The sequence below is a fragment of the Cryptomeria japonica genome, chromosome 10 (genome assembly GCF_030272615.1).
Source record: "Cryptomeria japonica chromosome 10, Sugi_1.0, whole genome shotgun sequence".
Classification (NCBI taxonomy): domain Eukaryota; kingdom Viridiplantae; phylum Streptophyta; class Pinopsida; order Cupressales; family Cupressaceae; genus Cryptomeria; species Cryptomeria japonica.
This window is the reverse complement of record NC_081414.1, coordinates 289885097-289957185: the sequence shown is the minus strand read 5'-3', so window position 1 is coordinate 289957185 and position 72089 is coordinate 289885097.

The following is a 72089-nucleotide window of genomic DNA, read 5'->3' as shown; positions in this document are numbered from 1 at the left end:
GCATAAGACAATTGAATTACATGTGTAGGAACCTGAACCCCTTTGACGAGGATCCTGCACAGTCTCATGGATGGACAGGTATAACTAGTCAATACACCCTATAGAAATAATTTATTTTTTAAAAATTACTTGGATAACAAACTTCCTCAATTTTTCAAACCTCAACATTAGAAATAAATCTAATATAGTTATCAACACTTGAGGCCCCAATTGGACTTATTCAAATTTTAATCCCGACATCAACTTTAAGGCCAACTTCTTTATCAACATTACCCCTATTTGCAAAATTTCTCTCTTATTACCAACTAACTCTCTCATTTGATGGAGTGCAGGTACCACCAAATAGGTATTTGTTAGATGTGTCTTCCTCGAGTGAGGAAAATGCAATAATAGAAAACGAAAGTGAGACATGTAGTAGGTCTACAATAGGGAGATCAACTAGAGGTCAAAATATTAGAATAAAATTCAATAAACGCATGAAATTTTTCCTTGCTCAAGGGGGGTTATGTTCTTATGACGATGAGACCAAAGGCGACATTGAGGTGCCATTGAGGTATAAACATCTATAGAAACAATGGGTACCCAAGGAACTTCCTCCAATAAACACCGAGTGTTAACGATAGGATATATCGCATAACACCTTCGTCGTTACATGGTTTCGACCTATTTTCCATGGATGATATAAAGGTCTATTACAACAAAGTTGCTGAATTGATGGAGTTTGTCAGACCTTGTTACATTTACAATAATTGGATGCAGATTGGTCGATAAAAGAAAAAGTATGCGTAGGTATGCACTATCAACAAATTATATACAACAGAAAGATAATGATCAAAGTAAACAAGTGGGTATATACATTGATGGAAGGTCAAAAACAACAAGGAATATTGCAGGTTTTATAAATAGTATGCGACCTAGGTCAACTAATAAACAACCCAATTGCATATTTGAGGCACGCGAGGGAAATTGTGTATTCGTATGTGTGATAAAATCAGTAAGTGCAGGCGAAGAGATTCTAATCGATTACAATTTGAATTGTATAGATACAAACAAAGTTAATATCATGGGGGTGGTATGTACTATACACCATTTAAATTAACCAACCTCCAATTAATGACTCCAATGTACCATTTTATTATGAAGTTTTTTTGCTAAGTCTATTGGTTTAATTTCACTAACTTTTTTTTATATTTTTTCTTTGTCAAAGGGCAACATGGATCCATCACATAGTGTAGACAAGGATGTAGGTCATGACACTTCTACCGAGGAGGTAAACCTCATTGTAATTGTACAAATTAGATAGAAGCAAACTATTACATTATTATGTTCTTTTTTTGAGTGTTTTAGACTAATTTTGTAATTGTTAATGATATTCTTGACACAGACGGATGTTTGGGGAAAGGGAAAGGGAGTTGTAGTACCTGGGAACCTTTCTAGGGATGTGGACTCAACAGGATTAAGTGATGATGACCCTGAAAAATTCCACACACCCTATGGAATTCATAAAAAAAGCCTCTTAGAAAAATTACTAAAGAGATTGTTGCTTTGGCATCCGTGTATCCTATGACTGATGAGATACGAGAAAGGGTGCAAGTATTGATCAGGACAACAAAAAACTTGCAAGTAAGCAATAATGAAAGCTTTAATTATAACAAAAGTTCAATAATGATTTATATTTTATTCTCTTTTATGTCATTAACTAAAATATGTACGTGTTGTTTTTACATCAATTTATGCGCCCTCATGAAACTGGTGGCCATGATTAGGGTGTTGCAGGTACTTCAAATGATGACAATTTTCTTGGATTATCACTTGCTTGGCTTATCACTTTGAGTACCCAAAACACATCATACTTGATACTGTCAATTTTCATAATAAAGGTTCATCCTTGTTTACAATTCTTGCACTTTTCATAAATTTAATGTTTGATATATTTAATGTATTATTCTTCAGGTGCTGTCAATGTTCCCGTGCAAAAGTTGTTGCCGTCTCATCAGAGGTTAGCCGCACCTGTATTGCCGACTGCAATGTCAGCAACACGTAGCATGCAAACATCCTCTACATCATGTCATATTGGCCCGCCCACTGTTGGTAGATCCCTCTTTTTCTCTATCTTTTGTTATGTGTTTATTTCCCTTCAAGCATTCTTTCTTGGGGGCATTTCATAGTGGATTCATTTTCTGCAGCAGGAGATGCACATGAGGATGCGCCAGAGGCGACTACTTTTGATAACATACCATCATTTTCTAGATCTTCTCATATTGTTACTACGGGAACGTTGCAAGCCACATTGGTGATGAGCGACAAAGAAATGATTCCCTTAAAGATATAGAAGGTTCTAGGTACTTTAAAATTATTATTATATATAGTCTAATTGTAATTTACTTTATGATCACTCATTTTGTACTAATGATCCCATGAATTTTTGTAGGAAATGATATTTTCTATAAACATCTTAGTGACATTGCATTGCAGATATTTGGGACCACCATAAGTAAAAGGTGGTACATCATATGTGAACTAACCCTAATCCACTATTTCGATTTCATATCATTGCTAGAATAGTTTTCCTTTGATCCATTTCTTGATCTATAATCAATGTAGCTTCAGTTCATTTCTAAATCTAATAGGTTTGTATTTTCTTTAAAAGGTGGAATGACCAATAAAAAAGGTTAAAAGATGAATTGACAAACCAAATGGTTGAGTGGTTTGGAAATGACACCTTTGACAAAACCAAGCTCCTTGAAAAAGCTGACACATATCTAAAGTATGTGAGGGACCAATACAGGACCCATTTAGAAAAGAACCTAAAGTTCGAGCATCCCCCCATGATTCCAGAGAGGGAGTGGAAGGACCTGAATTTGGATGCCAAGGAGAGAATTGAAAGGAAAAAAAGGAAATACACCACCAGATGCCAAAAGAAGGTACGAGACACTATTAAGAATGTAATTATGTACTAATTAATTACTCTTTATATTTATATAATCTAACATATTTCAAACTTTTTATAGACTAAGTGACACGTCAAAGGCAACCAAGGCAAGACAAGAAAAGCACGAGCAACACAAACTCGGCTCTGGTGGTTATATGAAACTTGCTGCACGAATTGTAAGTATCTCATGTAAATGAAATATTGCATCAAAATATTAATAAATTGCAAACAATTTTTTTTTTATCAAACAATGCAAGCAAAACTCACGATACCAAGCAAAAATGCAGGACTTTGAATTCAATAGAGTGCCCATAGAATTTGACAAGAGAATTGCCTACTAGCAAGGCTATACAACCGTGGCTGATCGGTCACGAGAATTGAGTGGGCATACACAATATTCTGGTGCATCCGTCACACAGGTAAATATGCTAAATGGAAATTGTTTCAAATTGAATACTTTACCAATAATCTAATTGATGTTGAGTTTCAACATAAAGTGACTATATTTGTTATAAATAAGAAAGCAATGATAACAATGTGCATGACATTGGAATGCAACCTACTAATCATGAAACACCACCCGCACATGAAGTTCCAGATGTGCATCCCCATAGTGGAGATATTCATTTGCTATTTAAATTTATTTATGTAGTTATTAATACAATTAAACACCTTAATTTGTAATTAGAGTAGTAACTAATGTAAGCTTTTTTGTTAATATTTTAGAGCATGTAGTCAGTGGTGACCAAGTGGAGCATGATCTGGGTACACAACATCAAGAACGTGATGTTCCCCAATCAGGTAAAGAGTACCACTGTTATTCCTTTAAACAAATATAATTGCAAATGGTGTTCAACATTAACATAACCTTTATTATTTCAACTCCACATGATCTAGAGGGTGTTCAACATGTTGAGGTTGAGTCTCGACAAAATGATGTGGCCCCACCAGGTAAAGAGCACAATAGTTATGTTCTCTAAATTAATGAAATACTTGTAACAATAATAAAAAATGTTTTGAATTTAACCCATTTCTTTGTTATTGTAGAGGACCCCCCTTCGCTTTAGTGTCCTCATCCTCAGTATAGGACTAGGCATACATTGAGATCACGAGCAGAGGGTGGAACAACTACAGAGGGGGGAAATGATGAATAAACCAATGTTCCACTTAGTCTTTTCATAGCTGCAAAGAAAAAACAAAAAAAGAAATGATTGTAATCTACGTTATTTGATAATGACTGATTTTTATGTGTTAATGAATGTAATTATGTGCTAATGAATGGTTATGAATGATATGTGTTAATTAATATTGATGAATGTTAATCAATATTATGTGTTAATTAACGTTATGTGATATTAATGAATGAATGTTATATTTTATTAATGGTAAAAGGAATGAATGAATGAATGTTATAAGATGTTAATGGGGAATTTAGAGTGATGTTAGGGGGGGCGGATGGGCCAAATGAGCTTCCACCTTCACGTGGTTGGCCCTGTTAAGTAGCGAATATCAAACTATTCTCGAAACCAAGCGAAGCTCAACAAGATAACACACTTTTTAATATTTCATTATGTTGCACAGTTAATCTTTTTGAATAATGTATATTGAGTCTTAACTACAGGGTCCAACAGATCCAATACAAACAACAACACCACAAGTTGCTGGGTATAATGAACTCCCATATTGTCTTGTATGTACACTAACAGTATGAGTTGCTTCTAGTGTTGATATCCATGGTGGGAATGAAAAAGTTATGAATATGCCTCATCCTTGTAAGTTTTTTATTACTTGTCATTTTCTTTAGCATTTTGTTATTTCATGAATGAGATGTTTTCGGATGTCTATTCCATGAATACCTCTCTCTTGTATGATTCATGATCGATGTGTCTTCAACATGTCCACTCCATGAGAACCTTTCTCATATATGCTTGTACCTTATGTGTATTTATGTATTACTTCATGGTTTACATGTATGATTCATGCCTTGCATGTATTCATATGTATGGTTTGTGCTTTACATAGCTCCTTCATGCCTTATGAGCATTACTTCATGCCTTGCAGTCTTCTCAAAATATTGCAAAATCATTCAACAAGAAAAAGAGTAGTAGAGGCTGCATACCAAAATAAATTAGATCTCCCTCTTTATTTCCTCACTTTCTTCCCTATTTTCTTCCTCCCTTCTTTATCACTTCCCTTTTTCTAGAGCCCGGAAGGGACCTGGAACCCAAAACCTATAGGTTTTAGTTCTAGGTCCACTTCCACTCCCAACTCCCCAACCTATAGTTCCTTCCCAAGCCTCGGACCTCGCTTGGAACCAAAAGCATATTTTTAAAATTGAGTTTGGACACCAAAATAGACATCTAGTTTTGCTCCCAACTACCGCCATGCATGTAGAAGGTCTCCCAGCTAGAAGAATTCAATGCTCAACCTGTTATTTGATCTAAGATGTCTTTTTTGGTTGAGATTCTTCCTTGCCCTTAGATTTGGCACTACTACAGTACCACGGGTTAGATTTCATGCCCAACATTGACTAAGTAATGTTTTGGAATCCATTTTGGAAGAGGTTAGTTCAACTATGGTCTCTAAACACCAAAGAAATCCCAGGGCAGCCATAGACTCCACATGCAATTTGTTGAAAGATTACAAACCCGTGGAATCAAAGAAGAGTAGTATTGTAAGTAGCTTCTGTTGGAGAATGTCTCCATGGCATTAGGTGTATATTCAAAAAGATTTATTGGACATAACCAAGCATTTTCCCATGTCACATTTGTTGGCATGAGTGTAAGATTGGGTCAAATGAATGTAACAACATTCTAAGAACAATGCAAGTATTGTAATGATCCTCTTATTTTATATATTAACATATGCAGTTGAATGGATTACTAGGTATGTTTTACTCAAAAATTTAATGATCTTAGTTGTGTACAAAATTGCAAATACACAACTCCACCTTTTATTCCAATTTGTTTGTTTCATAATGCGTTGTGACTCTATTTCCTAATGAATAATCAATGATCTAAGACCATACACCAATCCCACATTATTCAAAACATAAATAAATAGTTTAGTAATAAATCGGTCCTTCTTGTGCATATATGACTATTGATATGACTAAGGAATTATTTTTAAGTGAGGATTTACTAGATATATTTTATGTGTGTTATGCTCACCCAACTATATTAGCTATATAGGGGTTTTATGTAGCCAATATTCCTTGAACTAGGGACAATATTTGGGGTCAAGAGTGTAGTTAGGTTTGGGTATAACCCACTCTTATAGAGTTGACCTTTAACCCTACATGTTTTTTTGATGAGACAGTTTCACTTGCATAATGACAACCTTGGCCTTGTGAGTGGAATTTCACTCTAGGATGTGGAGCAATAGTTTTGGGATCAAAGTCCCTTCTTTATCACCCGGGCTCTAGAAAAGAAAAGTCTCTTTATCACATACCAAAATAAATTAGATACTCTTGTTGGTAGTTTGGTGTCTCTGAACAATGGATCCTTTGAAGAAGCGCGATCCTTGTAATTTTGGCCTTTCATGATGTGAAAATAGGTTATGTTATGAATAATGGTCCAGATGATTTAGTTATTTCTTATTATGTTGAGTATGAGTAAATTTGGGATTCCTTGGTTGTGGTCACTATTTTCTACTAACTATTGTGATTTAGTGTGACTTGAGCATGGAATTCAAGTAATCAAGAGGGTGGAAACCATCTTCAAGTGTTAGGGGGTACACGGCCTTGACCAAGGGATGAAAGTATCAGGAAAGTACAAGTGATTCATGTGTAGATCAATGTATCATTCACCTATTAATTCCTAGCAACATTCTGAAATAAACAAGCAAAGAGGTATGTTGAGTGCATATATACATTTTATGTTGCCATGATATAAGTAAGATATCAAACATGTAACTTAGATTGATTTGCAATTTCATTAATAAATATTAGATCTTCATTGTGGATTTTTGAATGCATAATGTCTTGTTGATTTCAATATCTTTATTGCAAGTACTCTTTTCAGCATGAAACTCAATTCATTGAGGTCTCTTACTAAATGCAAGTCAGTTATCCTATCAATGATGATACATTTTGCATACATTTTATGGGGAAATCTTATTAATAGATATGGTTGGTGTAGTGCCCCTACCCTAGTCGGCTTTGTAAAAACTGACCTTGGTTGACTTCCTATTTGGCATTCTTGAATGGTTGATTTACCGTGATGTAATGTTGTAGATTAGATAATATGATTATTGTGCATACTTGTTAATGTGCTTTCGCATTGATTCTTATGTAAGTTTAATTGTTTCCCTAATTCTTGTTTTGACCTTGAGCTAACACCTTCATTAAATAAATATGTATATATATATGTATGCTTGTGAGACTCTTGGTTGTAGGAGATTGCAGGTATAGTACCGCCATGGTGCGAGGTTCCTCTTCACCTGAATTCGCAGGGTTTAGTATACCTCTTTCGCCCTTAGAATTTGGGTTAGGTGGTCGTAAAACCCTCATTTTACCCTAGTCATGCTCAAATGAGCATCACCTATGGTCCGTTAGTTTCCCTTTTCATTTGGGTTTGCGGGTCATGTATTTGGTTGGTTTTCTTGGTTTGCGTGCCTTGCATGTGGTAAAAAATTTGAGTATTTTATCCTAAGTATTTAGTTCGATTTAATGTGTTCATTTACGCATTAGTAATTGAGTTATTTAAAATAAATAGGTTTCCTTTATGTGATTAATCATTAATTAAAAAGATCGCTCTATTTATGTTTGTAGCAAGTTTAAGTATTTAATTTGATTTAGTGTGTTCATTTACACATAAGTAATTGAGGAATTAAAATAAATAGGTTTCTTTTATGTGTTTAATCAATAATTAAAAAGATCACTCTATTTATGTTGTAGCGAGCTTAATTTAACGGTTAACTTTAAATAACGAATTTATTCAGTTGATGCATTTTAAAAAGGGAAAGATTTAAAGTTATTTGAAATATAAATAATTTAATCTCTTTTGCATTTTGGTAAAGAAAGGTTAATTTTTATTATTTAAGAAAATCAATTTTTATTAGAAAAGCAAGTTTAATTTATATGTATATTTGATAAAGTGTGAAAGATTGATTTTGGGAATTGAATTTAATTAAAATATTTTATCCTCATCAATATTGCGAAATATAAATGTTAGCTTGTTAATATTGAAAAAAATAAAATTAAATGAGATAGAAGCATTTTAATTTTAATTAGAAAAACAAGATAGATTAATTGAATAGTTGAAAAGAATGATTTTCATTTTTTATTTTTATTTTAAAGCGTTTAAATTCGAAAATAGGAAATTAGGTCAAATTTCATTCCATTTAACCTAGGTTGGAAAATATTTTTGGGTGGTTGATTTTTTTTTGGGAAAATTATTTTTGGATGGAGAAATTGGGGATTTTGGAGGAAATGGAGATTTTTCTTGAGTTGCAGGTTGGGCTCTTTTTCAAAAATCTTGCCAGGAATGCTAAAAGACGTAGGGTTCTTGTTTACCTCTTTATTTCGTTGTTAAATACAAAAAAAATTGTGTTTGGTTCTTCCTCATGAAATTTTGGTTTAAAAATAAAATAAAATCCATGAATGTTCTTAAAATTTAAGTTTTAGTTTTGAGAATATTGTTTGTTTTTGGGTCAGGAATATTTAAATGGTTTTGTGTTTGAGAAAATCCTGCCTATCTGAAAGTTATTGAGTATTTGGAAAATCATGAACTTGCTCATTTTGTTGTTTTGGTCATTTTGGAAAAATATATTTCAATCCCTGTGTGGGACTGTGAATGAAAGAAATTGGGGTTTTTTAGTTTGTTATCATCTTATTTTTTTATTTGGGGTATAGATTTTATTTAAAATCAAATTTTATAATGAAAAATGGAATTTAAATTTTTGTTTGGGCTAGGGTTTGGCGGGCAGAGGAGCCGAGGCTCGACTCACGCCGCCGCCTCCCCTTTCCCCTCCTCCCCGCGGAATTTCCGCGGTGGCCACGGGGGGGGCGAGCTGCGGGGGGCTACCCACCTCTCCCGTGATGGAAGGTGGGCCCCGCAAAGGTCTCCCCAACATTTTTTTTTTTAAAAGAATAAAATAAAACTTGGTTTTTTTTTGCAAAGTATGTTTTGATAGTTCTTTTTTATTTATTTATTATTTATTAATAATTATTAATAATATATATTATATTAAAGAGGATTAATAAATATATATTAATTAATAATTAATTCAAAATCTATGGTTTATTAAACAATTATTGGATATCTTGTAGACTTAAATGATATGCTATTAGAATTATTGGAAATTTAATGATGTGTCGATTTGAGATTTGGTAAGATATTGATGTTACCATTAGTGAAATAAATGGTTTAGTTATAGTTTCCCTCTGTAATGAGAATTAGACAAATGGTAATATTGCAATTGTGGCATTGTATTCACCTTGAAATTGTGATTTTTCTGTTAATGTATTTGGAAAACTTAGATCGTTTAGAAAACTTGGTCAACTTTTACTATTTAAACCAATAAGAAAGAAGATTGTCCTTTCCCGGTTATTGCCTATGCAAGTCAAATTTCTGTATTCTCTTTTGTTTAAAGTAATGGCAATACCCTGATATGTTTGTTTAGACCCTGTCGTTTGGCTGAATTGTGGTTGGCCCTAGGATGGTTAGGCTCCTAGTTAGAGTATCGTTGGGCAATGGACCCTTGTATTAGCTTTTAAATATGCTCAGTTGGATCCGTTTCTATATAGGGATCATTTAGGATTTATTGTCCGAAGTGGTTGTTTGTATATTGGTTGTGTTCTCCTAAAAGGCAGGATTGTAAATGACATGAACCTTATGTAATCTCAACTTATTTAAATGATCAGAGGGGTCTTGCAGTTGAGTAGGCCCAGAGATGTAGCCCACTAGGGGTGAACTCCGATACCATCTTGGTGTTATGTGATACTTTTTTTTTTGTGTTTCATGGTTAGTGATTAGCATGTATGGATGGCATTTTGATAGAATGTATAAGTGGGTTAGATGAGAATTATCGTAATGCATGTATGTAGTCGTATTTTAAATGCAATAAATGGATCATGAAGGAATGTACTCTATTAATGTTAATGAAAATAAGTATGCATGAAAAGACCTCATAGTTATGATGACATTATAGAGCGTTTTGGAACCAGATGCATGGTACGACTTTAATGCAAAATTGAACACAATGAATGGATAATGAATATAATGGATGAACTCATTTGATTATTTACATTTTAACCTTAATAAATGAACTTCATTTTATTAGTTATATTTCAGTTTTAATGGATGAACTCATTTGGTTATTTATGTTTTAACCTTAATAAATGAACTTCATCTTCTTAGCAATATTTTAACTACAATGGATGAACTCATATGGTTATTTACATTTTAACCTTAATAAATGAAATTCATCTTATTAGCTATATTTCAATTATAATGGATGAACTCATTTGGTTATTTACATTTTAACCTTAATAAATGAACTTCATCTTCTTAGCAATTACTTTAACTATAATGGGTGAACTCATTGGTTATTTACATTTCAATTTAAATAAATGAACTCCACCTTATTAGCTATATTTTAACTATAATGGATGAACCCATTTGGTTATGTACATTTTAACCTTAATAAATGAACTTCGTTAAAGTTAGCTATATTGTAACTAAAATGGATGGGCTCGTCAAGTTAACCATATTTTAACCTTAATGGGTGAATTCATATGTTATCTGTGTTTTAACTTCTTTGGGTAAATTTCCTCATGTTAGACTCATCTCCAACCATAACGGATGAGCGCGTCCTATTATCTACAAGTTTAGATTATTGAACAAATTATATCCATGTATTAAGTAATAACATGTAATTAAGACAACCTGCTTAATTGGATCAAATGACGTGAGTCAAGTTAGGTGTTAGGTTACGTAATCACATTGGGAAACTCCTTAGGTTTGTTTAGTCTTCTGCTGTGTTATCGAAGCTTTAGATAACTCAATGTATCTTAATGTTGTGAAATTATTTAAAAAAAAAAAAAAAAAAAAATATTTGCACTCCATTTGTGCATTTTAGTTTTATCCCTTTGGGGTTTCCTGACGGTGCATTACACTTGGTATCAGAGCCCATGTTACAAACACTGGGATCTCTTGTTTTGCTTGTGCCCTTAGTTGGTGTAAGGTGTATTGACCTTATGTTGTATGCTTGTCCTCTTTGTTGCATGGGTGTGATTGAGCAGACCTTAACTTGTGTGTAACATGAGTGTTCACACCCTATTTTCACCTTTTTGATGTGGGTTCTTTGGAGTGATTATATGAGCTTTGTCTGCCTATTGATGTCTTGGTCTACGATTTCTCTTATTCTGAAAGATAGTCGTATGCACCTTCCTTTTGATTCGTTGTACTCTTTTGACTAATCCATTTGGGTTGGTTAGTGTTGTCTTGAATCTAAAAGTACGAAATGTGCTTGTTATAGTATGATCTATCTTAGTGTTGTCCACTTGAAGGACTAGTATGGCAAATATTAAATGCTTATTATGTAACAAATTGAATGATTATGACCCTTCCTCCCCCCTCTCAAGAAAATTAAAATGTTTTGATATGGGTAATTATCTCTTATTTGAGTTTTCTTATTGCAAGAGAAAGGTTGCGATTTCTTGAGCCCTTGTGTGAGCCTTATAATGCTTACGTGTTTTTAGATTATAAAAGGGCTTTAGTTTGAAAGTTAATATTGGTTATTAAGAGAAAATGGTATGATTACATTAAGGATTCTCCTTGTGCTTTGTAGGAGTAATATAATTAAATTCCATCTTAAGTAAGGTGCATTAATATGCGCATAGTTGATTTTGTGAAATTGCTTTGTTGTAAAAGAAGTATCAAAAGGGGACATGTTGTAGTAGCTTCGAGAGTGTATTAATGTGTTCCACGAAAGATTGTTTTATGTGCTTCTTTAAACTAGTTTGATTGAAGATCTATTTTAGCTATGCTCCATTGAACTTGCCTTTGGATATATGTAATTGCCTCATTATGTTTGGAAAGTGCTAATGAAAAGCTTGTTTGATGTGTATGCATAAATGTGTATTATTTAGATGATAGCTCCTCACTTATCTTCTTTCCGTACCTTGAATTCTCAATGATAGGTTGCAGTTTTTGATATGTTTTGTGTTGAACTAAGAATAGTGAGTGTTCTCAAGAGGTCTTGCATTATCGATAAGGTTACCTATTTTGATATCTGTTGTTTGGAAAAACTAGAACATTATGTTGCAACCATAATGATTGGAAATGTCATGATTAGGCTGGTTGGCATCCTCCTAAAATGGTAGCGAAATGAAAACCGTACAATTAAAATGATAGACATAGTGATAAATTTTAGTATTTCGTGTGATCTTGTTAATCTTGTGCCTTTGTAGGAAATAGTTTGATTATCAAAATCTCTTTCCCTTTTTTTTTGCCTCAATCATAAGATTTTAGAAAAACTACTAAGGATGCATTGCTTTAAATTTTTTTTTTTTTAACGCATATGAAATTGTGTGTTTGCTTTTGGCTTCTAATTAAAAGAGGAAAGTTTTTCGCTTTGGAAAAGAAAATTGCATAGTTAGTAATGTGAATGCAAATGCTTAGTGGAATTTGAGAAAGATATCGGAATGACATTATTTCCTTATGTAATTTTGAATTGTTAAAAATTTCAGTACTTGTACCTAGAGTAAACTTTATTTAGTTATTCATGTGAAAAGCATAATTAGAACCTTCCTTGAGTAGATGATAGCACATTGAAAAGTACTCCCTGTAAATGTGACTAAACTAGTAATGGTGCTATACCTTGTGTGTTGTAAGAAACCCGTGCTTGCTATGTGTGCCCATGGGATGGTGAAGAAATCAACCATGGAGGATATGTTTGCTTATGAGTATGGGAAACCATACTGTTTATGTGATGTTGCTTAATTGTTCCCTTACTGAGTGCCAACCCATGGGTTATTGATAAGTCAGTATGTGAAGGGGTAGTATTAGAAGTCACCATTCCTTGAATAGTATGGGACGGTGTACGAGTAATGTCGACGCAAAGCGACTTTAGCTTCTCTATTTTGAGGAAAAATATAGTTACATAATGAAACTATATTATAGGTGTACTCAATACTTTCCCTTGTGATGAACCGATTTATAAGGTTCATGTGTGCCAACCTATTCCTATCCTTTATTTGAGCATATTGATGTCAGTTCTTGAGCAGGGTGATGATTTTATTGGAGGATCTTTTGCCTTGTCTTCATGAAAGGTATGTTATTTGTCACATGAGCTGCCAATTGACTAGCTTTGGTAGACTTGTGGGTGGACCTTAGCCATATATACCTCTGACTTACAACGGGTATCCTGAGAGGAATGTTGCTATGCGGGGTGTGACCTACGTGTGCCCTTTTTCTTGAGGTACACTGCCATGCGGGATACGTCCATTGTGTGCCTTTTCCACTTGGAGTATTGCCATGCTATGCTGAGACACGATGCAGAATGTAGTAGACATTTCCATGCGGGCTACCGACTAGTTGAGGGTAGAGCCATGCCGCGTGACGACGTGATGCGGGGTGATGTCGAGGTGCACACTGCCATGCCATGTGGATGTGTGACTAGGCCACACCACATGATGAGCTACTGCGATAGCTAGACAATTGTTCCTTCCTTCCTCGTTGGTGGCTAGATGCTAGTCACATGGTGATGTTATGTGCACTTATGATATTTTATTTATTTATTTATTTATTTCCTTGTGGGCTAGCAATTTATTTTATCTTGACCTTGAAGGTTTAGCCACGATCTTGTGATCTTTTGCTTACTTGATTTGGTGTTGCAATTCCAGAATTATTTTCTTGCCTTACTGTTGCAATTGACGATTATTATCTTTATTCTTCTATACTTTGGTGGCTAAACTAGTTTATCCTTGTTGTTTTCGTATGCTGGTCTTGTGTTGAAATGTGAATTCCTCTCCAAGAACATAGGAGACGGTCTTGGTTGAGTGTATACGAGGAAGTAGACGTAGGGAACCTTGAGGATGGGGGTATGTGAGGCTGTGAGACAACTAGGATCCACTACCTACCTATGAGTGGTGACTATCTCTTGGAGGCTAAACACCTTATGCAACAAGGGATGTTCACGAGGGTCTTGTATGGAAGGTAGCACCGCTATGGTGTACCCTAGCACCATCAAGCGCTTGAGTGAGATGTTGGATATTTATGATCATGTTATTTGTTCTGAGATCAAGCATAGAGATGCTGATCGTGCATGTTATCTTTGACCGAGCATTAGACATGCTCACATGTGGCCTTTTGTGTTGTGCATTCTAGTTATGTGGATGGTTATTATGTGAAATCATGGATTAAATGGTGTTAACTTGTCACTATGCTATGGGACATAGTCATTGGAAAGATTCTTTTATGCTTGGAAAGTGTAAACAATTGAGTTCTTTACGTTGCTCTTAGTTATTGAAAGTTAACTTGGTTGTAGAAATTTATATTTGAAGCTAGTTCTATGCGATAAAGTTTTGTAAAAAGATTTAATGGTAAAAGAAATTGATCATGATGGCATGTTTTCTTGTCCTGCTTGGTAGAATGAGTATGGTAATTGTTGTTTACCTCTTTTAATGCTTTGATTGGTGTAATGAAAGGAAGAAAATTCTTGTTTTTCTACTATGATTGTGGATAATTCCTAGAATATTTTAAAGAAGTGTATGGCTTTAGATGTATCTTGCCTATGGATAATGACATTCATAGAGGTTTTAGCAATAATGTTTCATTTATTTATGGAAAGATTCATACGTGCAAATTAATAATAGTTAAATGAGTTTCAAGGCTAATACGTGTTACATGATTTTCTGCTTAGCCTTACGACTTCCGGGAGTAAGTCGGAGCCTAGGGGGGGAGAATGTAGTGCCCCTACCCTAGTCGGCTTTGTAAAAACCGGTTTGACCTTGGTTGACTTCCTATGTGGCATTCTTGAATGGTTGATTTACCGTGATGTAATGTTGTAGATTAGATAATATGATTATTGTGTGTACCTATTAATGTGCTTTCACATCGATTCTTATGTAAGTTTAATTGTTTCCCTAATTCTTGTTTTTATCTCGAGATAACACCTTCATTAAATAAATATGTATATATATGCATGCTTGTGAGACTCTTGGTTGCAGGAGATTGCAGGTACAGTACCACCGTGGTGCGAGGTTCATCTTCACCTAGATTCACAGGGTTGAGTATACCTCTTTCACCCTTAGAATTTGGGTTAGGTGGTTGTAAAACCCTCATTTTACCCTAGTCATGCTCAAATGAGCGTCACCTATGGTCCGTCAGTTTCCCTTTTCATTTGGGTTTGTGGGTCATGTATTTGGTTGGTTTTCTTAGTTTGCATGCCTTGCGTGTGGTAAAAAAATTGAGTATTTTATCCTAAGTATTTAGTTCGATTTAATGTGTTCATTTACGCATTAGTAATTAAGGAATTTAAAATAAATACGTTTCCTTTATGTGATTAATTATTAATTATGGCTTTGGAGGAGTCAAGACAAAAAGCTTTTATTCTCAAGAACTTCAATTTAACCCATCTTGCACTTATCCCCAAATCCAATAACCCTCAATCTTTTGCAGATTTTAGGCCTATCTCCTTATGTAATTCAGTGTACAAGATTTTCACAAAAGCTATCTATCTCCGGTTAAAATCCTTGATACCTAAAGTAATATCTCTTCAACAAGGAGGTTTTGTTCCTGGCAGGGAAACATTAGAAGGTGCGCTTGTGGCCCATGAAGTTCTGCACTCATTTAACTCTTCACAGTCCCCTGCTTTTATAGCTAAATTAGACAGGTTGAAAGCATATGATAAAGTATGTTGGTCCTTTCTTTTGAGAGTGCTTAAAAAGTTTGGCTTTTCAGATAAGTGGTGCAAATGGATCAAAAATTGCCTCTCTGGGGCACATTTTTCAGTTATTGTTAATGGTAATCCTTTTGGTTTTTTTTGAGCCACCCAAGGGGTTCGACAAGGTGACCCGCTATCACCTTTTCTATTCATTATCATGGTAGAAGCTTTTAGTAGATTGGTCAATAAACAGTTGAGTCTGGGTTTCTGGAAGGGGGTATGTATCCCTAATACCTCAATTTCTATCACCCACACCTTATTTGCAGATGATACACTTTTATTCAGCTGTTCCACTATACAAGAAGCAAGGCATATTAAGAAAATATTGTACATATATACTTCTAGATTTGGATAGAAAATTAGTGCGCAAAAATCCAAACTATTCATATTCAATACTTCTGAAATGGTGTCTAATAGTATTATCCAGACATTGGGCTTTCCAGTGGATTCTCTTCCATCATCGTACTTGGGTATCCCTTTCTTTATGGGAGTAGGGAAACCTTCTTTTTGGAATTTTGTGATTGATAGATTAAAAAGGAAAATTTTTGTCTGGAAAGCTAGATGGTTATCTCTGTCAGGCAGAATCCTTCTCGTCAAAACTGTTTTGGCTACAATTCCAAACTACTACATTTCAGTCCTTCAAGCCCCAAAATCTATTGTCTCTCATATCGAGAAAATTATTTTGAATTTTTTTGGAAAGGTAATCTTTTAGAAGAGAAAAAGATCTTGCTTGTATCTCTCAACAAAATGACTCCAAGCAAATCTACGAGCGGGGTAGGTCTTCATGATCTTTCAAAAAGGAATAAGGCCTTTGGGGGAAAGCTAGTTTGGAATATGTATGAAAAACCACATGCTTTGTGGTGTCAAATTATGCAAGCAAAGTATTTAGATACTCCTACCCCTTCACGTATATTTACTATCCTTGATCCTCCATCAGGATCTGCAGTTTGGAACGTCATGATGGACTCTAGGAATGTGATTACTAGATACTTATCATGGCAAGTACATAATGGCAAAGAAGTCAACTTTTGGCATGATTCATGGAGTGGTCTCCCCCCTCTTAATCTGGAGGAGTCCCTAGTAGATGTGATCCCCATATTTACTGCTCATTGGGGTTCACACCTTTATGATTATATAGATGATCTTGAGAAGCCTTCAAATCATGTCATTTGGAAAAAGCCAGTTCTACTCCCAATCTCCCCAGGTCAAAAGGTAAAATTTTCTTTTATTCTCAAGAACCACATTATCTTTATCTCTAATGGTTCAGACAAATTGATATGGTGCCCTGCGAAGAATGGAAAGTACTCTATCAAGGAAGGGTATAAGGCAATTCATCAAATGTCTGTTCAATCCTATTCACAAAGAGCCTACAATTTCTGTTGGAATAATAGTGTTCTTCCCAAGGTAGGGATGTTTGCTTGGCTTGCTCTACATAAGAGAATACTCACTAGTGAGAGACTTGTTAAATTGAATATTGCACATCCATTTGCTTGTGTACTTTGTGGTGAATACAGTGAAACGTTAGATCATCTCCTCCTCCAATGTGATTTTGCTCACTATTGTTGGATGTTCGTGCTTGATAAGCTTTCCTTTAGCACCCCTCTTCCAAATAATATATGGGATTTGTTCAAGTCATGGCCAGTCTTATACTCATCCTCTCTTTTTGCATGTATTTGGAAAGTGATCCCATCCATAGTAGTATGGTCACTTTGGTGGGAAAGAAATAAGCATATTTTTAGAAAGCAAACATCTCCTCTTTCTGAAGTTTTCAATTATATTGAAAAATCAGTATTAGAACTGGTTAATGCTCAAGTTTCAAATCAATTCAATTCAAATAGGGAATTTACTTCTTGGGATGGTCAAGTTATTAACTGCTGGAAGGGCATCTCTATTCCTATATCACCTTGTCTTCCGAGAGTGAGAACTAGTAAAATTGATAGAAATAAAGTGAAATGGTGTCCTCCAGACTCAATGCATTTCAAACTAAATTTTGATGGCTCCTCCAAAGGGAACCCAGGTGATGTAGGGATAGGAGTATGCATAAGGGATCGCACAGGATGTGTTTTAGCCTTGAAAACTGCTTTTATTCCGCCAGGTACTAACAACTTTGTAGAGGCATATGCTTTACTTGAAGGTATTCTACTAGTAAAAAAACTGAACATCTCATATATACACATTGAAGGCGATTCAACTATTTAATATCAACGCTTGCATAAAGAGAAATATTGATAATTGGCAGATAAGATATTTACTTGAACAAGCATGGACACTAATTGATACATTTACAAACTTCACCATTTCACATGTGTATAGAGAAGGGAACCGGGTTGCAGATCATTTGGCAAATATGGGAAGTTCCAAGGAGGAACTTAATATGATGGGTCCGAATTGTGATTTTGATTCTTATCCAATTCTTAAGGCAAAAATTTTGGAGGATATGGGTACAGGATAATATTACATATAGCTATACAGTGGTCTTTTTCATAATGATATAAATTGGTGTGTGTGATATTATAAGTGCAGGGTCTTGTGGTTTTGCTGCATCTGTATATTGTGAAGGGATATCGATTTGAGAAGTGTGCTGGATGGTAAGTTGGATAAATTCATAAGTGAGACAGATTGTGGACTGCTATGTAAATGTGCACAACCCTCGTGATATTTTGGTTTAGACTGCATCTTGTTCAATACATTACAGAAAACATTCGATACTGAGGGATGTTTTATGACACTCGGTATTCTGGACACTATAAGATATTGTATTTTTTGGCATATTTGAGATTTACATCTCACAACCTTTCTATGTATTATAGAGCAAGGATCAGAGTTTTTCTTACTAGTTCTTTTCTCTGGGAGCTCTTTGAATCAGCTTTATATAATAAAATATATTAAGTGGCACTGCCACCTTGTGTTGTAAAAAATAAATTATTAATTAAAAAGATCGCTCTATTTATGTTTGTAGCAAGTTTAAGTATTTAATTTGATTTAGTGTGTTCATTTACGCATTAGTAATTGAGGAATTAAAATAAATAGGTTTCTTTTATGTGTTTAATCAATAATTAAAAAAGATCGCTCTATTTATGTTGTAGCGAGTTTAATTTAACGGTTAACTTTAAATAACGAATTTATTCAGTTGATGCATTTTAAAAAGGGAAAGATTTAAAGTTATTTGAAATATATATAATTTAATCTCTTTTGCATTTTGGTAAAGAAAGGTTAATTTTTATTATTTAAGAAAATCAATTTTTATTAGAAAAACAAGTTTAGTTTATATGTATATTTGATATAGTGTGAAAGATTGATTTTGGGAATTGAATTTAATTAAAATATTTTATCCTCATCAATATTGCGAAATATAAATGTTAGCTTGTTAATATTGAGAAAATTAAAATTAAATGAAATAGAAGCATTTTAATTTTAATTAGAAAAGCAAGTTAGATTAATTGAATAGTTGAAAAGAATGATTTTCATTTTTTATTTTTATTTTAAAGTGTTTAAATTCAAAAATAGGAAATTAGGTCAAATTTCATTCCATTTAACCTAGGTTGGAAAATATTTTTGGGTGGTTGATTTTTTTGAGGGAAAATTATTTTTGGATGGAGAAATTGGGGATTTTGGAGGAAGTGGAGATTTTTCTTGAGTTGCGGGTTGGGCTCTTCTTCAAAAATCTTGCCAGGAATGCTAAAAGAGGTAGGGTTCTTGTTTACCTCTTTATTTCATTGTTAAATAAAAAAAAAATTGTGTTTGGTTCTTCCTCATGAAATTCTGGTTTAAAAAAAAATAAAAATCCATGAATGTTCTTAAAATTTAAGTTTTAGTTTTGAGAATATTGTTTGTTTTTGGGTCAGGAATATTTAAATGGTTTTGTGTTTGAGCAAATCCTGCCTATCTAAAAGTTATTGAGTATTTGGAAAATCATGAACTTGCTGGGAAAATTTCCCCATTTTGTTGTTTTGGTCATTCTGGAAAAATATATTTCAGTCCTTGTGTGGGACTGTGAATTAAAGAAATTGGGGATTTTTAGTTTGTTATCATCTTATTTTTTTATTTGGGGTATAGATTTTATTTAAAATCAAATTTTATAATGAAAACGGAATTTAAATTTTTGTTTGGGCTAGGGTTTGGCGGGCGGAGGAGCCGAGGCTTGACTCACGCCGCCGCCTCCCCTTTCCCCTCCTCCCCGCGAAATTTCCACGGTGGCCGCTGGGTGGCCTCGGGGGGGGAGCTGCGGGGGGCTACCCACCTCTCCCGTGATGGGAGGTGGGCCCCGCAGAGGTCTCCCCAACATTTTTTTTTAAAAGTTTATTTTAAAAGAATAAAATAAAACTTGTTTTTTATTTTTTGCAAAGTAAGTTTTAATAGTTCTTTCTTTTTATTATTTATTAATAATTATTAATAATATATATTTTATTAAAGAGGGTTAATAAATATATATTAATTAATAATTAATTCGAAATCTACGGTTTATTAAACAATTATTAATATATATATTTTATTAATTAGATTAATATATATATATATATATATATATTAAATAATACTTAATTTGAAATTGTGTATTATTAAATTTATAATTGTCATATTTTATTTTCTGGAGTTAATATTTTAATTGGAAAATTTCTTGGAATAAAATATATCTTGTTAATTTCTATATAATATGTTATTCAAGGATGTATTATTATTGGATTTGACTATTCTAGGAGACCTAGGAATTTTAGAAAATAAATACTTATCATTGGATATCTTGTAGACTTAAATGATATGCTATTAGAATTATTGGAAATTTAATGATGTGTTGATTTGAGATTTGGTAAGATATTGATGTTATAATTAGTGAAATAAATGGTGTAGGTATAGTTTCCCTCTGTAATGAGAATTAGACAAATGGTAATATTGCAATTGTGGCATTGTATTCACCTTGAAATTGTGATTTTTCTATTAATGTATTTGGAAAACTTAGATCGTTTAGAAAACTTGGTCAACTTTTACTATTTAAACCAATAGGAAAGAAGATTGTCCTTTCTCGGTTATTGCCTATGCAAGTCAAATTTTTGTATTTTCTTTTGTTTAAAGTAATGGCAATACCCTGATATGTTTGTTTAGACCCTGTCATCTGGCTGAATTGTGGTTGGCCCTAGGATGGTCAGGCTCCTAGTTAGAGTATCGCCGGGCAATGGACCCTTGTATTAGCTTTTAAATATGCTCAGTTGGATCCATTTCTATGTAGGGATCATTTAGGATTTATTGTCCGAAGTGGTCATTTGTATATTGGTTGTGTTCGCCTAAAAGGCAGGATTGTAAATGACATGAACCTTATGTAACCTCAACTTATTTAAATGATCAGAGGGGTCTTGCAGTTGAGCAGACCCGGAGATGTAGCCCACTAGGGGTGAACTCCGATACCATCTTGTTGTTATGTGATACTTTTGTCCTTGTGTTTCATGGTTAGTGATTAGCATGTATGGATGGCCTTTTGATAGAATGTATAAGTGGGTTAGATGAGAATTATCGTAATGCATGTATGTAGTCATATTTTAAATGCGATAAATGGATCATGAAGGAATGTACTCTATTAATGTTAATGAAAATAAGTATGCATGAAAAGACCTCATAGTTATGATGACATTATAGAGCGTTTTGGAACCAGATGCATGGTACGAGTTTAATGTGAAATTGAACGTAATGAATGGATAACGAATATAATGGATGAACTCATTTGGTTATTTACATTTTAACCTTAATAAATTAACTTCATTTTATTAGTTATATTTCAATTTTAATGGATGAACTCATTTGGTTATTTACATTTTAACCTTAATAAATGAACTTCATCTTCTTAGCAATATTTTAACTACAATGGATGAACTCATATGGTTATTTACATTATAACCTTAATAAATGAACTTCATCTTATTAGCTATATTTCAATTATAATGGATGAACTCATTTGGTTATTTACATTTTAACCTTATTAAATGAACTTCATCTTCTTAGCAATTACTTTAACTATAATGGGTGAACTCATTGGTTATTTACATTTCAATTTAAATAAATGAACTCCACCTTGTTAACTATATTTTAACTATAATGGATGAACCCATTTGGTTATGTACATTTTAACCTTAATAAATGAACTTCGTTAAAGTTAGCTCTATTGTAACTAAAATGGATGGGCTCGTCAAGTTAACCATATTTTAACCTTAATGGGTGAATTCATATGTTATCTGTGTTTTAACTTCTTTGGGTAAATTTCCTCATGTTAGACTCATCTCCAACCATAAAAGATGAGCACGTCCTATTATCTACATGTTTAGATTACTGAATAAATTATATCCATGTGTTAAGTAATAACATCTAATTAAGACAACTTGCTTAATTGGATCAAATGACGCGAGTCGAGTTAGGTTACATAATCACAATTGGAAACTCCTTAGGTTTGTTTAGTCTTCTGGTGTGTTATCAAAGCTTTAGATAACTCAATGTATCTTAATGTTGTGAAATTAGTTTAAAAAAAATAAAAAATAAAAAAATATTTGCACTCCATTTGTGCATTTTAGCTTTATCCCTTCGGGGTTCCCTAGCGGGGCATTATAGTTGGGTTGCTCATTATTTTGTGAAAATATATACAAGTAGGTTGGGACATTAGAGTTATAAACACCGTAAATTATGTTTGAGATAATTGTCCTAATTGTAACAGTCAACCACCATTGGCCTAAGGCCACACCAACACCATTGTGACACCAAGGTTTGTGTATACTGGTGTAAGGGATACTCTTAGGACATTTCATAACCATTACATACACACACCTAGTGGGGTTTCCAAACACAACTTGTTTGAGTAGGCAGTATCACTGATAAACTTGTGATTGTCACAACTGGTACTCTTAGGACAATCATTAATATTTGGTCTATGGTACTTTTTAATGGCTTCTAAATGCTTCTATGGGGTGTGCAAGGGTCCCACACATCTCTTGCAACATTCCATCCAAGGTACTTCATTCTCACCTATCTTATATTCCACTTTCTCTATACTACTATCCCAGAGGTCCGATACATGAAGATTATCAAACCAATCAATCAAATCTCCCTGATTGTGTGTGTGTGTGTGCGTGCATGCGTGCGTGCGCGCGCGCGCGCGTGTGTGTGTGTGTGTGTGTGTGTGTGTGTGTGTGTGTGTGTGTGTGTGTGTGTGTGTGTGTGTGTGTGTGTGTGTGTGTGTGTGTGTGTGTGTGTGTGTGTGTGTGTGTGTGTGAGTGAGTGTGTTTATATTGTTCCCATGCATACAAACCTATACACAAGTAAAGTGATGGACAAATTTATGTTGATCTATATCTTTAACTATTTATACATGTATACAAATATCTAAATAGTTAAAAAAAAGATAGTACACACACACACACACACAGATATATATATATATATATATATATATATATATATATATATAATTTTCATTATGGTGATATAAATATTTAGTCGCATGATGATCTCTTTTTAGGATGCTAAGCCACAAATATAGCTGACTTCAAATGTAATATGTTCTATAAATGTTGGAGATGATGTGCCATCTCCAACACTTCAACTGTTGTCTTTTGAAAAATGAGTAGTCATCAAAGTAAACCTAAATGGTACAAGATTATATTGTCTGATGGCATGCATATGCAATTAGGAATTCTATCACCTAAGTACTCCGATCTATTTTATTTGGGAGCATTAAAGATAGGTTCTATAGTGTTGCTTATAGGCTATACCTGTAGGAATGTTTTGGGATCAAGGTAGCATACACTATATGTGTTTTTCAGTTTTCTTTCTCTTCTTGCATGTTTATTTTCATTGCATGTAGAGTGTTGAACATTTTTTTTTCTCTTTTCATTGGGTTATAATAATATTCATCCTAATTATCAAAAGTGCAGACTGTGTGTTTCTTGTGAAACCTAGGTACCTCTTTCAAGATCAAGAGCAACAAATGTTTGCAAGAGGCACCCCATCCCCAGTTAAACATTCTCTTCAATTTGGATTGCACATGCCTTCTACACAACATGATAATCCTGACAATATTAGCCCTATAAAAGCATTGAACCCTTTCCAAAATAAATGAACAATTAAAGGCCATGTTTCAAGCAAGAGAAAAATGCATCAGTTCAATACACCAAGAAGTCAAAGTCAAGTTTTTAGCTTTGACATCATAGATGTTGAAGGAAAAAAAGTTAGGATAACCTATTTTAATGATATAACAAAATTACATTACGATAGAGTTGAAGTAGGGGTATTTTATTGTGTCTCAAAAGGTTGTGTTAAAGAGGCGGACATAAAATTCAATAAGTTAAAGAATCATTTGGAGATTAAATTGGATTAAATGTCAATATTAAAGCGATGTGATCCTACTATATCTGAGATGAGAAAAATTATTTAGTTCATACCTCTAAATGAAATCACAAACTATAGTAATAATACTTGGGTTGATGTGATTGGTGTTGTAGTTCTTTTTGGAGAGCTATCAATAGTATGTAGAAAATATGGAAGTGAGGTTAAAGGAAGAATTGTGAGAATAAGCGACATCTCTAGTGTTTCTATTGATGTGAACTTGTGGGGTTCATTGTGGGAACCCATAGGTGAAGAATTGAAAAACTTGTATGCCTCAAAAACACTTGTGGTGCTTGCTATCAGAAATGGACTTGTTGGTTACTTTAATGGAAAAGTAATTAATACAACCACAACAACCTTGAATATTAACCCTGTCACCCCTGAGGTAGAGGCCCTTAGGTCAAGAGGATAAATCCCTACTAAAGTGTTGTCATTCTCATCAAACCCTAGTCATCTTAACATACCATATAGTAGAATGACAATTGCATCTGTCCTTGAATGCAGTAGTGTGATGTCAGAGACTGTTGAAACCACAATTAGAGATTTTGTAAAATTCATTAAACTTGATTTATTATGTTATCCAACTTGTCCTTTGCAAATTAATGTTAAGGAATGTAAAAAAAATGTGTCCAGGAAGGTGATAATATGTGGTTTTATTATAGATGTCAAAAACAAGGAGTAGAATGCAACTATAGGTATTTGTTATAGTTGAAACTTCAAGATCATACATACAACCTCTAGGTTGTTTCTTTTGATGAGGTTACTACATCTTTGTTGCAAATGCCTGCGAAGGAGTCTTATATGTTGCAATATGATAGTGATTCAGACAAAACACCTTGTGCTATCATAAATATTGTTACTCATACTTACTATGTCTTTATCCTTTTGATAACTACTGAAATGTATAACTCAGAGAGCAAGTTTAAAGATACCATTAGTAGAGCTACCAAAATTGAATTTGACACCGAGTCCAAGATTTTTCTTGAAGAGATTACTTAGATGATCGTTGCTACATAATTTCATTTATAGTTGATGGTTGCACCTTTCACATAAGTTTCCAAAAATACATATACACCACTTGTTATTTGTATTTTTTCATCTTTGATAAACATAGCTTAGTTAGGACCACACAAAATTACAAGACTTTCAAGTATACTTTTATATCTAGAGTACTATGTTACAATTTTGGTAAATGTTCTATATTTATCATCTTTGTGATGGTCTCTGTCGATTGTATTTGTATTTATGACTGCTACAAGTTTTATTTATTCTATTATATCTATCCTTTTGCATGCTGGAAACATAAATAATTATGCCTACAACTGGGATGTTAGAAAGTTATATATAGATATACTATATATGTATTTTTTTTTTACGTATTTGTGGTTTTGTATGCTGCAAAGATATATAGTCATGCTTGCAAGTGGAATTTTTCAAAGTTTGATATAAAGATTGTTCCTATTGTTTATATCTATATATTTTGATTAGTTCCCTTGGTTAATTGTGATTCTTCTAGAATGTTATACCAGTGTTCAAAATTTTTTTGCACCCTGAAATAAATTAGGTTGGCATGTAGTTCACAAATTAGCACAATTACAAATTTTTTCTTCCTTGTGTACATCCTTATATATATGTCTATAATTTTATATAATTTTTTTTTATCTATCTCTCTGCATTTAAAAAATAGATCGAATATATGTTTGAAACAACTACCATAGACAAACAATGTCGACTAAGTTGAAAGCTCCCAATTTATATACATCGCCTTTTGTACTTATTTTCTATAGGTTCGTCTACCTATTATAAAAATCTTTAAAAAATGTGACTAGATTGTAGATAGTACATTGTGATTTTATACACACACATATTCATACCAACATGTGTGTGTACGAGTGTGTGTGAGCATTTATATTGATATATATACATACAATTCTCCATATATATTGATATCTATGTATATTTGTATTATATGCACACACACACACACACATATTTACACATATATATGTGTATATATATACATATACATATACATATGTATATGTATATGTATACATATGATATATGTATATATATACATAGATATATCATATGTACACACACACACATATATACATATGTATATATATGTATATGTATACATATGTATACATACACACACACACACACATATAGACACACACACACACACACACACACACACACACACACACACCCACACCCATATATATGCATATATATACATCTATGTATATATATGCATATGTATGGGTATATAAGTGTGTGTGTGTGTACACTTCTACATATATATTGATATATATGTATATATGACTATATATATGTCTTCCTCTATGTATGTATATTTATCTTTGCATATACAAAAATATAGATAGATATACATGTCTCTCTATATATACTGAATACTGAAAAACTGACTTGCAATTGCAACCCAAGACGAAGTAGTAAGCAGTAAATTGCATTCGATGCATAATAATCATTCAAGTTTCCTTTGTGATACCGACCAACTGTACGATAATTACTACAACACTTTCTTTATTTACTCACACACAGTTTGACTTTATTTAAAAAAAATGAGCAAATGATTCTGTTCTAAACACAGTGCATTATAACTTTATGGAGGTATGTGGACACATACATGCAAACACATATGTATATGTATATGTTTATATAGATAAGTAAGAATGCACATCTGCATATATATTCATGTATATGTGCATATCTTTCTATATATATGTATACATAGTGAGTAGTAAATTCCATAAACTAACCAAGATAAAGTAGATAAAGTCATTTCATCTCCCTAATTGTGTTGCTCTTGTTCCATTGGTGCTATCCTTTCCTTTTCCAGAAAATTGGCTTTAAACGCTCTTGTATCTGGGTTAGCTAATTCCCTATCAACACCATTTTTAATAGGTTTACCAGTACTCAGTGGTTCATATAGTCCTCGTAGTAATTGGACCATCTCAACCATGGTCCACCTGATCATATTAGCTTGAAACCAGTGCGCCTCATATTAGCTTGAAATTTAACATATGCCCGCTATTGGTAGCTCATGGGGATAGAATATCATTCGTTGTACATATCAATGAGGTGTGCTTTACGTCAAGTTAACAATAATTTTTTTAAAATAAATATCAGTCGGAATTACGACGGGAACTAAACTTTGCACCGACGATTAAATCGTCGGACCAACAACATTCTCGTTGGTGCAATTTCGATTTCCATCGCAATTCTGATGCCAACTAAACAAACATTCGACAAGGATGCTATATGTCCAACGACACTTCCTTGTCGGACGATTGTTGATGCATATTATTGTTGGCAATATTGCATTATAACAGACAATGAAAGATTGTTGGCATTTCATAAGGATATTGAGAAGGTTGTTGATGATTATGGATATAATTGATTAAAGATGTTTACTGTCTTGATATTATTATTTTGTCATTGATGTCAAGAAATTGATTTTCTAATTCAGTATGATGTTGCCATATCTTGAGAAGTATGATATGAAGATTATAAAGACGTCGATAAAAGACATAGGAAAGAATATTTTAAATAAGGGGATGAATAAGGTATTCAATGGGCAACTAGTACCGAGTTAGACAATGATGAGATCATGATGTTTAGATTGTTTTAATATCATACATATGTTGTAAAATATAAAGGTTAATACTGTGCTATGCTATCAAGCAAGGAACCTAGTCGGTAAACCCTAAGGTTATCGCTATTGGTTAATGAAGGCAGAATGTCGACCGAGTGAAGTTTAGTATTCACCGAGTTGTTACCGAGTTGTAACCGAGCTATAACAGAATGCATTAAATGTTTACATGAGTTATTTAATGAAGGAAGCTGATGAGCTGGAACTGATCAATGATTGGTGAGCCGTGAATGAAGTTTGTTAACAAATCTAAGGTAATGAAAAGTCGGCATGAAGATCTACAGCTCAGATTGAACCACAATACCCTGGCACAAGTTCCAAGGCAGGGTAAAATGTTTTCAGATCGAAAGGTGCATTTAACCTGGACAAGATTGAAGATTTGATGGCTATGAATGATCATGGGAAATGTGATCAAGGAGATTAAGCGGTTACCTAATTGTTTATAAATAGGAAACTGTTGATAAACAATGTATGCAGGCAAGTGTATGCACAGGGATGCTACATAGTGATTACCGAGCACAGAAGCTTGAAGACCTGTTTGAATAATAGAGTATAGAAGCCCAACAGATAGACAAGATTAGTTCTATGTCTAGATTGTATTGAAAAAATAAGAATATGCTTTAGCATTTTAGATGTGAAGTTGCAGATAGATTTTATTACTGTTATTTTGTGAAAGTGACAGAAAATCTCTTAACTGAGTGGACTTAACAGTCTTATTTGTAAAACCCTCTAGCAAGGTGACATTCTGATTGAGTGTTTGAAATCCTTTAACAAGGTCACTTCTAACAAGGTGAAGATCCTAACAGCTCTGAGGGAAATCCCTTAACCGGGTCACATCTAGTAATGTGTTTGTAATCTTTAACAGGATTTGCTTTTAATCGAGGATACTCTAGAAGAGTATATTTCTTAGTGGGTCCGAAATCCCATAGTGGTTTTTCCCTATTTGGGTTTCCACGTTAAATCTAGTGTTATGAGTGTTATGATGTTTATATGCTTTTGAGTTTGCATGTTTAGCAGTTTTGGTTATATTACTGAAGTATATGTTACCGAGGTTGAATCTGATGTTTTTATGGAAGATTAAGTTTGTATGATTCACCCCCCCCTCTCATCTTGTTGGCTATTGGATCTATACTTATATTAAGTATCAAAACTATCAATTATTGGACCAACGACCAAACCGTCAGACCAACAACATTCTCGTCGAGGCAAAGTTTCATGCGTCCATCATAATTACGATGATGATGCTGTATGTCCGATGACATTTTTGACCGGAAAGGTGATTATGGTTATCATCGGTAGAGTTCATGGTGTTGTCGTAATTCTAACCTTCAAAGGCATCGTTGAAAAGTCTGACAATGAGTGTTTGACGACTTGATTTGTCGGTAGTCTGACAAAATGTAGTCAAAATCCCAAGGATTGGCTGTCGAAAATTAGCCCCGAATGTACTAGTGAGGGGATGTAGGTTATAATGGGAGTTATAAGGGGCAAGGAAAAAGGGTAAGGGGGTGGGGTGGTAGGTTAGGATAGGGATAGGATATGGGTACTCTAGGATGGGGGTAGGTGATAAGATGGAAAGGGTAGATTAATAGGTGTGTGGTAGAGGTAAGCTTAGGAAAATAAAGGAAGTAAGACTTATGGGATGTGGGTTAGAATAGGTGATTTTAGGGGAATAAAGGGGTAAAAGGGTAGGTATTGTGGAGGGGAGTGTGAGATATAAGGTATGAGGGGAAGGGAGATGCTAGGATAGAATAGGGGTAGGGGTAAGGTGGAAAGGAAGTTAGTGGAGGAAGGTGAGGGTGTAAGATGGAAGGGTAGGTTTAAGTTAAGATGTGAAGGAGGTAAAGGCATGAGGTATGAAAGGTGGTTAAATGATAGAGGATAAGAAGGTAGGTGAGTTAGAAGGTATGATAAATAGAAGTGAAGAGTGTTAGGGGAGGTGGAAATAGGAGGAAATGGAAATGGGAGTGATTGGGTTTGGGCACCCACTGTCAGGATCGACAAAAGTGGAAGGGATTATGCCTTGGCTAGGCAAAGGGAATGTTAAAACTCACTTCATTTCAAAGAGAAAGACTTGGCCAGCTCCTAAGCAACTATGAACATAATGTTAACAACAAAGACTCGACAACAACCAAGCTAAGACAACTAACCTAGAAAGTGAAAAAGTGTGTTTTGGTGAAGATTGGGAATAGTGTGTTTTGGTGAAGAAACATGATGTGAGAAGTTTGATGCTGAGGCAAGGGTAGAAATCAATATTTCATATTAGGACAACAACCACATTGATTAGACAAGTCAAATAAGGTCTCTCTAATATTTAGGATACACAAGGGCAACATTAGTCATGTAAGTATGCATGAGCATGGGAATGGATAGTTACTTTTCTTTTAGACTAACTTGTGTCTATGACTCTCTATAAATTGGGTCTATGACTCTCAATCGGCATATCACCTTCTCTAAATCACCACAAAGCCATTAGATATGTTTTGAGATGAAAAAGAAGAGAAATGGTTTTGGTTCAATTTGCATAATTTCTATGTTCAAGTAATTTACTTTGGTATATTATACTGAAATGTGATTTCATAACTAACATATCGACTTCTATATAACTAGTTCTATAGCCCAATTTTTTTGCCTATGAAGAAAGACAATGTCAGACAATATCAGCGAACAACAAAATAAGGAGATAATTGCTAGATTGTGGTCTAACTTGAAAAGAAAATGTGATGGAAAATGTTATTGTCCCTGCAAAATTTGTAAGGGGTTAAAGATTATAAGACTTCTAATGAAAACAACTAAGAAACATTGTAGGCTGCATGGTCACATTGAAGGTAGACATGATTATCATCCATTGGTAAGTTTTTCATTATATCGTTTTAACAATTTATATACATAAGAAATCACTTGATGATGAGACCATGATCATGGTTTATTTATGTTTATCAATTTTATATAGGTCAAGAACCCCGGAGCACATGATATGGATCAACATAGCCCTAAGAATATGGTTTCCGAAGTGGAGAAACATGGAGTTGTGAATATCGAAGCTGAAGATAATGATCCCATAGAAGATGACGATCACGAGTCACAAAACACAATTGAAGATGATGGTACAAATACATTGATCCATGACACATTTAGTACTGGCGCAACTAATCATGATGATGAAGATGACCTTGATGTTGTTCATGATGTCCCTCTACTTGATAAGGCATCTGAGGCCCTTTATGAAGGCTCCCAGACAACTCTTCTCTCTGCTATATTGTTGTTGGTGAACTTGAAGGTTATGAATGGTTTATCCAAGATAACAATCTCACGTATGTTAAGGTATGTCATATATGTCATAATAAATGGTAATCATGTTGTACCATTAATATTCTTTATATTAACAAATTATATTTTTTTGCTGTAGATTGATAGGTGAGTTTTTGTTACCACCATCAAATATTCTACATCGCTCATACCGAGAATTATTTGTCATTATGAAAGATATTGGAATGGAGTATCAAGAAATAGATGCTTGTCCTAGTGATCATATTATATATCACAAAAAACATGAATTTCAAACTGAATGCCCTAAATGTCATATCAGTAGATATTGAACAAATCAAATAACAAAAAGGGTTCCTCACAAGGTTCTTCGCTATATTCCCATTATTCCACGTATGCAACGATTATTCAAGTGCACTAGCTTGGTACAATTTATGGATTACCATGCACGCAATAGAAGTCAAGACAATATTATTCGAATGCCTGCAGATGGTTCAACATTTATGGACATAGAGGAAAAGTGGCCACACTTTAAAGAAGAACCTCATAATCTTAGGCTTTCATTGGCAGCGAACAATGTCAATCCATTTGGAGAGTTGAGATCTGTTTACTCAGTATGGCCTATTTTTGTTATCAACAATAACATTCCTCCATGGATGTCAATAAAGAGGGAGAACATAACATTAGCAATGATTGTCCTAGGTATTTTATCATTTAATAGTCATTTACATTTAATTATAAATATTGCAGTAAAATGGTCATAATAATTATGTAATATTTTTGTTCATTCGATTAGGTAAATACCAAGTAAAGATATGAATGCATATATCCGGCCTCTTATCGACGAGTTACTAGAGTTATGGAATGGTGTCACTATGTATGATGTCTCTAGACCAATATGACAAAGACAATTTCAATTCCATGCGATGCTTGTATGGACAATACATGATGCCCTAGGGATAACATATTTTTGTGGTATGTTATAGTGTTCAAGTTGCGCATGATAATTATAATTAAAAAAATTAACATATTTAATCTAATTATACATTATCCTATAGGTCTTCAAACAAAGGAAAAATTTGCATGTCCAGTTTGTGGTCCAAAGATGAAAACTCGTCATTCAAAAAGTTTAGGAAAGCAGGTGTTTGATGAGTATATTTACTTTCTCCACAAAAAGCATAAGTATCGAAATACTGAAAGACATCTTTTCAATGGGAAAGAAGAGAATACATCAAAACCACGAAGAATGACACCTCACCTGCGGAAGTTGGAATATAATAGAATGAATCATCAAGGTAATGTCATTCCATCTAATGGTTTATGTCATAAAACATCTTTTCTATTGTGTTTTTTAAATTGATGATGTGATTGATGTGATAGTTCTAATACTAAATGTAAAGTACATATGCCAATAGCTAACAAGATGAGAGGGGGGGGGTGTGAATCATACAAACTTAAACTTCCATAAAATCAATAGATTCAACCTCGGTAACATATACTTCAGCAACTTTAACCAAAAACTGCTAAACATGCAAACTCATAAACACATAATCATAATAACACTCATAACACCAGATTTAACGTGGAAACCTAAAAAGGGAAAAACCACTATGGGATTTCGGACCCACTAAGAAATATACTCTTCTAGAGTATGCTCGGTGAAAAGAAAATCCCGTTAAAGATTACAAACACATTGCTAGATGTGACCCGGTTAAGGGATTTCCCTTAGACCTGTTAGGATCTTCACTTTGATAGAAGTGACCTTGTCAAAGGATTTCAAACACTCATTTAGAATGTTACCTTGCTAGAAGGTTTACATATAAGATTGTTAAGTCCACTCGGTTAAGAGTTTTTCTGTCACTTACAAAATAACAGTAATAAAAATCTATCTGCAACTTCACATCTAAAATGCTAAAGCAGATTATTATTTGCTCAAAATAATCTAGTCATAGGACTTATCTTGTCCCTCTGTTGGGCTCTCTACTCTGTTATTCAAACAGGTCTTCAAGCTTCTGTGCTCGGTAATCACTATGTAGCATCCCTGTGCTTACACTTGCCCGCATACATTGTTTATTAACAATTCCTTATTTATAAACAATTGCTAACTGCTAAATCTCCTTAATCACATTTCCCATGATCAATCTTAGCCATCAGATCTTCAAACTTGACCAGGTTCAATGTATCCTTCATTCTGAAAATGTTTTACCTTACCTCGGGACTTGCAATCCTTTCTTGAAACTTGCACAAGGTTATTGCAGTTCAATCTGCGCTGTAGATCTTCCTGTCAAGTTTCCTTTGCCATAGATCCTTAACAAACTTCATGCACGACATACCAATCATTTATACATCTCCAGTTAATCATTGTCCTTCATTAAATAATGCTTTTATCCATCCCATGCGCATTGTCATAACTCAGTTGCAACTCGGTAAAATACTAAACATTACTCGGTAGACATTTCGCCTTTATTAACCGATATCGATAACCTTAGGGTTTACCGACTAGGTTCTTTACTCGGTGACATAGTATAGTATAAACCTTACAATCAACAACATATGTAGGATATCAAAACAATCTAAACATCATGATCTCATCATTGTCTAACTCAGTAATAGTTGCCCATTGAATAACTTATTCCTCCCTTTATTCATCACATTCTTTCTGTGTCTTTTACCAACATCTTAATTCTCTTCAAATCAATATTCTCAAGATATGACAACATCATACTGAATCAGATAATCAATTTCTTGACATCAATGATAAAATAATGTTATAAAGATAGCTATCATCCTTCTTTAGTTATATCAATAATCTTCAACAACCTTCTCAATATCCTTATTGAATATCAACAATCTTTCTTACTGTAATGCCAACAATCTCCCCCTTTGGCATTGATGCCAAAACCAACAATTAAATGGTAATACCAACAAGATATTCAAATTGATTCAAATTCAGATTGCTGTTAGACTTCTCCTGTTATCCTTGATCTGTTGCCTTCTGAAGTCTTCTCCATTCTTCAATCTACTCCCCATGTCATTAGTCTTCTGTTATTTCCATCATTCAGGGCTTTACCGTTCAGTCAACCATTTAGTCTTCTAACCATTTATAGTCTTCTCCCCCTTTGACAACAATGCCAAAAAAAATAAAATAAAAGAACTAAATCATGATTTCTTCCTTTGTGAAGTGATTTGCCTTGCTGTGTAACATCTCAGTCTCAGTCAGAGCAACCTGTCTCTATTCAAAATTTCCTGCACAACTTTAGAAAAACCTTCTAAAGTGCGTAAATCAACCTCAATCCACACATAATATTCTATAGATTCATCGAATTGATACTTTCACCGAACTCGGTCAGTGAGTAGAAGATAGGGGTAGGACCCCTAACTTGCTTTTGAGATACTCAAAAGTGTCCCTTGGCAGTGACTTTGTGAAGATGTCTGCTAATTGCTCCTTTGAACTGATATATTCCAGCACAACTTTCTTCTCTTGAACTTCTTCTTTGAGATAATGATACTTTATAGATATATGCTTTGTCTTAGAGTGCATCACTGGATTCTTTGAAATGTTAATGGCACTAGTATTATCACAGAATATAGTTACTGGCTTGGTAGCTTTCTCATTTATACCTTCCAATAGTTGTTTGATCCATGCTATATTGGTACAATTCAATGCTGCAATAACATATTCAGCTTCTATTGTTGACTATGAGATACATCCTTGTTTCTTGCTAAGCCAACTTACTAGTCTTTCTCCCAAAAAGAAAGCTCCACCACTTGTGCTTTTCCTATCATCTATGTTTCCTACCCAATCAACATCAGTATAAACTTTTAAATCAAAATTATTCTTTTTTTCATATACTAAGCCATAATCTTTAGTGCCTTTCAGGTATCTAAAAATTCTCTTGATCGCTGTCATATGGGTTTCCTTGGGATCTACAGAGAATCTTGCTACAATACCTACTGCATGTGCTATATCTCATCTTTCATTTACAATATCTATAAACCTATAAAATACTTTATCTCTCTGATTAGTGACATCTCAAATTCTTTGCACATTTCATTTCCAAAGTTCTTGTATAAGGAGTCATTACTACAAAATATAATGTCATCAACAAATATGGCTGAGATCTATATTCCATTGTCCTCATCTTTCTTCATGTACATATTGCTGTTTTCACTTGTCCTTATAAAACCAATCTTGATCAAATAAGAGTGCAATCTTTCATACCATGCTCTAGGTGCTTGTTTCAAACCATATAAGGCTTTGTTCAGTTTGCATACCTGATCTTTACTCCTGTCTTCAACAAATCCTTTAGGTTGTTCAATGAAAACTTCTTCTTCTAGTATACCATTCAAAAAAGAAGATTTAACATCCATTTGATATACCTTGAAATTTTTGAAAGCAACATATGCCAACAATGTTCTTACTCCCTCAAGTCTAGCCACAGGTACAAAAGTCTCACTGTAATCTATTCCTTCTTCTTGAGCATAACCTTTGCAAACTAGTCTTGCTTTGTTGCGAATGACTTCACCTTTCTCATTTAGCTTGTTTCTAAAGATCCACTTTGTATCGATTACATTTTTGTCCTTTGGTCTTGGGATTAGTGTCCATGTGTCATTATTCTTGATTTGATCAATTTCTTCTGTCATAGCATTTACCCAATATTCACTGTTAAATGCTTCTTTCACTATTCTCGGTTCAAATTCAGAAATCAGACATGTGTTCTGTCTCAGTTTGTTCCTTGTCATCACTGGATTATCCTTATCTCCTATAATCTGACTTGATGCATGATGTCTTCTAACATACTTGGCTAATATAGGCTCAGTAGGTTCTGTATGATCTTCTTCATCACTCGGTAACTGGACATTATCTTTATTTTCTTCAGCAACATTCTCGGTAGGACTTCTCGGTTGAACACAACAAATTCTTCATAATCTTCTGGTTCTTTGGAATTACCTTCATCATTTCTTTCTGCAAATTCGTCAATTTTCACATTTGCACTTTCCACTATTTTGTTAGATGATTTGATCAAACATTTAAATGCTTTACTTCTAGAGGAATAACCAAGAAATGTTCCTTCTTCACTTTTCTAATCAAACTTTCCATTTTTGTCATCTTTGTGAACATAGCATCTACTTCAGAAGATTTTAAAGTAACTTACATTAGGTTTCTTGTCATACCAGATTTCATATGGTGTCTTCATAGTTCCTTTCTTTAGTTGAACTCAGTTCAGGGTGTAAACTGCAGTGCTGATTGCTTCTCTCCAAAATGTTTGAGGTACCCTCTTTTCTATCATCAGGGTTCTTGCACAATCCATAATCGATTTGTTTCTTCTCTTAGCTATCCCATTTTGCTGAGGTGTTCTCAATGCATATACTTGCCTCTTTATACCATGATCATTGCAGAATAAGTTAAATTCATCAGAAGTGAATTCTCCTCCTCTATCAGATCTAAGACATTTTAGTTGTCTTCTTGTTTCATTTTCAACTCTTGCCTTGTACCATTTGAACATTTGAAAAGCTTTTGATTTTTCTTTTAAAAACATGACTGACATCATTCTTGAGTAATCATCCACAAATAATATGAAATATTTATCACCATAATAACTTTGAACTTTCATAGGACCACAAAGATCAATATGTACTAGATCTAAAATTCCTTTAGAAGTGTAGGACTTGTAAAGCTTGATCTTGTCATCTTACCCATCTGGCATCCTCAACACATAGCATTCTTAGGTTTTTCAAGACTCGATAGACCTCTTACTTGGCGCTTCTTACTTATTTTGATCAGATTATCAAAATTTACATGACAAAACCTTTTATGCCATAACCAAGTATCATCTATCTTTGTATAAAGACACTTGTTCCGAGTTGAGTCAAGATGAAATGTGTTACCTCTTGTTTGTGTCTCGGTAGCAGCTAACTTTCCATGCTTGTCATGAACTTTGACAATTCCTTTCTAAAATTCTATTCGGTATCCTATATTGTTTAGCTGTGCTACACTCAACAAATTGTATTTCAATCCTTCAACCCAGTATACATGATCACATTTAGCATTGTCAAGAAGTGTTATAGATCCTTTACCTTTCACCAGATATGGTGCATCATTACCAAATCTTACATAGCCTCCATCATAGTCTTCTAATTTAACAAACTTGTGTTTATCACCTGTCATATGATGTGAGCATCCACTATCTATGATCCAAGAATCATTGTTATTTATGTGAGATATTAGGACTTTTTCTTCATACCCTTCTTCATCAGATCCATCCTTAATAGCCATATAAACAACTTCCTCAGTATCGGTTTCATCAGATTCATCATCATTGGATTGCTCATCAGCTACTAGACATGTCTTTCTATCTCTCCTTCTGAAGTATCAGTGTCCTCTGTATTGGTTATCTTTCCGCTTGTTATCTCGGTATTCTCTCTTTTCACTAGATTCTTTGTCAGGGCAGTTAGAAGCCATATGTCCTATTTTATCACAATTGAAACATTTTAAAGGTAGCTTTCCTTTATACTTACCTTTTCCTCTCGATAACCTTTTGGCTAATAATGCTTCAAATTCTTCTTGCTTCTTGATTTCCTCATACAGTTTGTGCACTTTTTCCATGTTCTTGCAAAATCTTTCACTTGCTCCACTGTGATCTCCTTTAGAGTACTTACTCATTCTATCATTGTAATCATCAGATTCACCAATATGAAAAGAACTGAATGCAGATTCTACTTTATTTACCGAAGACCCACTGTTATCAAAATTACTTAACTCAAATGCATGTAGCTTACCAATAGTAGCATCCAAAGAAACTGGCATGTTAGGTACAGACCTCAATTCATTGATTGCAGTGACTCGAATAGCATAAGCTGGTAGAAGGGTTCTCAATAACTTACTTGTCCTTTTCTTCAATAGTTCCACCTACTCCTTTAATTTGATTAATAATCTCCTTTAGTCTTATACTGTATTGGGTTATGTTCTCACCTTCATTCATTTTCATGGATTCAAGTTGTCCTCTTAGACTATCTACTTTTGCTCTTTGAACATGTTCATCACCTCCATACACAGCTATGAGATTAGTCCACATTTCTTTTGCATCATTACAACCTTCTAGATCAATAAACTCTAAGTCGGTCAATGCTGATGTTATTTCAATCATAGCTTGAATATGTTCTTGCTTTGCCTTTATCTCTTCCAAGGTCATAGGGTTGGTACTCAGTGCAATTTAATCATTCTCTAGATAATATGTTGCATATTCTTCAATTCCTGATAAATGTAGCTTCATCCTTTTCTACCATGTGGAGAAACTTGACTTGTTCAGCTTTGGTGCATCCCTTTTATACATCTTTGGATCTTTGCCTCAAGTACATTTAAACTTTTCTTCTAGAGTCCAAAGCTCTGATACCAATTGATAGTTCTGATACTAAATGTAAAGTACAGATGCCAATACCTAACAAGATGAGAGGGGGGGGGTGTGAATCATACAAACTTAAACTTCCATAAAATCAATAGATTCAACCTTGGTAACATATACTTCAACAACTTTAACCAAAAACTGCTAAACATGCAAACTCATAAACACATAATCATAATAACATTCATAACACTGGATTTAACATGGAAACCCAAATAGGGAAAAACCACTGTGGGATTTTGGACCCACTAAGAAATATACTCTTCTAGAGTATGCTTGGTTAAAAGAAAATCTTGTTAAAGATTACAAACACATTGCTAGATGTGACCCGGTTAAGGGATTTCCCTCAGATCTGTTAGGATCTTCACTTTGTTAGAAGTGACCTTGTCAAAGGATTTCAAACACTCATTTAGAATGTTACCTTGCTAGAGGGTTCAATGTATCCTTCCGATCTGAAAATGTTTTACCTTACCTCGGGACTTGCAGTCCTTTCTTGAAACTTGCACAAGGTTATTGCGGTTCAATCTGCGCTGTAGATCTTCCTGCCGATTTTCCTTTGCCATAGATCCTTAACAAACTTCATGCACGGTATACCAATCATTTATACATCTCCAGATAATCATTGTCCTTCATTAAATAATGCTTTTATCCATCCCATGTGCACTGTCATAACTCAGTTGCAGCTCGGTAAATACTAAACATTACTCGGTAGACATTTCGCCTTCATTAATTGATATTGATAACCTTAGGGTTTACCGACTAGGTTCCTTAGGGTTTACCGACTAGGTTCTTTACTCGGTGACATAGTATAGTATGAACCTTACAATCAACAACATATGTAGGATATCAAAACAATCTAAACATCATGATCTCATCATTGTCTAACTCGGCAATAGTTACCCATTGAATAACTTATTCCTCCCTTTATTCATCACATTCTTTCTGTGTCTTTTACCGACATCTTAATTCTCTTCAAATCAATCTTCTCAAGATATGGCAACATCATACTGAATCAGATAATCAATTTCTTGACATCAATGATAAAATAATGTTATAAAGATAGTTATCATCCTTCTTCAGTTATATCAATAATCTTCAACAACCTTCTCAATATCCTTATTGAATATCAACAATCTTTCTTACTATAATGCCAACATGATGATCGTGAAGGCATAAATGACCACCTTCCTAAGGAACTAAAAAGTTATCCCTGACAATTAGTAGGTTGCCCTACTACGAGTAGTTACAAATTGTGCATTTGTTTGATACTATGCATATTAAAAAGAATATAATAGAGACATTATAAAAAATATTGGATGGAAGGCGTGACAAAGAAAAAATTGTCAAAATTTGTAGTGACATTCAAGATTCCAATCATGCAATGAAAAATGTCATTCAATCAAATAGCCATGGAGACCAGATTAATATAAGTAAGCTTCCTTGGTTATTAATGGACCAACAAAGCAATGCTATAAAAGAAGTCATACGAAAAATTTGATTTCCCACAGGATTTGCTTTGAACATAAAAAATCTCATATCAAAGAAAAGTGAATTTGGGCTAGGGATAAAAATGCATAATTGGAATACCTTCATTAAGGTAATTCATGTTCTTGTGTTTTTACTATATATTTGTATACTGCACATGTACTTTTCATTGTATTATGTTAGAAAAAAATGAAAAGATAATTTTATAATTGTTGCAGTACTTTCTACCTCTGTCTCTCCCAGACGACTTCAACAATAATGTCAAGCAAGTCATATATGATCTTGAAAAATACATGAGGTAAGTAATGATATTTGTTCAGTTTGTTGTATAGATATTATATTTGTGATTTGTTTTACTTGTTATGTAATATATTTTTTTGCATCTTGAATATATTCTAGGTGGTTGTCATGTAAATAAATCCATAAAGAGGATATAAAATATTGGAAGAGAAAAATTCCTCATCTAATGTGTGAAATGTAAAAGTGTCTACCTTCAGCTTTTTTCAATGCACAAGAACACTACTTCATACACCAAGTTGAGGAGATTAAATTGTGTGGATCTGTACACACTAGGTCAATATCGATGGTTGAGAGACACTTGAAAATTTTGAAGGCTTTGGTTTGACAAAGAGCACATACCAAGGGTTTTATGGTGGAGGGATAAATGGTATACAAAAGTATGGTGTACATTTCTGAATATCTTCCTAAGTTTGCAGCAAAGATCCATGTGGATCGCATTTGGGATCCCAACCCCATTAACAAATTCGAAGGGGATTACTTGATGGGGAAAGGTAGATTGAGGAAAGTGAGAGGTAATTAGAAGATGTTATTGTACTTAATTAGTTCTTAATCTTCAAAATAAATCAGTTTTAAGACGTCTATTTATTTTTTGTATAATTTTTCGAGGGTGGGATGCACTACATTTGTATATTGCAAACAATCTTGATTGGACGACGATATGGATTGAACATTGTCAACATTCTGCTCACACATTAACATGGGAAGGTGTGGCTTCATTGGTTAAAGAAGCTCATCATAATGGATATTCCAATGTTACGCAAAGGGAAATTGATTTAGCATATGGTTTATGAGATAAACAGGTACGTATAAATTTATTAATCACCCATATGTTTATCAACTCACGATACAATAATTTTTACATGTTTGACATTTTGTAGGTCAAACACCACAATGCTATGTGCTGCAATGGTCATAAATTTCACATCAAAAAGTTGGCTGACATGAAGAAAACTTGTGATTCTGGGATAACTGTAGTCTTTGAGGTGACAAATATTTCATCGAGAAATGACATACATCCTCAAGAATCTCAAAATCAATACTATGGCATTTTGGATGATATACTTGAGTGCGACTTTAATTCTTTCAAATTTGTTTTGTTCGTTGTCAAATGGTACAAGCTACGATTGAATAAAAATGATCCTAATAGAACTGATATTGAACATGATAATGGTTTTACAATGGTTAATACAAGGTCATTTAAACCAATTGGGGATGAGCCCTATGTTTTACCAAGCCAATGTGAGTAGGTATTTTACTCAGAGGTTCGACATAAATGGGGTTGGTCATTTGTTGTTAGACATGATCCAAGAGGAAGGCTGATAAAGTATAATTTGATTGAAGAAAAAGATACCGAAGAAGTAGAAGATGATGTATATGATGATCACGATCGATAGTTACTCGATGATGATGAAGAAGAAGAAGTTGCTGCTGCTAATGATGATGATGATGGTGATGTTGATGGTGATGGTGATGGTGATGGTGATGATGGTGACGATGATGACAATGACGAAGACGATGATGGTGGTGGTGGTGGTGATGACGACGATGATGATGATGATGGCGATGATGATCATGATGGTCATGATGATGAATGAAATGTATGGTAGAAATTTAATATTTAATATTGATTTCTTGATAGAATTTTTTTTGACTTATATGGTTACATAATTAATTCATTATATTTTGAATTCTAATACCATTTAATAGTTAATTCATGATGCACCTTTTAATGTTTTGAATTCATGTTCCATGACCTCTAGCAGGTCCTTATAGTAGAACTATGCCACCCCGAGGAGATGGAGATAGGGAGAGTGACTATTTATGTGACATTTTTTGAACTGTGTTTATTTATGGAATGTGAATTGTTTATTACCTATGTGATGGATGGTGATTTATGATACATATGTGATGGATTACATGTTTATGATGACACATATGTGATGCTAATTATGATGCTCAATTACATATATGATGATACATCATGTGATGCTTATGATACTTATGATACATATGCATTTATTTTTTATCAACTTACAAATGTAATGCTTATGATTCTCAATTGATGGTGTTGATTTCATGTATAGTCCCTATGTGATGTTGTCACCCTTGGTGGGAACAGGTGACTACAGACATCATCAACCCTTTAGTTGAGCATCCTGCATAGTCTACATAAAGTAAAGGTAAGGAATTAAAAAATTTATAATGATTATGATGACAACATATATTTTTATTTAATACTCTTTTTGTCTACAAAGTTCATGTTTTTGATTAAAAAAACAATGAGAACAAGGGCACTGACCCTTTACATAGTTGAACTATCAAAAATCATAGTGCAAAGACAACACTATAACAACAATTAACAACTATCATAAAAAAGGAACCAAGTTCATGTTGTTCATGTTGTTTAGTATGCAATTTTTAGCTAACATAAGATAATTGAATTACATGTGTAGGAACGTGAACCCCTTTGACGAGGATCCTGCATAGTCTCATGGATCGACAGGTATAAGTCAATACACCCTATAGAAACAATTTATTTTTTTAAAATTACTTGGAAAACAAAATTCCTTAGTTTTTCAAACCTCGACATGCGCAACAAATCTAATACAATTATCAACACTTGAGGCCCCAATTGGACTTATTCAAATCTTAATCTCAACATCAACTTTAGGGCCAACTTCTTCATCAACATTACCCTCATTTGAAAAATATCTCTCTCGTTACCAACTAACTCTCTCATTTGATGGAGTGCAGGTACCACCAAATAGGTATTTGTCAGATGTGTCTTCCTCAAGTGAGGGGAATGTAGGAATAGAAAATGAAAGTGAGACATGTAGTATGTCTACAATAGGGAGATCAACTAGAGGTCAAAAGATTAGAAGACAATTCAATACACGCATGAAAATTTTCCTTGCTCAAGGGGGGTCATGTTCTTATGATGATGAGACCAAAGTCGACATTGAGGTGCCCTTGAGGTATAAACATCTATAGAAACAATGGGTACCCAAGGAACTTCCTCTAATAAACATCGATTTTTGTGTTAATGATAGGATATATCGTATAGCACCTTCGTCGTTACATGGTTTGGGCTTATTTTCCATGGACAAAATAAAGGTCTGTTACAACAAAGTTGTTGAATTGATGGAGTTTGTCAGACCTTGTTACAATTACAATAATTGGATGCATGTTGTTCGATATAAAAAAAGTATGCATAGGTATGCACTTCCAACAAATTATATACAACAGAAAGATAATGATCAAAGTAAACGAGTGGCTGTATACATTGATGGAAGGCTAAAAGCAACATGGAATATTGCAGGTTTTATAAATAGTATGCAACCTGGGTCAACTAATAAATAACCCAATTGCATATTTGAGGTGCGCGGGGGAAATCATGTGTTCATATGTGCGATAAAATAAATAAGTGCAAGGGAAGAGCTACTAATCGATTACAATTTGAATCATATAGATACAAACAAAGTTACTATCATGGGGGTGGTACGTACTATATACCATTTAAATTAACCAACCTCCAATTAATGATTCCAATATACCATTTTATTATAAAGTTTTTTCTATCTATTGGTTCAATTTCGCCAACATTTTATATTTTTTCTTTATCATAGGGTGACATGCATCCATCACATAGCGCAGACATGGATGTAGGTCGCAACACTTCTACCGAGCAGGTAAACCTCATTGTAATTGTACAAATTAGATAGAAGCAAACTGTTACATTATTATGTTCTATTTTTGAGTGTTTTAGGCTAATTTTTTAATTGTTAATGATATTCTTGTCACAGACGGATGTTCGGGGAAAGGGAAAGGAGACTGCAGTACCTGAGCACCTCTCTAAGGATGTGACTCAATAGGATTAAGTGATGATGACCCTGAAAAATTCCACACACTCTATGGAATTCATAAATAAGCCTCTTTGAAAAATTACTAAAGAGATTGTTGCTTTGGCATCTGTGTATCCTATGACTGATGAGATACGAGAGAGGGTGCAAGTATTTATGAGGACAACAAAAAACTTGCAAGTAAGCAGTAATGAAAGCTTTAATTATAACAAAAGTTCAATAATGATTTATATTTTATTCTCTTTTATGTCATTAACTAAAATATGTACATGTTGTTTTTACAACAATTTATGTGCCCTCATGAAACTGGTGGCAATGATCAGGGTGTTGCAGGTACTTCAGATGATGATGATTTTCTTGGATTATCACTTGCTTGGCTTATCACTTTGAGTACCCAAAACACATCATACTTGATACTGTCAATGTTCATAATAAAGGTTCATCCTTGTTTACAATTCTTGCACTTTTTCATATATTTAATGTTTTATATATTTAATGTATTATTCTTCAGGTGCAACCAATGTTCCTGTGCAAATGCTACTGATGCCTCATTAGAGGTTAGACCCACCTGTATTGCCGACTGCAATGTCGACAACATGCAGTATGCAAACATCCTCTATTGGATGTCATATTGGCCCACCCACTATTGGTAGATCCCTCTTTTGCTCTATCTTTTGTTATGTGTTTATTTCCCTTCAAGCATTCTTTCTTGGAGGCATTTCATAGTGGATTCATTTTCTGTAATAGGAGATGCACATGAGGATGCGCAAGAGGCAACTATTGGTGATAACATAGCATCATTTCCTAGATCTTATCGTATCGCTAGTATGGGAACGTTGCATGCCATATTAGTGGCAGCAATGAAGAAATGATTCCCTTAAAGATATAGAAGGTTCCAGGTACTTTAAAATTATTATCATATATAGTCTAATTGTAATTTACTTTCTGATCACTCATTTTGGACTAATGATCCCATGAGTTTTTTGTAGGAAATGATATTTTTTATAAAAATCTTAGTGACATTGCATTGCATATATTTGGGCCCACCATATGTAAAAGGTGGAACATCATATGTGAACTAACCCTAATCCACTATTTTGATTACATATCATTTCTAGAATAGTTTTCCTTTGATCCATTTCTTGAACTATAATAAATGTAGCTTCAGTTCATTTCTGAATCTAACGAGTTTGTTTTTGCTTTAAAAGGTGGAATGAGCAAGAAAAAAAGTTAAAAGATGAATTGACAAACCATATGGTTGAGAGTTTTGGAAATGACACCTTTGACAAAACCAAGCTCCTTGAAAAAGCTGGCACATATCTAAAGTATGTGAGGGACCAATACAAGACCCATTTAGAGAAGAACCTAAAGTACGAGCGTCCTCCCATGATTCCAGAGAGGGAGTGGAAGACCTGATTTTGGATGCCAAGGAGAGAATTCAAAGGAAAAAAGGAAATACACCACCACATGCCAAAAGAAGGTGTGAGATACTATTAAGAATGTAATTATGTACTAATTAATTACTCTTTATATTTATATAATCTAACATATTTCAAACTTTTCATAGACTGAGTGACACGTCAAAGGCAACCAAGGAAAGACAAGAAAAACATGGGAAACACAAACTTGGCTTTGGTGGTTATATGAAACTTGCCGCACGAATTGTAATTATCTGTAAATGAAATATCGCATCAAAATATTTATAAATTACAAACGATTTTTTTTTGATCAAACAATGCAAGAAAAATTCACGATACCAAGCAAAAATGCAGGGCTCTGAATTCAATAGAGCGCCCAGAGAAGATGACAAGAGAATTGCCTACCAGCAAGGCTCTACAACCGTGGCTGATCAACTACAAGAATTGAGTGGGCAAACACAAGATTCTAGTGCATCTGTCCTATAGGTAAATAAGCTAAATGAAAATTGTTTCAAATTGAATACTTTACCAATAATCTAATTGATGTTGAGTTCCAACATAAAGAGACTATATTTGTTTTAAATAAGTAAGCAATGATAACAATGTGCATGACATTGGAATGCAACTTGCTAATCATGAAACACCACCTACACATGAAGGTACGAATGTGCATCCCAGTAGTGGAGGTATTCATTTTCTATTCAAATTTATTTATGTAATTATTAATACAATTAAACATCTTAATTTGTAATTAGAGTAGTAATTAATGTAACCTTTTTTGTTAATATTTTAGAGCATGTAGTCGATGGTGACCAAGTGGAGCATGATCCGGGTACACAACATTAGGAACGTGATGTTCCCCAATCAGGTAGTGAGGACCACCGTTATTACTTTAAACAAATATAATTGTAATTGGTGTTCAACATTAATGTAACTTTTAGTATTTCAACTCCAGATGATATAGAGAGTGTTCAACATGTTGAGGTTGAGGCTAGACAAAATGACGTGGCCCCATCAGGTAAAGAGCGCAACAATTATGTTCTCTAAATTAATGAAATACTTGTAACAATAATAAAAAATATTTTGAATTTAACCCATTTCTTTGTTATTGCAGAGGACCCCCCTTCGCTTCAGTGTCCTCGTCCTTAGTATAGGACTAGGCATACATCAAGATCATGAGTAGAGGGCGGAACAACTAAAGAGGGGGGAAATGATGAAGAAAATGATGTTCCACTTCTTTTCATAGCTTCAAAGAAAAAAAGAAAAAAAGAAATGATTGTAATCTACCTTATTTGATAATGACTGATTTTTAAGTGTTAATGAATGTAATTATGTGCTAATGAATGGTTATGAATGATATGTGTTAATTAATATTGGTGAATGTTGCATGTTAATTAATGTTAATCAATGTTATGTGTTAATGCATGCTATGTGATATTAATGAATGAATGTTATATTTTATTAATGGTAGAAAGAATGAATGAATGTTATATGTTAACGGGGAATCTAGAGTGATGTTAGGTGGGGGGGAGGGGCCAAATGAGCTTCCACCTTCACGTGGTTGGCCCTGTTAAGTAGAAAATATTAAACTATTCTCCAAACCAAGTGAAGCTCAATAAGATAACAGACTTTTCAATATTTGATTATGCTGCACAGTTAATCTTATTGAATAATGTATATTGAATCTTAATTGTAGGGTCCAACAGAGCCAACACGAACAAAAACACCACAAGTTGCTCGGTATAATGAACTCCCATATTGTCTTGTATGTACACTAACATTATGAGTTGCTTCTAGTGTTGATATCCATGACGAGACTGCAAAAGTTATGAATATGCCTCATCCTTGTAAGTTTTTTTTATTACTTGACATTTTCTTTAGAATTTTGTTACTTCATGAATGAGATGTTTTCAGATGTCTATTCCATGAATACCTCTCTCTTGTATGATTCATGATCTATGTGTCTTCAACATTTCCACTCCATGAGAACCTTTCTCATATATGCTTGTACCTTATGTGTATTTATTTATTACTTCATGGTTTACATGTATGATTCATGCCTTTCATGTATTCATATGTATGGTTTGTGATTTACATAGCTCCTTCATGCCTTATGAATATTCTTTCATGCCTTGCATTCTTCTCAAAATATTGCAAAATTATTCAACAAGAAAAAGAGTAGTAGAGGCTACATACCAAAATAAATTAGATCTCCCTCTTTATTTCCTCACTTTCTTCCCTATTTTCTTCCTCCCTTCTTTATCACTTCCCTTTTTCTAGAGCCCAGAAGGGACTTGGAACCCAAAACCTATAGGTTTTGGTTCTAGGTCCACTTCCACTCCCAACTCCCCAACCTATAGTTCCTTCCCAAGCCTCGGGCCTCGCTTTGAAGCAAAAGCATATTTTTTAAATTGAGTTTGGGCACCAAAATAAACATCTAGTTTTTATCCCAACTAGTAGAATTCAATGCTCAACCCTTTATTTGATCTAAGATGCCCTTGTTGGTTGATATTCTGCCTTGCCCTTAGATTTGGCACTACTATAGTACCACGGGTTAGGTTTCATATCCAAAATTGACTAAGTAATGTTTTGGAATCCATTTTGGAAGAGGTTAGTTCAGCTATGGTCTCGAAACACTAAAGAAATTGCAGGGCAACCATAGAATCCATTGGCAATTTGTTGAAAGATTACAATACCGTGGAATCAAAGAAGAGTAGTATTGTAAGTATATTTTATTCTAGAATATCTCCATGGCATTAGGGGTATATTCAAGAAGATTTATTGGACATAACCAAACATTTTCCCATGTCACATTTGTTGGCATATGTGTAAGATTGGGTCAAATGAATGTAACAACATTCTAAGAACAATGCAAGTATTGTAATGATCCTCTCATTTTAGATATTAACATATGCAGTTAAATGGATTACTAGGTATGTTTTGGTACATAATTTCATGATCTTAGTTGTGTGCAAAATTGCAAATACATAGCTCCACCTTTTATTCCAATTTTTCTGTTTCACAATGCGTTGTTACTCTGTTGCCTAATGAATAAGCAATGATCTAAGACCATACACCAATCTCACATTATTCAAAACATAAATAAGTAGTTTAGTAATAAGTCGGTCCTTCTTGTGCATCCATGACTATTGGTATGACCAAGGAATTATTCTTAAGTGAGGATTTAGTAGATATATTTTATGTGTGTTATGCTCACCTAGCTACATCAGCTATATAGGGGTTTTATGCAACCAATCTTCCTTCAACTAGGGACAATATTTGGGGTCAATAGTGTAGTTAGGTTTGGGTATAACCCACTCTTATAGAGTTAACCTTTAACCCTCCATGTTTTGTTGATGAGCCAATTTCACTTTCATGATGACAACGCTGGCCTTGCGAGTAGAATTTCACTCTAGGATGTGGAGCAATAGTTTTGAGACCAAAGTCCCTTCTTTATCACCCATGCTCTAGAAAAGAAAAGTCCCTTCTTTATCACATACCAAAATAAATTAGATACTCTTGTTGATAGTTTGGTGGCTCTGGACAATGGATCCTTTGAAGAAACGTGATCCTTGTAATTTTGGCCTTCCATGATGTGAAAAGAGGTTATGTTATGAATAATGTTCCAGATGATTTAGTTATTTATTATTATGTTGAGTATGAGTAAATTTGGGCTTCCTTGGCTGTGGTCACTATTTTCTACTCACTATTGTGATTTAGTGTGACTTGAGCATGGACTTCAAGTAATTAAGAGGGTGGAAACAATCTTCAAGTGTTAGGGGGTACGTGGTCTTGACCAAGGGAAAAAATTATCAGGAAAGTACAAGTGATTCATGTATAGATCAATGTATCATTCACCTATTAATTCCTAGAAACATTCTCAAATAAACAAGCAAAGAGGTATGTTGAGTGCATATATACATTTTATGTTGCCATGATATAAGTAAGATATCAAACATGTAACTTAGATTAATTTGCAGTTTCATTCATAAATATTAGATCTTCCTTGTGTATTTTTGAATGCATAATGTCTTGTTGATTTCAATATCTTTATTGCAAGTACTCTTTTCAGCATGAAACTCTACTCATTGAGGTATCTTACTAAATGCAAGCCAGTTATCCTATCAATGATGATACATTTTGCATGCATTTAATGGGGAAATCTTATTAATATCTATGGTTGGGTTGTTCATTGTTTTGTGAAAATATATACAAGTAGATTGGGACATTAGAGTTATAAACATTGTAAATTACGTTTGAGATGATTGTCCTAATTGTAAAAATCAATCACCATTGGCCCAAAGCCACACCAACACCATTGTGACACCAAATTTTGTGCATACTAGTGTAAGGGCTACTCTTAGGACATTTCATCACCATTACATATCCACACCCAGGGTTTCCAAACACAACTTGTTTGAGTAGGCCATATCATTGGTAAAATTGTGATTGTCACAACTGGTACCCTTAGGACAATCATTAATATTTGGTCTATGGAACTTATTTATGGCTTCTAAATGCTTCTATGGGGTGTGAAGGGGTCCCACACATCTCTTCCAACATTCCATCCAAGGAAATTCACTCTCACCTATCTTAGATTCCACTTTCTCTATGTTGCTATCCCAGAGGTCCGATACATGATGAATATCAGACCAATCAATCAAATCTAGCATGCGTCCCAGAGATTTTGGAGACCTAAAGGAAAGAGAAATGAAAATACATATTTATAAGAGCCTTTCCAACCAGTGGTGTGAGTTTTTAATGGTGAAAAGGCCAAAAATACATTTTTTCCCACTCATTGGAAACCCTAGTGAGGGTTTTGATAGTTTTTGGAAAAATAGTGATATCTTCTTCACATTTGAATGGATCTCAATGCTACAAAAAATGAAATGAAGGTAATTCACTTATCTACCATATCCAATCAACTTCTAATGAAAATATGATGAATTTCATAATTAAAAACAATAAGAATCAAACTGAAACATTTTTGTATGAACAAATATCTTCAACTTCATTTAGTAAAACTTTCAAAATTCAACAAGACAAACTCAGGTGGTCTGACAAAGGCCTATTTATGCCCATCCAATTGGGTTACAATCTCAAATCGCCAAAAACCAACCTCCCAACTAAATTTTAAAAAGTTGTCTTAACAATATTGACAACTTTTTACAATTTTTACAATTTTTGCCCAATGGACCTCAAAATTTCCCAATTAAGTCCAAATACATCATAATGGCCTCAAATGGCCTTATTTACATGATATAACACAAAAAAAACAAAAAACTCAAATTTTGACTGTTTTGGCCAAACCTATGCTTATCTTGCAATAGTAACGTTTCATGAGGTGACAACAACTATGACTTTTAATGGATGCTTTCATTAAAGGAGTTGTTGCATATCCTTCCTCAATTGTGTAAAATACTTTATGTAAAACTCCATTGGATTTATATCTTAAGACTGAAATCTATGTTGGGATTATGGATATGTTGCATTGGTTTTGTCATTGATGTCAACACTTATCAACACTTATCCTTCTGAAGATCTTTGGTTTTGTTCACCGGAAAGACTCAGTGACTTATGCACAATCACCGGTATCTAGTTCACCGACAGGTTATATTGCTCACCGACACTAAGGATGACTTGTTATTATCTGGAGATCACTTGGTTATGTCAAAGACATGGTTTGGATAATTGGTTATGATGATTTGGTTATTGGTCTAATCGGGTTGACATATTTGCTGTTTTCTGACAAATGGGTCTAGGTTATGGACCAGCAAGCGTTATCTATTCCAGATCAGCATGACAAGTTATGGAGATGGTTTAATCAATTAATATTGTTGTTGATCCGACATGATGCATTGCATCTTGACTTACTTGTAATATATTTTATTATATTCTTAGTAAGTCGACCTACTCATTTGGTCTTAGGTTTTGGTATATATGTAAGATCTCAATTGTGAGATTGATATAGAAGATGGAAAACGGTATTATAAAGTTGTGATATTTGGTATATACAAATATAAGAAGAGCTACTCATGCATACACCATTTAAAAATTCAAGGAAGGTTTGAAGAAGACAATCAGAGCTTAACCGATACTGAATCCACCATTGGAGATGCTACTTTGAGCAGTACATTATCAGTGCATTTAATCATCCAATTGTAGTCAGTGACTCTCATTTTGTGATTGAGTAGTGAGCTCTAGGCAACTAGCCTATCTGCATGTCCAGACCCCATTTGTATACACATACTATCTACAGTAGTAACATTTGATTGTGGGTAAGGTTTCCCATTGTGGTTTTTCCCCTTACAGGGTTTCCACATAAAAATCTCTGTGTTATGCATTGTGGACATTCTTTCTCTTTCTATTTCATGCATTACGTTTCACTAGTACTGCTATTAACTGTTAATTTGTTTACCGACATTAAGTTTGGTTTACCGGTATTAAGTATCAAGTTTGGTTAAAGTATATTTGGGTTGAAATTAATAGACAACTGATTCACCCCCCCTCTCAGTTGCCTCCGGGTCCTAACAATAAAATATATCAAATGGATGTTAAATGTGCATTTTTGAATGGTGATATTGAAGAGGAAGTTTACATTGAACAACCTGACGGATTTTCATTAACAAATGATAAATATATGGTTTGCAGGTTAAGGAAAGCTTTATATGGATTGAAGCAAGATCCTAGAGCTTGGTATGCTAGATTGGACAAATATCTTATGAAACTTGAATACACTAAAGGTAATGCTGACAACAACTTATAATTCAAAGTGACTAATGAAGGCATTTTTGTTATTGAAGTTTTTGTTGATGACATCTTTTTTGGAGGAGAAGATGGATTGTGTAAACACTTTTTTGACAAGATGCAAGAAGAATTTGAAATATCTATTATTGGGGAGATAAAATTATTTTTAGGATTGCAGATTTCTCAGACTAATAAAGGTATTTATTTATGTCAATCAAAGTATTAGAAGGAATTGGTGAAGAAATTTGGTATGGAAAACTCTAAACCGATAAGTACCCCTATTACTACAACTGATAAACTATCATTGAAAGATGATTCAACTCCTGTTAATCCGACAAGATACAAATCTATGATTGGAGGTTTACTATATTTAAAACAAACAAGACCTGATATAATGAATGTAGTGTGTATTATTTCAAGATTTCAGAGTAATCCTAGAGAAAATCATGAATCAACAGTAAAAAGGATTTTTCGGTATTTACAAGGCACAACAAATCTTGGTTTATGGTATCCTAAAGATTAAAATTTTAATTTATGTGCATACATTGATGCTGATTGGGCAGGAGATGTAGATGACAGAAAGAGAACCACCGGTGGGGCATTCTTTATTGGTAGGAGATTGATTTCATGGTTGAGCAAGAAACATATTTGTGCATCATTATCAACAATAGAATAAAAATATGCTGCAATAGCAACCAATTGTACTCAGGTATTATGGATCAAACAAATGTTGAAGGACATAAAGGTAAAATGCAAAGAACCTATAATCATCTATTGTGATAATTCAATAGCAAATTGATATATCTAAGAATCTGGTATTTCACTCTAAAACTAAACATGTTTCTATCAAATACAATTTTCTGAAAGAGAATGTTGAGGAAAAAGAAGTAAGATTGGTTTTTGTGAATACAAAAGAGAAGATTGCAGACATCTTTACTAAGCCTTTGCCTAAAGGAAGTTTTGAATATCTTAGAGAGAAGCTTGGGGTCATACTCTCACCGATAGAGACTTAGGCAGTTGATGCTTGACATCAAACCGATAGAATTTGCAGAGAAACCTTTTTCTGGCTTTGATGGAGGAGAGCTACTTCTCAGGGGGAGTAGTTGGATAATTAATTGGTTCTATGAACCGGTTGTATTTGGTATTTGTATTGCTTTGGTAGTTGATGTCAAAGTGGGAGAGATATCTATGGAAAAACACATTATCTTTTGGGGAGAGATTGTTACTCTCTGCATTTGTATTTTGATTTCTGCTATTAATATATTCTGGAGATTGTTGGTCTTTGGTTTATTGGCATTTCTGCTTTGGCACTTAGATGGTTTTTCCATCTTGTGTTGTCATCAATGCCAAAGGGAGAGATTGTTGGGATTATGGATATGTTGCATTGGTTTTGTCATTGATGTCAACACTTATCAACACTTATCCTGATGAATCAATGATGAACAGTTAGTACCAAACTGGTATTGAGGGGGGGGGGTGAATCAGTACTGGAAAAAATTACTTTTCCTTGAATCGGTTTGACTGAGAACACTGCATTTGACTGACAAGCAATATCATCGGTCCAAACTAGATTACTACCGGTTAAACACAGTAAGAATGTGGCAGACATAAATCGGTAACTCTTAGCTTTCCACACAAACTAACATCTTATTTCCATTTCACCCATATGTATATACTAGTAATACATCAACAGAAATGTAAAGACTTACTGGTTCAACATGCTTTACTGCTTGACAGAGAATAACAAAGCATCACACATAACACACATATTTTTCACATGGAAACCCAACTAAGAAAAACCATGGTGGGGATGAATACCCACAAGCTATTCTTTGAACCCTTTTGAAGTCCGCTCTATTAGGAGCCTAGTTCGGTTAAATACTTTACAATAGGTTTTGTTAGGAACTGATCCTGCTAGGGATCACCCGGTTAAGGGATGGCTAAAATACCCGGTTAAGGGTTAAACCCTATGATAGGTTACCTTGTTAGAGGATTTTAAGAACTCAATGATTTTGAGTCACCCTGTTAAAGCATTTATAGCAAGCTGGTTAAAGCTACCCTGTTAAGGGATTTTCCAACTGTTGAAGTGGTTAGAGGTCAATAGGTACTACAATGATCTGGTAACAACACTTCAATGCCAATGCAGATTTGCTTTAGTTCCTTCCTTCTGCAATCACACTCTGTAGGTATCTATTCTCTTATCTGGTCTGACAGGAATCACGTATCTCTGCACTTAGACACACACACAACATTTGTCAACAACCTCAACATGAAAAACAACATCGACCTTATAGGACAGATAGGTCGATAGCATAAACCCTAAACATTTAGGTTAAGCAATTCAGTCGGTTCAATCCTAACCGTTGAACATATTGCATTGATTACAATAGTCTTGAACAGATCTCAAGATGTTCTCCATCGTTTGTTCTTCACCGCTTCTTGGAGGCTAATAACCCATCATGCGTTCTCCACCATTTACAGAGACTTTGCACATTCCCAAGGTAGATAGGATCAATCTCCTTCACGCGCACAAGGCTGACATGGCAACACAATCTGTTCTTCATTACAATGCTAACTCATCACACGATGTCATCGGTTGAATCACACAGGCTTGGAATACTTCAACTAGAAACCCTAAAGTTAAGACTACCAACCAGTAGTCGTACCATATGAAACCTTGATACAAAACATTCCATATACTGGTTCACATTCCAACATACCGGTTCAGTTGGATAGATATACTGCTTCTCTTTTTCACATATACCGGTTCACAACATCATATATACTAGTTCTATTGCATCACATATACCGGTTCACAACATCATACTTGTTCTCTTGAAAGTTGCTTACTTCAATATACCGGTTCACTCTTCAGCATATTGACATCAATGACAACATACAATATCATCATGTCATCATACTCTGCACATATGCCAACAATAACCCCCTTTGGCATTGATGGCAATATACAAAGATATCTCTCCATTTCATATCTTCTCCCCCAACACTGCAGATATCTTCTCCACTTCATATCTTCTCCCCCTTTGACAACAATGCCAAAGTGGAGGCATATACATCTATGTTCTACTTATGTTGCTCCCCCTAAGGAGTAGCATCCTTCATCACACCAATCCTGAATAAGATATATCAATGTAAGTCCTGACTGATGTGGAGCACACACCTTTGGTTCACCTCTTGAAGGGGCAGCACCCCTAATTCACCTCTCAAATAGGTAAAGGTAGCCTTCGGTAGAGGCTTGGTGAATATGTCTGCTAACTGCTCCTTATTGGAAACATGCTCTAGTACAACTTCTTTATTCTGAACCTTTTCCCTTAAGAAATGATACTTAAGATCAAAGTGCTTGGTTCTAGAATGTAAAACTGGATTCTTGGAGATGTTAATCGCACTTGTGTTGTCACAAAATATACTTATTGGTTCAGATACAAGAACTTTGAAGCCATTTAATACATGCTTTATCCAGATTGTCTGGGTGCAGTTCATAAATGCTGCAACATACTCCACATCTACTGTAGACTGAGAGATATAGCTCTGCTTCTTACTCATCCATGAGACTAGTCTGCCACCAAGAAAGAATGCACCACCGGTTGTGCTCTTCCAGTCATCCACATTACCAACCCAGTTAGCATCTGTAAACACTTTCAGGTTGAAATCATTACTGTATGGATACCATAATCCATAGTCAATAGTTCCCTTTAGATATCTCAGAATCCACTTGACTACTACCAAGTGGGATTCTCTTAGGCTTTTCTGGAACAGTGCTGTAATGCCCACTGCATGTGCAATGTCCAGTCTACTATGTACTACATAGTGCAATTTACCAATCATTGATCGATATTCCTTCTCATTTACCAACCCTGAGTCATCCTCCTTTGATAGTTTACAACCGGTCACCATCGGTGTACCAACTGGTTTGCTGCCTTCCATGCCAAAGGTCTTCAACACCTCTTTGACATATTTGGACTGAGTGATAAAGATTCCATCTTTCCTTTGTTGAATTTGTAGTCCAATGAAGAACTTAATCTCCCCTATAAGTGACATCTCAGACTCATTTTTCATCTCATCTGCAAAATCATGACTCATCTTGTCGTCTCCTCCAAAAATTATGTCATCAACAAACACCTCACAAATTAGAATCTGATCTCCTTCTGACTTTAGGTATATATTACCATCCGCACTTGTTCTCTCAAATCCAATCTTCACAAGATGGGAGTGCAAGCATTCATACCATGCTCTAGGTGCCTGGTTTAGTCCATACAAGGCCTTATGTATCCTGCACACCATGTCACTGTCTTCTGATAGGGAAAACCCATATGGTTGCTCTATATACACCTCCTCTTCTAGTATTCCATTCAGGAATGCAGAATTTACATCCATTTGATATACTTTGAATCCCTTGAATGCAGCATATGTAAGAAGCATACGAACTCCTTCAAATCTGGCTACTGGAGCAAAGGTTTCTCCATAGTCTTTTCCTTCTTCTTGGGCATATCCTTTACACACCAATCTGGCTTTGATTCTAACCTTTGAACTATCTTCATTCAGCTTATTTCTGAAAACCCATTTGGTGCCAATGACATTTTTATGCTCCGGTTTGGGTACCAAAGACCATGTACCATTCTTTTCTATCTGGTCAAGTTCCTCTTCCATTGCCTTGATCCAGTCTTCATCTTTATGTGCCTCTCTAAATGTTTTAGGCTCCAATTCATAGATCATGCAAGAGTTTTCTCTAACCTTTCTTCTTGTAAGAATTCCTGCATCCTTGTCTCCTATGATGTTCTTTGGATCATGATTCATCTTTACATACCTAGGAATGATCTTAGTTGTTTCCTCTTGCCTTTCTTCTTCATCCTTATCTTCATGAACATCAACATCTACCAGTGTAGGAACACTGTTACTAGTGCTAGGTTGTTTTGTAACCGATTCCTAGAAGGTTACAACCAGTTCATCTCCTACCTGCTCACTACCGATTTCCTTAGATTTCTCAGAGGTTTCATCAACTCTAACATTGATGCTTTCAACAATTCTTTGAGTCCTATTGTTGAAAAATTTGAGAGCTTTTCTCTTTGTGGAATATCCTAGAAATATTCCCTCATCACATTTAGCATCAAACTTGCTTTGATGTTCACTCCTTTTGATATAACATTTGCTACCAAACACTCTAAAGTAGCTTACCACTGGTGTCTTACTGGTCCAATACTCATAAGGTGTTTTATCCTTACCCTTTTTGATGAGTACCCGGTTCATTGTGTAGACTGCAGTGCTCACCGCTTCTCTCCAAAAGGTGTGAGAACCTTCCCTTGGATCAACATAGTTCTAGCTGCTTCAACCATAGTCCGGTTGTTCCTCTCTGCTAGGCCATTCTACTATGGAGTCTGGGGGGTAGACAGTTGCCTCTTGTTGCCGTTCTCTTCACAGTACTTGTTGAATTCAGTGGAAGTGAATTCTCCTCCTTGATCAGTTCTCAGACACTTAATCCTCTTACCACTTTCTCTTTCTACCAGTGCTCTGAAGGCTTTGAACTTTCCAAAGGCTTTAGACTTCTCTTTCAAGAATGTGACCCACATCATTCTTGAGCAATCATCGGTAAGAATAATAAAATACCTATCTCCTTGCACACTCCTAGTTTTCATAGGACCACACAAATCAGTATGCACAAGATCAAGTAAATTGTCTACAGTGAAAGGTTTACCTTTGAAGGTTGAGGAAGATATTTTCCCCAATTGACACTCTCTGCACAAAGGATTCTCTAGTTTTCTCAGCATAGGCAATCCTCTAACTGCCTTGATCTTACTGGCCTTCACAATATTATCAAAGTTTACATGGCATAGTCTCCTATGCCATATCCAACTATCTTCAAACTTAGCCATTAGACATGTACTGACATTAGCATTTAGCTGAAATAGGTTACCTTTGGTCTGCATACCAGTAGCCATCAGTTCACCATTCTTTCCTTTGATTTTGCACACTCCATTTCTGAATTCCAGAGTGAGTCCATTATCATTCAGTTGAGCAACACTCAAAAGGTTGTGTCTGAGACCTTCTACCCAATACACATTGTCAGCACTACTTCTTCCATTCAGAGAGATGGACCCTCTACCTTTTACCATACATGGTGCATCATTACCAAAATGAACCACACCACCATCATACTCTTCCAGAGATAGAAACTTACTCTGATCACCAGTCATATGGTGAGAACAACCACTGTCAATAATCCACTCATTGGAATTATCAAAGCGGGAGACAAGAGCCTTCTTATCTGACACATCTTCCTTGACTGCTACAAACACAATATCTTCATTTTCTTCATCTTCTGATTCCTCATCAGTGACACCTTCATCAACTGCTACAAAACAATTTCTCCAGTTTCCTCCTTTGAACTTCTTAAACCTCTCCGGTTTTTCGTTGTTGTCACCATTAGGGCAGTTTACAGCAATGTGTCCTATCCGGTTACAAGAAAAAAATTTCAAAGGAAGATTACCTCTGTATTTACCAGTTCCCTTGGGAAGTCTCTTGGCAAGAAGAGCTTCAAATTCCATCAGGATCTCCTCATCATCTATTTCTCTACTTTTTCTTGGTTCACCACTAGTACTAGCTTCTTTGCCTTTTCTAGATGGTGCAACAGATGCTCTGAAGGCTGATTCAGTCTTCTGAATACTGCCATCATAATTATTTAGCTCATAAACTATTAAGTTTGCAATGATGGAGTCCAGGGATACCTTTGTCTTGTCTACAAACCTCAACTCCTGAATAGCAGCAACCCTTATTGCATAGACCGGTAATAAGGATCTCAAAACTTTGCTAACAACATTGGAATCTTCCATTTTACCACCTACACTCTTGATGTCTCCAATAACAATTTTGATTCTTATTCCATATTGTTGAATGGTCTCTCCTTCAACCATTTGCATGTCCTCAAAATTTCCCCTAAGGCTTTCTTCCTTAGCTTGTTTCACATGCTCATCACAACCATAGATATTCTCAAGGGCATCCCATACTTCTTTGGGATTCTCTTTATCCTAAACATCAATAAACTCAATGTCAAATAGACTGTTGATTAGGGCTTCCATGACTTGCCCATTGTTCTGAATCTCTCTCTTTTGATCATCGGTGAGAGTATCGGTAGGGATAACATAAGCATTCTTAACATAACTCCAGTGTTGAGCAACCATGCTTCTGATGTATATCTTCATTATGTCCTTCCATATTTTAAAGTTGTCTTTGTTGAACTTTGGACCTTCCCTCTTCATCATTAGAGTAGGATAATTACCTCAAGCACTTAAGCTTTCAACACAGAGGACCTAGAAGATGCTCTGATACCAATTGATGAATCAATGATGAACAGTTAGTACCAAACCAGTACTGAGAGGGGGGGTGAATTAGTACTGACAAAAATCACTTTTCCTTGAACCAGTTTGACTGAGAACACTGCACTTGACTGACAAGCAATATCATCGGTCCAAACTAGATTACTACTGGTTAAACACAATAAGAATGTGACTGACATAAACTGGTAACTCTTAGCTTTCCATACAATCTAACATCTTATTTCCATTTCACCCATATGCATATACTAGTAATACATCAACAAAAATGTAAAGACTTACTGGTTCAACAAGCTTTACTTCTTGACAGAGAATAACAAAGCATCACATGAAAAGCATCACACATAACACACATATTTTTCACCTGGAAACCCAACTGGGAAAAACCACGGTGGGGATGAATACCCACAAGCTGTTCTTTGAACCCTTTTGAAGTCCGCTCTGTTAGGAGCCTAGTCCAGTTAAAGACTTTACAATAGGTTTTGTTAGGAACCTATCCTACTAGGGATCACCCGGTTAAGGGATGGCTAAAATACCCGGTTAAGGGTTAAACCTTGTGAAAGGTTACCTTGTTAGAGGATTTTAAGAACTCAATGATTTTGAGTCACCCTGTTAAAGGATTTACAACAAGCCGGTTAAAGCTACCCTGTTAAGGGATTTTCCAACTATTGAAGTGGTTAAAGGTCAACAGATATTACAATGATCTGGTAACAACACTTCAATGCCAATGCAGATCTGCTTTAGTTCCTTCCTTCTGCAATCACACTCTGCAAGTATCTATTCTCTTATCTGGTCTAGCAAGAATCACGCATCTTTGCACTTAGATACACACACAACATTTGCCAATAGCCTCAACATGAAAAACAACATTGACCTTATAGGAAAGATAGGTTGGTAGCATAAACCCTAAACCCTAAACATTTAGCTTAAGCAATTTAGTCAGTTCAATCATAACCGTTGAACATATTGCATTGATTACAACAGTCTTGAACAAGTCTCAAGACGTTCTCCATCATTTGTTCTTCACCACTTCTTGGAGGCTGATAACCAATCACGTGTTCTCCACCGTTTATAGAGACTTTTCACATTCCTGAGGTAGATAGGATCAAACTCCTTCATGCAAGATCCTTCATGTGCACAAGGCTGTCATGGCAACACAATCTATTCTTCATTACAATGCTAACTCATCACACGATGTCATCGGTTGAATCACACAGGCTTGGAATACTTCAACCAGAAACCCCAAAGTTAAGACTACCAACCGGTATTCATACCATATGAAACCTTGATACAAAACATTCCATATACCGGTTCACATTCCAACATACCAGTTCACTTGGACAGACATACCACTTCACTTTTTCTCATATACGGGTTCACAACATCATATATACCGGTTCTCTTGCATCACATATACCGGTTCACAATATCATACCTATTCTCTTGCAAGTTGCTTACTTCAATATACGGGTTCACTCTTCAACATATTGACATCAATGACAACATACAATATCATCATACTTTGCACATATGCCAACATATCCTTCTAGAGATCTTTGGTTATGTTCACCGGCAAGACTCAGTGACTTATGCACAGTCACCTGTATCTGGTTCACTGACAGGTTATATTTCTCACCAGAACTAAGGATGACTTGTTATCATCTGGTGATCACTTGGTTATGTCAAAGACATGGTTTTGATGATTTGGTTATTGGTCTAATCGGGTTGACAGGTTTGTTGTTTTCCGACAAATGGGTCTAGTTTATAGACCTGCAAGCATTATCTATTCCAGATCAACATGCCACATTATGGAGATGGTTTAATCAATTAATATTGATGTTGAGCTGACATGATGCATCGCATCTTGACTTACTTGTAATAGATTTTATTATATTCTTAGTAAGCTGACCTACACATTTGGTCTTAGGTTTTGGTATATATGTAAGATCTCAATGTTGAGATTGATATAGGAGATGAGACAATGTATTATAAAGTTGTGATATTTGATATATGTGAATATAAGAAGAGCTACTCATGTAGGACATCATTCGAAGATTCAAGGAAGGTTTGAAGAAGGCAATCGGAGCTTAACCGGTACTGAATCCAGCATTGGAGATGCTACTTTAAGCAGTACATTATCATTGGATTTAGTCATCCAATTATAGTTAGTGTGACTCTCATTTTGTGATTGAGCAGTGAGCTTTAGGCAGCTGGCCTATCTGTATGTGCAGACCCCATTTGTATACACATACTATCTGTAGTAGTATCATTTGATTGTGGGTATGGTTTCCCACCGTGGTTTTCCCCTTTACAGGGTTTCCATGCACAAATCTCTATGTTATGCATTGTGGACATTGTTTCTCTTTCTATTTTATGCATTAAGTTTTACTGATACTGCTATTAACTATTAATCTGTTTACCGATAATAAGTTTGGTTTACCGGTATTAAGTATCAAGTTTAGTTAAAGTATATTTGGGTTGAAATTAATAGACAACTGATTCACCCCCCCACCCCCCCCGCGTCCTAACAATAAAGTATATCAAATGGACATTAAATGTGCATTTCTGAATGGTGATCTTGAAGCAGAAATTTACATTGAACAACCTGATGGATCTTCATTAACAAATGATAAAGCTATGGTTAGGTTAAGGAAAGCTTTATATGGATTGAAGCAAGATCCTAGAGCTTGGTTTGCTAGATTGGACAAATATCTTATGAAACTTGGTTACACTAAAAGTAATGCTGACAACAACTTATACTTCAAAGTGACTAATGAAGACATTTTGGTTATTGAAGTTTTTGTTGATGACATCATTTTTGGAGGAGAAGATGGATTGTGTAAAGACTTTTTTGATAAGATGCAGGAAGAATTTGAAATGTCTATGATTGGGGAGATAAAATTCTTTTTAGGATTGCAGATTTCTTAGTCTGATAAAGGTATATTTTTATGTCAATCAAAGTATTTGAAGGAATTAGTGAAGAAATTTGGTATGGAAAACTCTAAACCGGTAAGTACCTCTATTACTACAACTTATAAACTATCATTGAAAGATGATTCAACTCCTATTAATCCAACAAGATACAAATCTATGCTTAGAGGTTTACTATATTTGACACAAACAAGACCTGATATAATGAATACAATGTATATTGTTTCAAGATTTCAGAGTAATCCTAGAGAAAATCATGAATCAACAGTAAAAAGGATTTTTCAATATTTACAAGGTACAACAAATCTTGGTTTATGGTATCCTAAAGATGAAAATTTTGATTTATGTGCATACACTGATGCTAATTGGGCAGGAGATGTAGATGATAGAAAGAGCACCAGTGACGGGGCATTCTTTCTTGGTAGCTGATTGATTTCATAGTTAAGCAAGAAATAGAGTTGTACATCATTATCAACAACATAATCATAATATGTTGCAACAACAACCAATTGTACTCAGGTATTATGGATCAAACAGATGTTGAAGGACATAAAGATAAAAAGCAAAGAACCTATAATCATCTATTGTGATAATTCAGTAGCAATTGATATATCTAAGAATCCAGTATTTCACTCTAAAACTAAACATGTTTCTATCAAATACATTTTTCTGAAAGAGAATGTAGAGGCAAAAGAAGTAAGATTGGTTTATGTGAATACTAAAGAGAAGATTGTAGACATCTTTACTAAGCCGTTTCCTAAAGAAACTTCTGAATATCTCAGAGAGCAGCTTGGGGTCATACCCTCACCGGTAGAGACTTAGACAGTTGATGCTTGGCATCAAACTGACATAATTTATAGAGAAACCTTTTTCTGGATTTGATGGAGGAGAGATACTTCTCAGGGGGAGTAGTTGGATAAGTAATTGGTTCTATGAATTGGTTGTATCTGGTATTAGTATTGCTTTGACATTTGATGTCAAAGGGGGAGAGATATATATGGAAAAATACATTATCTTTTGGGGAGAGATTGTTACTCTTTGCATTTGTATTTTGATTTCTGGTATTGATCTATTCTGGAGAATTTTTTTTAGGCAAAAGTGGCAAGCCACTGATATATATATATATATATATATATATAAAAGAAAACTGATTCAAGAGATCAATAGGGAAAGAATAAAGAAGAAAACCCTATATCCTTGCTTAGATGAATGGGTTTTGGTTTATTGGAATTTCTGCTTTAGCACTTAGATGGTTTTTCCATATTGTGTTGCCATCAATGCCAAAGGGGGAGATTGTTGGGATTATGGATATGTTGCATTGGTTTTGTCATTGATGTCAACTTATCAACACTTATCCTTTTGGAGATCTTTGGTTATGTTCATTGGCAAGACTCAGTGACTTATGCACAGTCACCGGTATCTGGTTCACCGACAGGTTATATTGCTCACCAACACTAAGGATGACTTGTTATCATTTGGAGATCACTTGGTTATGTCGAAGACATGGTTTTAACACTTGGTTCTGATGATTTGGTTATTGGTCTAATTGGGTTGACATATTTGCAGTTTTCCGACAAGTGGGTCTAGGTTATCGACCGATAAGCATTATCTATTCTAGATCAGAACGACATGTTATGGTAATGGTTTAATCAATTAATATTGTTGTTGATCCGACATGATGCATCACATCTTGACTTACTTGTAATAGATTTTATTATATTCTTAGTAAGTCGACCTACACATTTGGTCTTAGGTTTTGGTATATATGTAAGATCTCAATTGTGAGATTGATATAGGAGATGAGATAAGGTATTATAAAGTTGTGATATTCGGTATATGCAAATATAAGAAGAGCTACTCATGCAGACATCATTTGAAGATTCAAGGAAGGTTTGAAGAAGACAATCAGAGCTTAACCGATACTGAATCCAACATTGGAGATGCTACTTTGACCAGTACATTATCATTGGATTTAATCATCCAATTATAGTTAGTGTGACTCTCATTTTGTGATTGAGCAGTGAGCTCTAGGTAGCTAGCCTATCTGCATGTGCAGACCCCATTTTTATACACATACTATCTGTAGTAGTATCATTTGATTGTGGGTAAGGTTTCCCACCGTGGTTTTTCCCCTTACAGGGTTTCCACATACAAATCTCTGTGTTATGCATTGTGGACATTCTTTCTCTTTCTATTTCATGCATTACGTTTCACCGGTACTGCTATTAACTGTTAATTTGTTTACCGACATTAAGTTTGGTTTACCGGTATTAAGTACCAAGTTTGGTTAAAGTATATTTGGGTTGAAATTAATAGACAACTGATTCACCCCCCCTCTTAGTTGCCTCCGGGTCCTAACAATAAAATATATCAAATGGATGTTAAATGTGCATTTCTGAATGGTGATATTGAAGAGGAAGTTTACATTGAACAACCTGATGGATTTTCATTAACAAATGATAAAGATATGGTTTGCAGGTTAAGGAAAGCTTTATATGGATTGAAGCAAGCTCCTAGAGCTTGGTATGCTAGATTGGGCAAATATCTTATGAAACTTGGTTACACTAAAGGTAATGCTGACAACAACTTATATTTCAAAGTGACTAATGAAGACATTTTGGTTATTGAAGTTTTTGTTGATGACATCATATTTGGAGGAGAAGATGGATTGTGTAAAGACTTTTCTGACAAGATGTAGGAAGAATTTGAAATGTCTATGATTGGGGAGATACAATTCTTTTTAGGATTGCAGATTTCTCAGACTGATAAAGGAATATTTTTATGTCAATCAAAGTATTTGAAGGAATTATTGAAGAAATTTGGTATGGAAAACTCTAAATTGGTAAGTACCCCTATTACTACAACTGATAAACTATCATTGAAAGATGATTCATCTCTTGTTAACCCAACAAGATACAAATCTATGATTGGAGGTTTACTATATTTGACACAAACAAGACCTGATAAAATGAATACAGTGTGTATTCTTTCAAGATTTCAGAGTAATACTAGAGAAAATCATGAATCAACAGTAAAAAGGATTTTTTGGTATTTAAAGGGCACAACAAATCTTGGTTTATGGTATCCTAAAGATTAAAATTTTGATTTATGTGCATACACTGATGTTAATTGGGTAGGAGATGTAGATGATAGAAAGAGCACCACTGGCAGGGCATTCTCTCTTGGTAGTAGATTTATTTCATGGTTGAGCAGCAGAATCAGAATATGTTGCAACAACAACCAATTGTACTCAGGTATTATGGATCAAACAAATGTTGAAGGACATAAAGGTAAAATGCAAAGAACCTATAATCATCTATTGTGATAATTCAACAACAATTGATATATCTAAGAATTTGGTATTTTACTCTAAAAGTAAACATGTTTCTATCAAATACAATTTTCTGAAAGAGAATGTAGAGGCAAATGAAGTAAGATTGGTCTATGTGAATACTAAAGAGTAGATTGCAAACATCTTTACTAAGCCTTTGCCTAAAGAAACTTTTGAATATCTCAGAGAGGAGCTTGGGGTCATACCCTCATTGGTAGAGACTTAGAAAGTTGATGCTTGGCATCAAACCGACAGAATTTACAGAGAAACTTTTTTCCGGCTTTGATGTAGGAGAGATACTTCTTAGGGGGAGTAGTTGGATAAGTAATTGGTTCTATGAATTGGTTGTATCTGGTATTTGTATTGCTTTGGCATTTGACATCAAAGGGGGGGAGATATCTATGGAAAAACACATTATCTTTTGGGGAGATATTGTTACTCTCTGCATTTGTATTTTGATTTCTGGTATTGATCTATTCTAGAGATTGTTGGGTTTTGGTTTATTGGCATTTCTGCTTTGGCACTTAGATGGTTTTTCCATCTTGTGTTGCCATCAATGATAGAGGGGGATATTCTTGGGATTATGGATATGTTGCATTGGTTTTGTCATTGATGTTAACACTTATCAACACTTATCTTTCTGGAGATCTTTGGTTATGTTCATCGGCAAGACTCAGTGACTTATGCACAGTCACCGGTATCTTTTTCACCGGTAGGTTATATTGCTCACTAGCACTAAGGATGACTTTTTATCATCTGGAGATCACTTGGTTATGTTGAAGACATGGTTTGGACACTTGGTTTTGATGATTTGGTTATTGGTCTAATCAGGTTGACATATTTGAAATTTTTCGGTAAATGGGTCTAGGTTATGGACCGACAAGCGTTATCTATTCTAGATCAGCACGACATGTTATGGAGATGGTTTAATCAATTAATATTGTTGTTGAACTGACATGATGCATCACATCTTGACTTACTTGTAATATATTTTATTATATTCTTAGTAAGCCAACCTACACATTTGGTCTTAGGTTTTGGTATATATGTAAGATCTCAATTGTGAGATTGATATAGGAGATGAGATAAGGTATTATAAAGTTGTGATATTCGGTGTATGCAAATATAATTAGAGCTATTCACACAGATATCATTTAAAGATTCAAGGAAGGTTTGAAGAAGACAATCAGAGCTTAACCAGTACTGAATCCAGCATTGGAGATGCTACTTTGAGCAGTACATTATAATTGGATTTAATCATCCAATTGTAGTCAGTGTGACTCTCATTTTATGATTGAGCAGTGAGCTCTAGGTAGATGGCCTATATGCATGTGCAGACCCCATTTGTATACACATACTATCTGTAGTAGTATCATTTGATTGTGGGTAAGGTTTCCCACCGTTGTTTTCCCCCTTACAGGGTTTCCATGTACAAATCTTTGTGTTATGCATTGTGGACATTCTTTCTCTTTCTGTTTCATGCATTAAGTTTCACTGGTACTGCTATTAACTGTTAATCTATTTACTGACATTAAATTTGGTTTACCGGTATTAAGTATCAAGTTTGGTTAAAGTATATTTGGGTTGAAATTAATAGACAACTGATTCACCCCCACTCTCAGTTGCCTCCGGGTCCTAACAATCTAAACTTAATTATTATTATAATGACATTAAGAAAACAATAAGGTAAAGAAAAATGGCTTTAATTCACGATTAAGTTGTCGGAAGATTTGTTTTTTTTATGTCTTTTATAAATTCTATTAAGCAATGTGTAGTGGATTCCATCGATAATCATCCCATTTCATAGGTTAAATGGTTGTTTGTAATATTTCAATTATTTCTTTCACTTCTAATCACCAAAGTTCTTTTGTCTAAGGTTTTCCTTGGCTTCGACTTTTCTTTACCTCATCGTTTGCTTGATGTCATTATAATAATAATTAAGTTTAGATCTCAGTCTTAAGATATAAATCCAATGGAGTTTTACATAAAGTAGTTTACACAATTGAGGAAGGATATGCAACAACTCCTTTAATGAAAGCATCCATATACCCTTGTCAATATCTTCCCACTAATTATAGTGATCATGGGGCAAAGATCTAGACAATGGAGTGTAGGCCATGGTTCAATAGTTGGAAAAACTTTGTCACTTTTGTCTACCCATTGATAGAAAGCCCTTTCAAGGGTTCCTTAGGGACCAATTCATTCTGCATAGATTGAATATATGTAGAAACCCTAGAATTGGCAAGCGATCGTGTTTGTCACATGATCCTTGTACTCAAGTTAGCATGCTCACCGGTATATATAAATTGAGATAAACTAATAGAGCTAACAAATAGAAATTGAAGATAGTTGAGAGATATGATAGACAAATAAAATAACTTTCAAGACATTATTGTAAGTTTGTAAGTATGATAGTAGTTCTTTATAAATTTAATGTTATTCCACTATTTTGTTAATTTTTATTTAATTTTAGTCTACCTATAGTATTGTTGGTGTGTAGATATGTCTCACTCTAAGACTTGATCAAGCACAATCATCTTGTGATTATGAGAACTAAGTATAAGATCTTCAATAGGTTCTTTGCATTCACTTTTACAGGGAGAAGCAAAATAAACAAATATGCTTAAGAAGATATAGAAATGAACTTAATTTAAGGAAATGGCCAAAAGGTCATTCACTAGATAACAATAATAGGAAAATGAATAACATAAGAATTCACAAAGTAGAAATTCACAAGTGTTTCAATTCACAATGACAATGGTTTCATATCCCATCCTTTATGGGTACCCTTGGACACACCTATTGGCCACTAGAATTTGATCACACTTTCAAGGCTTGATCCAACATTACAAGGCAATATAAACATCATGGTAAACTAGTCTTGGGCTTGTGACATCATAACAAGTGCACATTAGTGGATCTCAACAATGCCACACATACTATCATTGATGGTCACTAGTTCTTTTCAATTAGGACTGCTAACGTTGATGGCCAAAGGCCAAATCAACACATCTATGCCATTTAAAAAGCCCTCTTGAAACTAACTTGTAGAACCTACACAAGAACTAGAACCAGTCTCTTTGACTTACAACCTCCCAAACCCTCCAACAAGACTCTGTTTTGCAGCAATGACACTAGTAATTTTAATTTGTCATAGTCTGTCCTTCTAGGATAGTCAATAGTGCTTGTGTTCTTCCTTTACAACATGATCTCCAACCTTTTTGATCGGATGCACGGGGCCCCCACACATCTCTCTATCACCAAACACAAGGTGAATTAATCTCTATTAATTGAACATGGTGTATATTCAATCTTATTGTCCTTAAATGTCTGATACATGGAGATATCAGACCCTCAATCCTTCACCACAAATACAATGTGAGAAAGAGAGTGATCTTAGCATAGAAATGCTTCCATGAAGAAATGAGAGAGACACCTCAAATATATAAAGGTGAGAGTGGAGTTGAAAATGTAACTCCCAAGTCTAAGCATGCCATCTAACATCCTATGTGTGTGAAAAGTGCCACACTCCTCATACAGAGAAAATATAATATTCGACATATTTGTAATAAATAAAATGAGATGAGAAAACTCAAATAAGACAAAGGACTTGTAGGGATTCCTTAGGAATATTCCTACAAGTAACAAGTAAAAGGAAATTAACTTTACCAAGTAAAGGTTAATTCCCAACAATAACAAATGATACATAAAGTAAAATAGAATATTAGAGTTAGTTATCAAGAGAGATAAGTAAATAATTAAGAAGCAAAAAATCACAAGAGCTTATAATAGCATGAATACAAAATAAGCTAGAGGAGTGGATACATATATTGGAAGGAAGGGAGACAAAACCAATCAATGAGAAAAATAGCTCCAACTACCAAAAATAGTGGGATTTACACTCATAAAATATGCCACCTACCATAATATTCGTCTATGGTCAGTTTGACCCACTCACTTATAAATAATCCAACTAAACTGAATGTGTATGAAAATAAAATACATCCAACTAAAAATAAATTAGAAACCTAGAATTTAACACCATCCTTATGTGTAGACTAGGTGGGTGAAATGATGGGTCCTAGCAATTGAATCTTTATGATATATATATGTACAAATAGATTCCCCTCAAGAGAAGAAACCCCTTCAAAAAGAGAGATAGAACCCAACCCATAAATAATGGAAAAAAAAACCACCCAAGTAGAGAGAAATGAAGGGCTAAGTATACCTTAAAGAAGTAACCTCTTACATCTCTAGAAAATATCATATATGAAAAAACTTATTGTAAAGTGTTTTGTGAAGGTGTTGACATCTATTTGGAATTTAGGAGGTGTTGGATATGAACAATTGGTCTGCGAATAAGCTCTTCAATCTAGTGAATGTGAACCTCTACGTGACTGGTGCTATGAATTTTTTATGGCACTAGAGTTTTATAGAATATGATAAATGGAGATTCGAGCTAGATACCAAACTTGGGGAGATTATGTTGAAGGCAAATGGATTTTTCTCCTAAGATAGAGTTGTACCAATTCCATTAGGTTGATAACCTAAAATGAAAACCTGATGGGGGGCAATGTTGAAAACATGCAAGGAAGTCAAAGGCTACAAGCTTAAGAAAAACATCCAAAGTAAGTTTAAAGTAGATAAAGTCATTGCAAACCAAATGTGACTCATACAACTAACTTATGAAAAGAACAAAGAAGAACAAGAACAACTAACTTAGATAAAGTAGATAAATTCATTTCATCTCCTTGATTGGGTTGCTCTTCTTCCATTGGTGTTGTCCCTTCCTTTTTCAGAAAATTGGCTTTAAAGGCTCTTGTATTTGGGTTAGATAATTCCCTATTAGCACCAGAGCTGCTCTCTTTGATCCCATTTTTAATAGGTTTACCAATACTCAGTGGTTCATACAGTCCTCTTAGGAGTTGGACCATCTCAACCATGGTGCGCCTCATATTAGCTTTAAACTAGTGCCCCTCATTAGATTGAAACCTATGCCCCCTATCGGTAGCTGATGGGGATATAATACCATTCATTGTACATATCAATGAGGTGTGCTTTATGTCTAGATAAGGAGAACCAGTCACAGTACAAAATTATCAAATTTATTTATTTTTAACAAAATAAATAGCCGTTGGAATTTCAATGACAACTAAACTTTTCACCAACGGCCGAACTGTCAGACCAACAACATTCTTGTCGGTGCAAAGTTTCTAGTTGCCATCAGAATTCCAACGACAGATAAACTTTGCACCGATGGCTGAATCGTCGGACCAACAACATTCTCGTCGGTGCAAAGTTTCTAGTATCCATCAGAATTTCGATGGCAACCAAAGAAACATTCGACGAGGATGCTGTATGTCTGACGACACTTCCTTGTCGGACGGTCGTCGATGGATAGTAGTGGGGGCGTGTCGGCATTCTCACATCCATTCAATGATATTTTTGGTTGGAGGAGCGATCATGGCCACCGTCAGAAGAGTTCACAGTGTCGTTGAAATTCCGACCTTCAATGGCATTGTCGAGAAGTTTGACGACAAGTTTTCGATGACTTCATTTGTCGGAAGTCTGACAAAAAGTAGTCAGAATTCTGATGATAGGCTATCAAAAATTAGCCCCAAATGTACTAGTGTTAGTATAATATCACCTCCTTAATCTCTCAGTCTTGCTCCTTCTCTCTCTATCTTCCAATCTTTCATGAACTCTCCCTATTTTATCATTTATATCCATCTCTATCTCTACCTCTCCCTCCTCCTATATTATATCCCTCCATCTTTATATTTATTAATTCTTTTGACTCTCTCTCTCTCTCTCTCTCTCTCTATCTATCTATCTATTTTTCTTCCTCTTTATCTCTATCTCCATCTTTGTCTACCTATCTCCATATATCAATTGTCATCTCTATCTTTATCTTTCTATCTACTCTTAAAACTAACAACTATTGACAAGAACTTGACACATTACGTCTCTTGTTAAGACATGGGTTTATACTTTTTTGTGCAAACAGTTTCACAATGCAAATTGATTCTGTTAACAAATAGAATGTTAAAATCTTTTGGTTATGACAAATATTTATATTTTACAAAATTTATATATAATGATTTTAATAATAATTTTTTAAAAATGTATTATTGTGAA